The 72,089-nt window shown below is 35.7% G+C and overlaps 5 protein-coding genes and 1 pseudogene across 12 annotated transcripts; 2 read left to right on the top strand and 4 right to left on the bottom strand.

Moving 5' to 3' along the window:
- Positions 1–9,551: 9,551 nt before the first annotated feature.
- Positions 9,552–10,085, bottom strand: LOC140815612 (protein FAR-RED IMPAIRED RESPONSE 1-like). The gene has a single exon (XM_073174687.1). It carries the CDS (start codon positions 10,083–10,085, stop codon positions 9,552–9,554), a length of 534 nt encoding a protein of 177 aa, XP_073030788.1.
- Positions 10,086–20,612: 10,527 nt separating this feature from the next.
- Positions 20,613–24,530, top strand: LOC140814452 (26S proteasome non-ATPase regulatory subunit 13 homolog B-like). Its single transcript, XM_073173451.1, has 6 exons — positions 20,613–20,919; positions 21,856–22,302; positions 22,814–22,894; positions 23,427–23,623; positions 23,724–23,823; positions 24,104–24,530. Exons 1-6 carry the CDS (start codon positions 20,770–20,772, stop codon positions 24,287–24,289), a joined length of 1,161 nt encoding a protein of 386 aa, XP_073029552.1. The 5' UTR covers positions 20,613–20,769; the 3' UTR covers positions 24,290–24,530.
- Positions 24,531–32,875: 8,345 nt separating this feature from the next.
- On the top strand, positions 32,876–40,548 carry LOC140815721 (puromycin-sensitive aminopeptidase-like). The gene is made up of 30 exons (XM_073174779.1): positions 32,876–32,944; positions 33,053–33,128; positions 33,507–33,583; positions 33,788–33,901; positions 34,023–34,097; positions 34,181–34,288; positions 34,369–34,581; positions 34,682–34,740; positions 34,825–34,852; positions 34,937–35,023; positions 35,129–35,154; positions 35,429–35,492; positions 35,579–35,659; positions 35,776–35,823; positions 35,963–35,981; positions 36,158–36,162; positions 36,276–36,287; positions 36,437–36,493; positions 36,605–36,714; positions 37,116–37,196; positions 37,600–37,783; positions 38,117–38,265; positions 38,343–38,481; positions 38,728–38,874; positions 38,972–39,053; positions 39,148–39,323; positions 39,600–39,710; positions 39,805–39,921; positions 40,134–40,205; positions 40,292–40,548. Exons 1-30 carry the CDS (start codon positions 32,882–32,884, stop codon positions 40,370–40,372), a joined length of 2,661 nt encoding a protein of 886 aa, XP_073030880.1. The 5' UTR covers positions 32,876–32,881; the 3' UTR covers positions 40,373–40,548.
- Positions 40,549–47,001: 6,453 nt separating this feature from the next.
- On the bottom strand, positions 47,002–60,794 carry LOC140815610 (phosphomevalonate kinase, peroxisomal-like; annotated as a pseudogene).
- Positions 55,876–59,329, bottom strand: LOC140815609 (uncharacterized). Its single transcript, XM_073174686.1, has 3 exons — positions 57,283–59,329; positions 56,066–56,541; positions 55,876–55,914 (listed from the first exon to the last, which is right to left on the bottom strand). Exons 1-3 carry the CDS (start codon positions 59,327–59,329, stop codon positions 55,876–55,878), a joined length of 2,562 nt encoding a protein of 853 aa, XP_073030787.1.
- A 5,010-nt stretch (positions 60,795–65,804) lies between the features above and the next one.
- LOC140814280 (uncharacterized) lies at positions 65,805–68,849 on the bottom strand. 8 transcript variants are annotated; one of them, XM_073173217.1, is made up of 4 exons: positions 68,587–68,849; positions 68,258–68,354; positions 68,096–68,180; positions 65,805–68,018 (listed from the first exon to the last, which is right to left on the bottom strand). In XM_073173217.1, exons 3-4 carry the CDS (start codon positions 68,159–68,161, stop codon positions 65,970–65,972), a joined length of 2,115 nt encoding a protein of 704 aa, XP_073029318.1. In that variant the 5' UTR covers positions 68,162–68,180; positions 68,258–68,354; positions 68,587–68,849; the 3' UTR covers positions 65,805–65,969. The 8 variants fall into 8 exon arrangements, with proteins under 8 accessions (XP_073029318.1, XP_073029316.1, XP_073029321.1 ...); XM_073173215.1 differs by lacking the exon at positions 68,258–68,354 and having other exon boundaries at positions 68,096–68,232; XM_073173220.1 differs by lacking the exon at positions 68,258–68,354 and having other exon boundaries at positions 65,805–68,012; positions 68,096–68,232.
- Positions 68,850–72,089: the final 3,240 nt, after the last annotated feature.

Here is a 72,089-nt window from a genome sequence, read left to right as displayed (position 1 = left end):
GTCGGCTGATATTAGATTAGGTTTAGGTTAAATAACACTTAGTAGCTCAATTATATAGGTAATCTTAGCTTATGGGCCATAATTTGCATTTTAAAAGTTTTAAAAGGGTTTTAAGCCCAACAACCTTAAAAGTAGGTCCATTAAGAAGGGATGCTGTTAAGATTTCAATATTGGGATATAATAGGTCAATGAACATCTTGGGTATATTATAAAGAAAGTAAGGCGCGTTAAATTTGGACATCCACCTCTAGTATGAAGAATTGCGGGATAAGTCAAAATTCGGGGCTATAGTTGAATAGAACTACGTTACCATAAGTTGTTTTAAGTTGCGATTCACAAACGAGGATTTTGGTAGACAAATTTATTTGGGATTGAGGAAACGTAAGGACAGCTTAATATTTATCTTATCAGAGTAGCGCATCGGAAGCGTGGATTATTAGGATTCTAGAATTAAGAGTCTAAACTTTTTGTTTATCAAGGATAAACGAATTTCGAGGACGAAATTTCTTTTAAGGGGGGTAGAGTTTTAGAACTCGAAAATCAGATTACGTATAAGCCATGCATAATTGCTACTATTTAAATTAAAAATGAATATTTTATATAAATATGAAGTGTTTGAATTATTTTAATAATTTTAAGTCATGATTATTTATTTTACAGATAGATGTTTACGCGAGGCCGGACCGGAGTTTGGAGGTTAAAGATAAGATTAATAATAAGAAAAATATTCCTAAATTTAATGTAAGTCAATGAATGATTTAATTTAAAGAAAAAGAATGTATTTAGGATTTAATAAATTAATTAGAGCTAAGTTATTAAATAAGTTCTTTAGGTTAATATTTAATTAAAGCTTAAATTAATATATGTAAACATATGTGGGTGAATTAATCTAAGTATAAAATATTCAAGAAATTAAATATAACATTTAAATACTTAAATTGTTAACCATGCAATGCCATACAAGAGTTCATTTTAAATTAAAGTGTAAATCCACTAAATTATATAATAGATGCATTAAACCTCAAGCATTTAGAATACAAGATTTAAACAATAAAATACCATGCAAATTAGTAATAATAATTTTGGGTCCAACATTTAAAATATTTCAAAGGTTTGATAACTCTCCATTCAAACTATTCCTAATTGCACTTCATGGGGTATTCATTTCCCATTCTAATTCACTAATAAGTAGTAATTTAAAAAAAACAATATTACACCTCATTTTCCTCAACTAATTACCTAGAAAATTAATTAGAATATGCAGCAAGAATTTGAATGAAAGGCAACGGCAACAAGGAATGAGAAGCCATTCAAATCACCATTAAATGGGTTTCATAGTGTAATCATTTTTAAACTCCATAATAATGGGTAATACATGCACCATAATTCTCCTTGAAGCTCCTCAACCCCTTTATGCTAACAAATAAACATGAGTAACAGCAAGAATAAGAACAAAGAATCGGCAGCAAAGGAGTAAGGAAAAACAATTCAAATCCATTTAACTTCTTGACTTGTAACCTCCATCTAAATGCACTTCAATACCCATTTATCACCCCTTAAACCTTCACCTTCACTATCTATATTTCCTATACACCATCACCTTCAAAAAACATCAGAAAAACAGCAGCTGAAATCGAAGGAACAGCAGAAGAAAAGTAGGAAAGAAAAGAAGTTCCAACTCCGACTCTGTCGCGTCGTATTATCGTTTTGATTTGTTTTTCTTCAAAACAAATTCCAAGAATGTATATGTTGTTTCTTTGCTCTACAATCAAGTCCTATAAATATTTTTAAGCATTATATGTTCAGGATTCATGAGGTAAAAACGAAATTTTGACAGCAACAACACAAAAGTTTCTGCACAGATTTTTCGGCTTACTCTTTGTGACTCGCGGTTTTGAATTGTTTGGTGCTTCAGGAGGTTGTCTCGTTTTCCAGGCACACAAGGCTGCATTTATGAATAAATTAGAATGTGTTTGGATGTTTTTGGGTCAATGGTTCAAGTCCATACAAGCATAACAAAGAATTTACAGCAACATTTCCATGAGTTACATTTTTGTGTCAAAGTTTCTGTCATTGGGTGTTTAAAGTGGGAGTTCGAATCTTGGCTGTCTTAGGGACTGTAGCCATGGTTAGAATCATTCCTTATCATGTCTAGGACGTGACCAAATCATTTTTTTAAAGTTGGTTTCATGGATCCCTCAGATTTTTTCCAGAAACACAACAAATGCTCTTCGGTTTTCAAAGTTTTGATTTGTGTGTGAGTGAGTTCGGTTTTGAGGGTTTGAATGGGCTGTGGCTAGCTTGTAGCCCATAGCCATGGTTCACACAACACTCCATCATGTCTAGATCAAGCCATGGTCGATCAAATGGCCACTGGAATGACACGAGGCAGTAAAATAATTCAATACATCACAAGATACAGAAAGTGGCTTCTCGGGTTGGAGCTTTGAGTTGTTCTAGGTAGTTTCTTGAGTTGTGGTTGGCCAAATGCCCTTATCCATGGTTCAAGCCATACCTTAGAATGTTGGTAAGAGTCCCTGGTCGATGGTTCAAGCCCACGGCCATTTGTTTCTGATCTACACACCAAATGAGCACAACAGCTGCTGCTGTATTTTGTGTTCTTGACAGCAGTTTTCATTTCGGTTCAGATGGATTGTTTGAGTTCTTGGTTTGCTTTTAGCCCATGGCCTTGGACTGGACACTACCTTAATGAGTTAGGAAAGTCATGTTTTTGGCCGTTCGTGATTTGGTCGAGTTTAGAGGTCATACGAGAATTTACGGTGAAAGGTGCCAAAATGACTCTCGAAAGAGTGTTTTATGTTTTTGGATTCCTTTCACCATTTTCGTGTTATACAGTTATTATGCATATTTTTCAGTGTGTTTGGGGTATTTTTAATCATGGTTAAACGTCGGTTTAATGTTGGTTTGGGTTGCTACGATACCATGATTAAAAATCAAGTTGTTGGTCCGAGTCGTCTCGTTTTTGGTTCTATTGTTAAGTTTTGTCAAGTTAAAATTTATTTCATGTGTCACATATTAGAATTAAGTCGCAGCAAGCCTGGGAGCAATTCAACTCATCCGGTAAAAATAAGGTTATAATTATATTACGTGCATAAAAATATAAAATGTTTATTTTTGAGATATATATGCTATATGTCTTGTGGCCACCTTACGTTTATGGGTTTGGAAGTCGGTAGGCGCAACCGAGGACCTCTTCGCCCGGTGACTTACGACCAGTTTATGATTATGTATGGGTACGGACATCCAGTCCAAGGGCTGTGATTGATCTCTACCACCCAGTATACTGTGGTTTAGTCTGATCAGGCGCTTACGCTATGTTATGGGCCACTAGCTTAGAAACATTATCTCTACCAGAAAATTATTATTATGATATGACGAAGCTCTATTGAGCAAAGCTTTTACGTATGATTTTCAGATATGTACGTAGTTATAATTATTCATGACACGATGTTCCTCGTACGCTTTACGATACTTTATTTTTACGTTTCATGTGGTTTTATTATATATATTTACTTGTTATTCACGATATATACATGTTGAGTCTTTAGACTCACTAGACTTGATTGTTGTAGGTATTGATGAGGTTGAGACCGCGGGCGGAGACCAGTGAGCGATCTTGGGACAGCAGTAGTAAACCCGAGGACCTCATGATTTAATTTATGCACCTTTTATTATTCAAACTCAGTTTTAATACGTTGAATTATTTTTAAGTTGATGTTTACGTTGGATTATTTTTAAAGTATTGGTTGAAAACAATATTTGCTTCCGCTGTTATTTTAAAGTTAAAATTATTTACATGTTTATTTTAATTAAATAAGACAAGATAATTATTTATTTAGAAAATTTTTAATAATTCTACAAAATTATGAATACGAAATACGAGCCTCTACAGTTGGTGCGTTTGGATTTAATGGACCTACTTTTAAGGTGGTTGGGCTTAAAACCCTTTTAAAACTTTTAAAATACAAATTTTGGCCCATAAGCTAAGATTACCTATATAATTAAGCTACTAAGTGTTATTTAACCTAAACCTATCTAATATCAGCCGACACCCACCTCTCTCAGACTCCCACCCCTCTTTTTCAATGCACAGCAGCTGGAAGCAATCGGCGATTGGCCTGTGGCTGCAAGAACATTCCATCGAGTCTCCATTTGCTTCGTGTTTGGTTCCTCCTCTCATCATAAGGCACGCTTGCATCTTTGTTCCTTGCATCATTCATGCCAATATTATGTTAAATTTGTGTAAATGCATGGAAACCCTTCGATCTATAATGTGTGCACGTTTTAGTTGAAAGATTTTCATAAATCCTTGCACTTTTGACCCACTACTCACGTTTTATTTATGCTGTGCAAGGGCCTGCGGTTTTGGTTGATTAAGGGCTGTATATGGTGTCAAGGGGAGGTCTTGGGGGATTCGTTGGTTGCTGGTTTGTGCAGGAGAAGGGCCGAGAGTGGTGTGCCTTTGGGATTGGCCCCTCTTGAGCATTTGCGAAAGGGGTGGAGATGTGGTGTGCATAGGAGTATAGCTGTGAATCTTATGGGTCCAGTATGGTCTATTAAGGTGCTAGAAGTGAGCCATGGGTGTGTGGTTTAGGGAGAAGCTCGATTATGGGAAGGATAGCGCAATCATGATGCTTGCTTGGCAAGATCCTATCATCTTCGGGAGATGGGTGTGCAGCAGATTATTCCTTAGATTGGCTTGGTTTAGGAGGTTCTTTAGGGCCTTAAGGATGAGTTTTAAAGGCTGTCATGTGGTGGTAGGAGAGTGGACCGAAGGATTTAAAGGGTGGAGCCATGTGTTGAATGTATGAGGGTGCAAGTGTGAGTGGCCGAGAATTTAATTCATTTGCTGGATTTTTCAGCCACGGTCCAGGGTCATTTTCGAAAGTTTAGGGGGTCTGGTTTTTGAGGTTTTAGGGCCTTTTAAATGTACAATAAGTGTGGTAAAAATTTGAGAATAATTTGGTTAAGTTTCGAGTCGATTCGGCTTAAAACTGACCGGGGTCCCAGTTTTAAAACAAATCGGTTAAGTTATAAAATAGACTCGAGTTTTCGTCTATGAATGTTTTTAAAAAATGTTTTGGGATATTTTAAGGAGTTTGGTAAGCTTCGGGTCAATTTTAGAAGTCTAGGGTTGAAACGATGATTTTTTTGGTTTCCAGGGGCAAAATTGTCATTTTGAACCCGGGATGAGATTTTGGTCCTAGCAGCGCCCTGAGCACAAATCATGATATTTTTAAATGTTCATGCATCACGTTTAAGATTTTTTGACGCTATTATAATAATTATGGTGCATGCTTGGTTTAAAGGAATTAAGAGAGAAAAAGTAAGAAAGTGAAGAGCACTCCCTCTCCGCCGCGCCGCGTCGTTATTTCGTTTGTTTTCTGTCAAAACAAACCAAGGCATGTTTATATCTTCTTTCACTCTTCAATCAAGCCATATAGGTATTTTTAAATATCGCAAGTACATGATTTTAATTTAAGAAGATCGAAATTTTTCATATTTAATGATGTTATTCAATTATATCACGTGCAAAATATTCATTTTGAGATTTATGCGATATTGCTTGTGGCCACTTTACTATCATGGGATTATTACTTCACCCGGTCGCCAGTTACCGGTCATGGGAGCATTACTAAATCCGGTCGCCAGTTACCGGTCAGTTCAGTTCAATTTCACCCAATATACTGTGGCATTAGTCTGATCAGACAAACATTACTAAACCCGGTCGTCAGTTATCGGTCCGGTCGCCAGTTACCGGTCAGTTCAGGGGCCACTTGCATAGACCATAATCTCAGCAGAAAATTATTACATGCTATTTTATTACAGGGCTCCAAGGAGCAAACATTTTCACTATGATTTTCAGTTCAGTTATGCACGTATTATAATTGCTCATGACAAGTTATTTTAACTTTATGCCTCATGACATGATATTTTTTTCCCATGCAAATTTTACTATATTATTTACTCGTTATTTACGATATATGTATGTTGAGTTTTTAGACTCATTAGACTTGATTGTTGTAGGTGCTGATGATGTCGAGGCCGAGGGCGGGGACCAGTGAGCTAGCTTGGGTCGGCAGTAGTGGAACCCGAGGAACTCATTTACAACACTTGCCATTTTTTTTATGCTCAAACATTTTATTAGTTGTTGGATACTTTAACTTATTATTTTGGCGAGTAATAATTTCTTCCGCTGTTATTTTGAACATTTAAAATTGATTTATCAGTTGATTTTGTGAATGATTCAATTTTGATTATTTTAAAAAGAAAATTTTAAATTTTTCCGCAAATTTTCAAACACGGATTTCTAGGCCTCTACACGCATGTTCTCATGATACATTTTTAGTGGGTAGTTCCTGACACCCTTTTGAGATGAGTTATAGAAGTAACTATCTCGATTTTTTTCAAAACCACGGCCGCGACCAATACCACTTCCATGTCCACGTCCACAACCACGACCACGACCACGACCTCAACCAAAACCTTGTATATGAATTTGATTTTGGTTTTCAGGTTTAAATTTATTTTCACTTACAACATTTACTTCTGTAAATTCTGTTGATCCAGTGAATCGGGACTGATGATTTCTCATTAGCAGCTCATTTTTTCTTTTTCGCACAAGAAGACATGCGATAAGTTCAGAATATCTCGCAAATTCACGCACTCTATATTGTTGCTATATAGTTATATTTTATGCGTGAAAAGTAAAAAATGTTTTCTCAAGCATTTCCGATTCTGTAACCCCATGTCCACAAAATTTAATTGCGAGATTATTCGATACATTGCCGAATTCACGGGCTGTCGAAAGTATAACTTCTCTTATATGTTCAAATATTTCTTTTAATCATTTCCATAAATCCATGAGATTTTTCAATTAGATATTCACATTTTAATCCTTCATCAAGATGTCGACACAAAAATATCATAGCTTTTGCGTTTTCTTGTGATGATGAGATATCATTTTCTTTAATGGTCTCACTTAGACCTAATGAATCAAGATGCATTTCTATATTGAGAGTCCATGACATATAATTTTTTCTCGTAATGTCCAGCGCAACAAATTTGAGCGCAATATCCAGGGGTGAATACTCGGTCAAAAATGAACAGAATTAACCGAAAACCGACTTAACCAAATTGTTGGAGGCTAACCGAACCGAACCGATTTCTCACTAAAATTGAATTAACCGAACTGAATTAAAATCAGTTATTTCGATGGCTAATCCAATTAATCGATTTTTTTAAAAAAATTAAAATTAATTTTTTTATATGAAAATAATAATTTAATTGTTCTATTTTAATAATAATATACATAAAAAAATAATAATTATGTACAATATTAAATATCAAAACGTTACAAAAATATTATAAATTATATATAAAGATTGATTAAAAAATCAAAATTATTTATTTAATAATTTGTTTAATTCAGTTAACCGATTTTTTTTACTAAAATTGAAATCGAATCTAACTAACTGATTTTTTTAAACTTCAAAACCGAATTACTGAATTAACCAAATCAAAATTTCAAATTGATTTGTTCTATTTGTTAGTTCAATTTAGAATTCTTGCACACCATATCTAAAAAAAGTTCATTCTTTGCCAGAAAGGCACCACTCAACCGAAGACGAGTAGTTTATGGGGCCATGTCGGCCATCAATATTGCAGTAACTTAGAACTCAAGGGGCCGGTAACAGCACACAATGTTGTGATATGTTATCCTATCAAATGACACCTTAATTTTTCTTTTCTTTTTTCTTGTTTTTAATAATTTCTCTAAAAAAAATTTCTTGGGCTTGCAAAAGCACAAACAAATTGTATTATTATTAAAATTAAAAAATCAAAAAATAATTCAATGATAAATAATTGACAAACTTTACTTAAAAAATTAAACTAAACAAAAAATTTAATTAAATTATAAAACTATATATTAAATTCTAATTAAATTTATGCTATATGAAATAATGTATGTAATTTATTTCTATTAAGTTAAATTAATGATTTTAAAATTAAATATTATTATATTAGTAATAATATTTTTACTTGTTAACAAATTTTCTATATCACGAAAAAAATTTCTACTCCGACCTACAAAAGTGTTTACTTGTTTAAAAAAAATTACATATTTGTTAATTTAAAATTTTTACACACCAAAAAAATTTTAAATACAAAATACAAGAAATAAATGTCTGATATTAGGGGTTGTTCTACCAATATTTTCAATAAGGAGCTACATTTGAAAAAATACAATTTCATGAACCTCGTGAAATTATTTCAATAAGTACGAGGAACGTATTTTTACTCAGTGGCATATAAGATTCATAACCATAAATCACGACTTCATTTATTTGAGAAATGTATAAAACCTACAAAAAGTATGAGGATCATCTGCTGTTTTCTTAAATGATATCCCACTTAAGCAAAACAATATTTCAGATAGCTACACAATAGTTTATAGAATAAAAAATTATTCATACATTTTTAGCATTCAATTCAAATAATGGTAGTATACCTTCAAAAAGAAAAACAACTACTCAAAAATATGAGTTAGATATATATCCGTTGAAACCCATGACTTCAAGAAAACATTGGGGATGATCAAATGATGCCAACATTAAATAAGAATACATATTATAATAAACATTTTCAACTTATAAGAATGAAAATTTTTTTTTTTGCTTAAAATTTTGACAAACAAAAAAAATTCTATATATCATTCAAGTTCATACCGTCAATAATTCGGTGAAATTGAATTGACTCCCAGCTACTTGAACATATGCATGAGGTATCAACGATACTGAATAAGACATAGACAATTCATCATGGTTTCCGTTGTCCTACAATGATTGTAAAAAAAGTTACTTAAAAAATTTTGGTTTCCAAAAACTGTCAATAGTAAAAAATATATTTAACTTGACTTTCATAATTGTTTTTCTTTGTTGTGATTGAAGTTCTACCCAACTCTTCAATCATCTCGATTTTTTCACACCAGTTCTTTTCTTGAATCCTTTTGCTTGTATCATAGAAGGTCTTATTGATGATGTCCCGACACAACCATTGTTGTCTTGGCTCACTTCTGTCAGACACATTTCCATGACCTGCTGGGTTAGATCACACACCGAATTATCCACCAAAGAGAAAGCTGATGGGTGGACGGATGCCTCGGTCGCCAGCCTTACGAGCATCATACAAGATTTTCTATATCGTTCTGTACCTTCTAGTTTAGGATCTTCTTTGACTTTGTTGCCCATATAATCGTGTACCACTCAACTCCTAACTTTTCTCGTCCACCTATTCAAGATATAATACTCTAGAAGTCTTTTGATGTCCATCACATCATATACTTTCACAGCATGACAACACAAGAATCCATTCATCTCAATTTTTTTGGCAACTACATAAAATCATCTTGGTGCTATGATTAAATGTCACTCACCGTTCTTCGTCCCTATCAATTAGCCCAACAAAATATTCAAATAATGGTTGGGCTTCATTTTTATATTTATGTAAGTAGCTACGAAAAAAACAAACTACATTTGAAATAAATTGAAGACGGTGGGGGTATAAATCTCAGAAAGTAGACCCAACATACGAGAACTCTCTAGCTTTAATCTCGATAATTTTTGGCATGTCTCAAATTCACACATTAGCTCATTGTATTTTTTATTCTCTAAGACCTGTTCGAAGTGCTTAAAAAATTGCATTATGTCTAAGTTGAGCTTCGTACAAATCTTGATATCAAAATTAACACTTTCACTAAGTTGTGTGCTCCTCATACCAAGCGTAAAAGCCTTCTTCATGTAACAAGCTGTTCGCTCCTTTATACCATAAATGGATTGTAGCCATGTGTTTCCATGAATATTATATTGTGCTAGTATAACAATCCATGCCTCCTCAATCTGGGTCTCGTCATCAATACCATACATGCACCTTTTAAAATCAGTTAAGAAATGAGAATCATCCTTCATCAAGTTTCCCAAGTGCTTGATGTCATTTTGCATGAAGTGCCTTGTGCACAATCCATAGAATATCTCATGCATCACCACCTTCAAAGCCTTTGCCATAACTTGATCTTGCTCAGTGAAGATAGTGGCATGTCATTTTTGCTTGTGTGCTTCTAACGTTTCGAACAACCATTTAAATGATACTGCAATCTCATCTACGAAAGTGTTGCACCAAAAATCATCGATCCTCTATGATGATTGAAATCTGAGAAGATAGCAAGTGGTCGGTGTACATGGTTCGTACAATACGTGGTATCAAGTGACACAAAATCATCAAAGTACTCTAGTCAATTAACATTCTTGCACCGGTCCAAAAAGCATTAGTAATCTGTTCTTCTACATCCATCTGATTAGCATTGTAAAATGATAGATTTTTAGATAAATGTTGTTGAAAACATCGCATCAGACAACCAACTTCCTTATATACCATATTTCTTTGTCTTTTTGATCGAATATAGTTTTTAGCATCCAACATGGTATAACCTAGACCATCTATTCCTCCTGCATGTCCACTCATCAACTGAAAAATCGATTTTTGTTTAAGCCCAACATCCTCTGCTAAATCAATCTCATAGGCCTGAACTGATGTAACATTACGTTGGGAAGCCAACATGGAGCGGGTGATTATGTTCTTCGATAAACTCAATAACTTTATACTTACTATCTTCAAATGTCAGTACCAATCTTACTTTACAATTTGTTCGAGTCTCAAGCCGAGGATTGAGTGTCAAAGAATTTCTTTTGTCTTGTTTACGAACGCCTCCTTGCAACAAACATATCTATACGAAGTTATAAAGCCAGTGTTCTTGTCTTTGTTAAAATAATGCTTCCTAACTCCAAATCCAGTTTTCGCACCATATTTAACCCGATACTTCCAAGTCTCATCTAAGCTGTCAAATTTCATATCAATCTTAGACTTGTATTCAATATATTTGTCTTTATACAACAACAATATTACAAAACAAATCTTGGTTGAGCTAAGCGCTTCTACATATATGAACAAATCCAATCAACATATACATAAAAATGGTGCGAAATAATTTCTAACATCTTATGCAAAAATGAGAAATTGAAAAATATAAAATTGATTTTGTTGCAATTTAAATATTTGAACTTGAATCCACAACATGTGAACTTGAATCCACAACATGAATGTATAAGAACTATGCAAAAGTGCAGTGTCATGCATTTATAATATTTTAGCACAATGATTAAAATTCATAAAACTAACCACATAAATCAAAAAACACTAATTTGATTTGAGACACAATCTATCAACAATTTCAATTTATAACCATGACAAATATAATCAAGTTTTTGGAAATTTTAAAGTTTGCTACAAGAAATAATCTTTGGTGGTATCATCAAGAGTATTATGGAGACATGACTTGTTGGAGGATTACTCCTTAAACATCATTGCCATGATGTTTAATGTTAATATTTTGGGTTGACGAAAAACACACAAAAGAATAGAAGAAACAATAAAAATGAATGATTAAAGATGATTAGTCACATATGGCACCGTTTGATAACCTGTATAAGTGGCTAATTTGTGTTGACTTCAGAATTAATACCGTGATTGGTACGCTGACAATGCATGTGTGTTTGTGTATGGGCCCGTTACAATTAACTGTGTGGGAGACATTATTAATACTACATGCAGCCCAGGACAATTGTAATCAGTATCTACAGTGACTTGAAGTACACATACACATTTTACCAATTTGTCCTTACAGCCCTAGCATTTATTTTGAACTTTCACCTACAAATCTCATTCACCTCCTCACGCAGCCGTAAATGGGAATGCAGCATCCATGAAATTCCTGTAAGCACCACACTGGAAGCCATCCTCTATCTTCTTAGAAAGGGTAAGTTACTTGCGTATCCATCGTTTTTACCAGAGATCCGATTATTTTGTTTGTCTTCTTTTTGAGGCGACGAAGGAAGAACCTACTTTGTTCATTTATTTGTGTTTCTGTTGGTTTCGTTATATTTGCGTAGTACATTTTACTTAATTCTTATGGATTTCTTTGTTGTACAGATTATATATTTGTTGCGATATAAGCTTTTATTTGGTGTACGTGTTTTTAAGTAGACCATTTTTCATGGTTTGAACTTGTGGCATAAATCTTTCTGCCATGGCTCAAGTACATCGGCACATCGCAACATTTGTAGCGGTACAACAACATTTGAGCAGGTCCTTCATGTTCTTAGTGTTGTTAACACGTTTCTTTACGAAGTTCGTAGCACGGTCCCGTCCTAGATACCGTATAAGAAACCGTACTTACAATTTTACTGGGAAAATACCTGCTCAAATCAACCATCTACATAGAATTATTGAATTAGGAGATGTGCAGTGTGTTTCGAATTTGAGAATGGATCGAAATGCATTTGCACGTCTTTGTTATTTGGTAAAAAAATGTGAGTGGCGTAGTGTATTCCAGATATGTTCGTATCGAGGAGAAGGTGGCAATGTTTTTATCTATTTTAGCACATCACAAAAAAGTTAGAGTGATTGGTCATGATTATTTAAGAAGTGGGCAAACAGTGAGCTCTCTTTTCCACGAAGTACTCCGTTCGATTCTGAAACTACACCCCCTGCTACTTGTCAAACCACTTCCTGTGGATGAGACTTGCTCCAACAATACTTGGAAATGGTTCAAAGTAAGTGTCTTTACTCATAATCACCATTTGTTTGCCTCCTTTGTAAAACTCATTAATTAGACGTCCTGCATTTAAATTCATGTTATGAAACCCAAAATAATTTTCGCGACTGATTTGATGTACATGAAACACATACATACTAGGGTTGTTTGGGTGCTTTGGATGGAACATATGTAAGTGTCCAAGTACCAAATAAAGACAAAGCGAAGTACATAAATAGAAAAGGCACAACAGCAATAAATGTTTTGGGGATATGCAATCGTGACATGCAGTTTATTTACGCACTAACCGGATGGTAAGGATCAGCGGCAGACGCTCGTGTTCTACGTGATGCAGTTAATCGCCAAGATGGGCTAAAGATTCCCAGAGGTTAGAACTTCCCTGTCATAATTTGAGTAAGGAGTATAAATATCTTCTCATATAATCCTACTGTCAAATTACAGGTTGTTATTACTTGTGCGACAATAGCTACCCCAACGTTGAAGGATTCTTGACGCCGTATAGGAGAACTCGATACCATATGGATCAGTGGGTGGGCGGTTCTTTTGCACCCCAGAACTACAAAGAGTTTTTCAACTCTAAACATTGTCATGCTCGTAATGTCATTGAAAGAGCATTTGGGTTATTGAAAAGACGATGGGCTATTCTTCGTAGCCCATCTTTTTACCCGTTGAAAGTTCAGAATCGTATAGTCATGGCTTGCATTCTGCTACATAATTTCATTCGATCTGAAATGTTAGCTGACCCTGTAGATGTAGATGATGACTCATGTGTTGAACTTACAGAAACCGGAGATTTTGACTTCATTGGCAATGTCGAATCTTCTCCTGCATGGGACACATGGAGGGAAAACTTAGCACTGTCTATGTACCATAGTAACTGACAAATCATGTTGTTCACGTATTTTTTTGTATTTGTGCTACTTCAGAGAATATGTGAAAGGGTGATGATTTATGTTCTCTTTAATGTGAGTGACGTTTTCTGTGTTCATCTTTCTGATATGTAAGACTCGCTGTTGGTTGTGAATTTTAATAAATTTATGTATGGTTGTTCCATTTTTCGACTACAATTGTGTACGTAAATAATTTTGCATTGTACAGGGATTATTATAAGTTGTTGTAGTCCTCATGGATACTAGCTCACCTATTGCTACTGCAACTAGCATCGCTAAGAAATCTGAGAGAATTCTCCGAGTGTGGACACAGAAGGAGGATGAATTCCTCCTTCAGGCACTTAAAGAATTAGTGAATGGTGGATGGAAGAGTGAAAATGGGTTTCGCTGTGGATACTTGACTGTCTTAGAGAAATCTATTGGCCAGGCTTTTCCAAACACTGATTTACGAGGGAACCCACATATTAACTCAATGATACATGTATGGAAAAGGACTCATGCTTCTTTGTTGACAATGCTTAGCAGGAGTGGAATTGGCTGGAATGAAACAGAGAAGAGGATTGAAGCAAATGACGAAACGTGGGATCATTTGTGAAGGTAATGCTCTCTTGAATTTTTTTGTTCTTGCATTGCTTATTTACATCATGAATACGTACAGTGTGCAACTCAATGCTAATTGTCATTTAAATTGTACTTTTTTACACTTTTGAATCTGCAATATACAACAGACTGATAGCAGTGTTCGCACGTGGCGATACAAAACTTGGCCATATTTTACCGATTGGTGCGAAATTTTTGGAAATGACCGTGCAACGGGACAACATGCAGAGAGCTTTGCTGAGGCCCTTCAAGGAGTACTAAACATGACAGATGATAATGATATTGTTCCAGAAGACAAAATTGGACCGAGTATTCTTTTCCAGGAGAGTGAGGAAGCAGGTGAATCCATGTCGGTGTCAAATGCTCCATCTGTGAACAAAGTTGGTTGTAAATCGAAGAACACTAAGAAACGGAAGAAGCATTCAGAAGGTGAAGACTTATCCATTGCTGCCATTAACAATTTCACTGAGATGTCAAGATCTACGATGAACGAATTTGTGAAGCGAATTGGCGTCGAGTATGATACAGTAAATGCAACAAAGGATGTGTTTGTTGTGCTCGAATCAATACCTGAACTAAGTGCAGATGAAGTTGTTGTTGCTGCTGCATTGCTAGCAGAAAATCCAAAGCAACAAAATTTGTTGTTTCAAGCTCCTGAACATGCAAGGCTGAAGTTGGTTCGAAGGCTACTTAAGGAAGATTGAATTAAGAAGAATATAGTTTAACTCACATTTCATACATTCGGCTTCACAATGTTTTTGAAATGGGATGAAATTTTTTTGTATTTTGCTCGTCAAATTGTTCAACTAACTACCACAATATCTATTTTGTTTCTTCAATGTTGTAGTTAGTTGCTGTGATAATCTCTTTCAGATAGTTTTGCCATATTTTGTAATTCAAACTTATGTGACAATGTATGAATGTGTATCTTTTTTCTTTTTGGAAATATACTGAAGTTGCACTAGTAGTCTAGTTCCGTTTTCGAAGGTTGACAATGAAAAGAAAAAGCACTTCATACTAATGTTTTGGAACCACTAACATTAACTTGGGTGAGTATGTACAATTGTTGAAACAAAGACAAAATCAGTGCTACCTATATACACACCAGCATTACGCACCGTTGCACCCAAGACATAATGGTGAAAAACAACGACAAAAAGGTTCCAAAACTAAGAACACATGGCAGCCACAGATCCACCATTTAGCCATTGCAGTTGATGGCACTTTTCGGGGCTTCGTCGCATTTGATTTCTACCGACTCTCTTCCACCTACTGCCGGTACAACGTGAACCTTCATACCATCATGATCTGCATCTGCAATCACTTTCTGCCCCTCAAGATCATTAACCATCTTAGGCTGCATACCCTTGTGTTTTATTGATGTTGAATCTCCATTCATGTTGGCAGAGAGTAGTCCATTGACAGCAGTAGGCTGAACAATTTCATCATCCTTACCTGTTGTAGGAGGCGTAGCTGATGGGAAGCTGAAGATGACATCTTCATGGCTTTTGAGATCATTCTCATCGTCCAATGAAATTAGTATGATCTCTATTTCAGCCTCATCATCACTTGAGGAAAGTTCAATAACAGTTGGGAATACAGCTTTGTAAGTGCTATTCACCGACTCCTCAGATGACACATCCAAATCTCGAGACATGTTTTCCTTCAACTACCTTTGTTGTGTTTACAAATTGCTTACAAGTCCGAGTAAAAAGGGAAGAAGGAGTTAAATAGAATTAATTCATGCATTTATGACAGTACACCTACTACCAATATTGCAACTCCATCTAATCTGTTCCTCATTGCGGGTGTGACAACTTGACTTAATTGTAATGTCCCATCTCTATTGGAACAAGAGAAATATTTAATACATTGCAGCGTCAAATGGAGAAGCATTCAATTTTCTTACATATATGTGTGAATTGTTTTGGTGTGGAGAAGTTAAGTAATGACCCACCACATGAACACACGGCTGCACCAAATATTTCAGAGTATATGTTAATTAACAAACCAATCGAAAGCCAGTGATGGTAATGATATATTGAAACATTGTACGCTAATTCGATGGAGTAAACAAGTAGCACAAATATTGTTACAAGGTCATTGGAGGGACATTGATTTGCTTGCATTGTTCGAAAAATACAGAATGTGAAAACCAACATCTTTCTTGCCATAGCTAACATTGCATCATTCCACTTGAAAATGAATGATACAACATACATATAGAAGTAGCAGAGATCTTACAAATACTTTTAATTATCTTACTTTGAGAAAATAACACACAACAGTAAGAAAAAGAGGAACACACTTACGAAACAACACGTGTACCCGAAACAACAACAAATATCTTCTGATGAAATAGGCATGGGCTTTCGGAACATTTTGTCATTGTCTCCTGTTACTTCTTTGCCGTCAGTAGCCTGTACATCAAATTCTTTTGTGGGGGCGATTGATTCTTTCTTTCTCGGGTAACAATCTTGAGTAAATGAATGTTCCTCCGTCGAGGGACCTTTGTCGTTGATACATGTTTGCTTCGTACCACTGCAAGATCCAGTAGTATATTCCACTGACTTGCTATTTTTGTGTATCACGTTACTTCCTTGATACTGGTCATACCAAATGAATTTATTTCGAGGGTTAAGACCTGCCGGACATATGTAGTAAAATTCACCCGGACGAGTGGATTGATCACCAGCTTTCCGTAAGATCATCAACCCATTGCCACACTGACATTCAGGAGTAGGCTTTGTCTCCATGCCAACTACAGAGTTGAACACATTCACGCACAATACAGAATGAAAACATGTACGTAATTAAACATAACTTCTTATATACAGCAAGTAAGTAGTTTCTTCAGAAATATACCTATTTAAAAGAACAAGAGTTAGGTTTTAGAACAAGATAATCTAAAGGGTACATACGGTATCAAATTACAGATATGAGCTACCGTATGTTGGCGATTGATCGGAGCGTAATGAATTTATGAAACATTACGACAGCAACATATAATCAGAGAAAGTGACACTTGTGGGGACTCGGACGCTAATCATGTTCTTAATCATCATTAGGACTAAATCAATTATAATAATCAGGGTCTAAATTTTTTTTTTAAAATACGGAAGGTAATGGAATCAAACTCCTATACATATCAGTATAAAAGTATAAATCTGATAAAATATACAAACATACATACTCAGGTTCAACAACTACTATCAAGTGTTTAAACCCTAGCTCTAGTCCAAGTCCGGTATCACCACTCTAATCTCGATCTGTCTTCACCTCTGTGACCCTGTACCTGTCCCACCTGTTGCCATGCACACATACAAACAAGACAACAGCCGGATAACTCCGGTGAGATATAAATATCCCAGTATAAACAATGTATTACATGCAATCATATAAAACATATATAAAAGCATAACCGAATATCAAAACATGTATATAATCTGATTACATGAATTAATGACTCGTGATCTAATCTTATCTTATCTCAAATCTAGGGATCCCAATCTAATTTAGACTTTGATATGCTGTATCGAGTGTCTGAGATAGACGTCGATCTACATCTAAAGCTTTTCGATACACCGTAAGTCTAGAGTCTTATCGGTTCTGAGAAAGACTCGGCGGTTCTGCCCTAGCTAGGCTGATCTGCCCTAGACTCGGACTTTGACTCTGTTCTAAGTCAATACATTAACATATCAATCTGATAATCTGCAAATATCAATGCAATAAAGTAAAGTATGTGATTTAGGGAAACTCAAGTCAAACCTAACTCGAGTTGTGCAATCCTGAATCAACACTTATTTATACCTTTCTTGCTGTCGATCTGATACAATCAAAGTCTTGATTCAACGTCTGTCACTGTTCAATCTGGCAATGACAATACCCATATTCTGTATCACTATTCTAATCAAATCACAATATCTCTGTTTTATCAAATTCTGACAGAATAACAGTACAATCTGGCGATACCGATACTACTATATCAGTCTATATTAATTCCAATAATTTATAATCAACCACTGTACCAATCTGATATCAATTCTAGTCAATTTCATTCTGAAATCATAACAATTCCATATTCAGTCCGTTTCTTAATCTGACTTCGATTCTACGCTATCTAACATGTCAAGAACAACATATATGACGTGTATTCAATTTTAACAACATCATAATTTCAAAACATGTCAAAACGTAGTAAAACTTACGTCCAATCGTAGCCTACGTCGATAGGAGCTCTGTACCGAAGTCGGATTTAAAATCTAACGGACAGATTCCTCGTAATATATATATATATATATATATATATATATATATATATATATATATATATATATATATCAAGTTTGCATGTATGAGAAACGTGGCATTTTTCCACCAATTGCAGTCGGCGCTCGAGCGGTGCAAATCTACCGCTCGAGCGCGGTAGGTTCTGTCCACGCTTTTCCGGAATACACCTTTGGCGCTCGGGCGGTAATAATCTACCGCCCGGGCGCCAACTCTTCTGGCCGTGACGTGATCTTAGTGAACACTGGCGCTCGAGCGGTCGATCTTTACCGCTCGGGGGCCAACAACTCTGCCCCAAAAATTGTATACTCTAAATGTTTGGCCAATCTGGTCTCGTAATAGCCCGTCTATAATTATATCAATTTAACTTCAATAATCTTTGCTTAACATGATATAAAATCTAGGGCATTACAACACTCAACGTAAACTGAAATTTTGGGTCGCATTTGAAGAAAATAAAATAGCAGAAAAATCTGTTCAAAGTAATTGTGTTCACGCACCGTTTTCAGCCGAGGAGATGCTTGGGTTCTTACAGAGAAGCGTCTTGCGTGAAGATGAAGCCGTATGTACAGTCCACTGCGAAGAGAAAAAGGATTCAGGAAGGTGAACAAAAGCATCGTGTGTAATAAGTTTTATTTACGAGGAAAGGGCTTTTTGGGTATTCACAATTGTAAGTACCATTCTATTATCCAACTTAGAAGAATACCAAACATGGTATATCTTATCCAATCTACAATAGAAATCCAGAACTTTGACTTTACTTATCAATTTTACTAAAAATCCTTAATTATACCAACACATAAACCAAACAGTGCCTATAAGTACTAAACTAAATAAACCAAAATCTTCAAATCATTAAATGTTTAAAATTTAATATATTAAACTTATAGATTGTGTGGCGCACGATTGTTTGTGGAGGGGACAAAAGAAAATAAAGTTGACGTCTGTTTATGGAAAGGACGAAAGAAAGAGTGAGTCTCATGTGAGATTGTCTCACGGTCATAATTCATGAGACGGGTCAACTTTATCCATATTCACAATAAAAAAATAATATTCTCAGCATAAAATGTAATACTTTTTCATAGGTGACCCAAATAAGAGATTCGTCTCACAAATACGACCCGTGAGACCGTCTCATACAAGTTTTTACCTAAAAGAAAATGGAGTGAAATTGAAGAAAAACGGATAGAAAAAGGGGAAATTTGGGTTCATTTTTTGCAAGCCCAATTGAAAAAAAAAAACACACACACACACAATACTATGTCGTTTGATAGCATAGCACGGTGTGCTGTGCAGAGGATCTTGTTCGAACTGGAGTCCATAGTAATTATGTTTTGTGTATATGTATTATTTTCTTAATTAATTGACATAATATCACTGAAATTATAATAATAAAAATTTAAACACTTTTTTACATTTAAACTTGTACTAAACTCGTTTAACTTTTAAAATTTGAAGTTTACAAGTTATTATCATGCACAGATTTTGGAATCTCGCTTATTCATCTAACCTTATTTCTTTCTTTCTTTCTTTCCTTTCTTTTTTTTTTTAAAAAAAAAAAACCGCAATCGTTAGTTTTCAGTGTCCATCAGATATACTCTCATGCTAATATAATAATTTGTAAATTACGTTAGTTATGTAAACCGTATTGATCAAAATTAATGTCAGACTTGTTTATGAAAATGTTGAGAGAGAAAATCGAAATTATAACAATTGGTCAATGGCTCATCTAGTCTATCAACTTGAATTCTATTTCAAGTTAGAGTGAGTCTCATGTGAGACCGTCTCACGGATTATAATCTGCGAGACGGGTCAACCCTACTCATATTCACATTAAAATGTAATACTCTTTACATAAAAAGTGATACTTTTTCATGGGTGACCCAAATAAGATATCCGTCTCACAAATAATACCCGTGAGACCGTCTCACACAAGTTTTTGCCTTCAAGGAGTGAGCAAGTTAATTATCTAACCTATTATTTTACTATCAGTAGAACATTATATTTAATATTTATCCATCATCATCTCGTCAATAAGCAATACTTAATTACAATTAAGTAATTTAAAAAATATTTATTAATAATAATAATAATAATAATAATTTATTCCTTTCTTCGGCAAAAAGAAAAGAGAGTGGGAAATAAACAAAGGGGGTTTACAAAATCAAGATTTAAGTATAACAAACAAAAGCACTCCCATTGAAATCTCCATTTCCAGAATCTCTTCTCTTCTTCTCTCAATAATTTCATACATTTTTCCTGTAATTCGGTGTCGATCCAATATAGGGGAGAATAAATTTAATGGCGGCTTTGCAGTATTTGGATGCGCAGCGCACATCGCACCCTGAGCTTTCCGAATGGTACACCGCTCTTTCAGATCTGTACCAGCGGAAGCTCTGGCACCAGCTCACTCTAAAGCTCGAACAGTTTGTCGCCCTTACTGTATTTCAGGTGATGTAACCGAAATTCATCTTAATGGATGTATTGATTTTGTCACCTATTGTGTGATTTGGTTCATCTTTGAATATTTAGGATTTAGGGTTCCGTTCGTGTGATTTTGAGCAAGTCTTGATTGAGGGTTTGGGCATTTGTTTTGTGTGGGTTATGTTTTCAATATATTTTCATGATCTGGAAATTTATTTTTGAGCGTGGATAATATTGCTTTAATGTAAGGTGACTTCCTGACAGGCCATCATGTTTGAGTTTTAGACATTTATACTGGTAAATGCATCCAATTGCTTTCTATAGTTACTGTCTTCTAATGCCTGCAGCACGAGGCCTATATTTTCCCCACCTTATTTTATCTCCTTTCTCAAGATATATGGTGGATAGGTCATCAAAGTTTTATGTTACATTGTTTCATGTGAGGATGTTGTGCAACTCATCTTTGTACATTATTTCTTGATAACAGAGAAACAGGATACTGGACCACCCAAACAGGTTCACTGCGGATTTTCCTGCATATTCCATGCAAAGTAATTAGATTGGACTGTTAGTCGCTGTCCTTTAGTGATAGAATCTGCTGTTAGACAAGTATTAATGCCACCATGAAATGGCCCTTCTTCAAATGTAAACCAAATACTAACCATTGTGTGCAGATATTACTTTTTACTTAGCATCCGCTGATGGAGGATCCTGCAAAATTTTGTAGAGAGGTGTGACGGGCAGATTTGGCTTGCATAGTGAAGTCGGAAGAACCTAGGATTTGTTTTTTTCTCTGCTGAAACTTTCTCTACTATAGTTATTACTCATCTGTGTTCATCCTTTTACGGAAGATAAGCTAACAATTCATTATGCTCTGACGAATTCAACAGTCCGTGTCGTGGCTCTTCTATCTGTTTAATTTAATCTTACCTAATTTTCTTGTCTCTTTCTTGACTCACTCAGGCTGGGGATGCTCTGATACAGCTTTACCATAATTTTATAACCGATTTTGAGACAAAGATTAATCTCCTCAAGCTTGCCCATTTTGCTGTGATAGTTTCTCGACAATATCCAGAGAAAATGGCAGCAATTAATTATCTAGAAGGGGTGATTGAGAAGCTTCGCACCACCAAAGAAATGCGCATAGACGAGCCAATACTTTATATCAAGATGCAGATTGCTACACTTAAGCTTGAGAATGGTGATCAAAAAGATTGTAAGAGGCTTTTGGAGGAGGGAAAGAGTACACTTGATGGCATGACTGACATTGATCCATCTGTGTATGCAAGCTACCATTGGATTTCATCACAATTCCACAAATTTCGTCAAGAATTTGCGGAGTTCTATAAAAGTGCTCTCCTTTATCTGGCTTACACGTCAATAGAGTCTTTCTCTGAATCATTTAAGCTGGTAGGTTTTCTTGAAAAGATTCTACTTACTATAATGTTGTGTTTCAATAAGGTGGCTACAAGAATCATTTTTCATGTACACCTGAAACATGAAGTTAACTGATGAAAAAAGTATTACAAACCATGACTGACATTTTCTTGGAGTATACAAAATCTAATTTTAACCTATAGCATTCTTCTGCGTCTTTAAAGTTTTCGCTCGAGTAGGAAGCATAGATTAAAAAAATTATTATAGGCCATGACTCAACATTTTCTTCGAGTGTACAAAGTCTTATTTTACCCGCATAGCATTCTTCAGCGTCTTCAAAGTTTTGGTTCGAATAAGAAGCATAGACTAGGTTTTTGATATTAGAAACGTGGAAGTAATTGTAATTCCTATTGGAAAATCAGGACAATGCTATTATTTATGAGCTATTATTTATGATTTAAGTATTTAAGCTTTATTCGTGCATAATTTGTCCTCAAGTTTTCATTTAAGCTTAATTTTACTGATCTCTTTTATTGTTCCATAGGATTTGGCCTTTGACTTATCCTTATCAGCATTATTGGGGGAAAACATTTACAACTTCGGGGAACTTCTTGCACACCCGCTTGTAAGTTATCGGTCTGAAACTCATTATACTTTTTTTAAAATTTCAAAATATATGTTCTGCAATTTATACCAATCACATAGCATGAAGACTGAAAATACGATATATTCAGATTTAGGATGTGTGTGCATTTATAGAAAAAAGTAAAAGCTATGAATAATATGCTGGTGGGTTGAAGCACCGGATATTACTTGGAGATCTTCCTTTTATTTTTCTTGTTAATAGAAAAACAAAATTTGCTTATGCTTTTACGTTTATCAGATGTGTGCTGATAAAGATACATGGGCACCATTTTGTTTGCTTGAAAGTGAGTTGATCCAGTCTTGTGATGAAACTTAAATGTGTATAAGATAATGAAACTTTCTTAGATAAAAACTTGAGTTGGCGTGGGGATTATCATAAAAGTAATTGATACGTCATTTGCAGTTTTCTGATTATTGAAAATACACAGAGAATGTTGTTTCCTTCGGGTATTTGTTTGATATTCATGCCTCTCGATTATATCTGATACTTCATATCCTGGAAATTTCTTCAGATAAAAAGTCTATTAGGGACTAAAGTTGAGTGGTTATACTATATGATTGAATCCTTCAACTCTGGTGATTTAGTTCGTTATCAAGAACTATGTCACGTCCATAGAGCGGCTCTAAGTAGCCAACCAGCACTGGTTCAGAATGAGAAAATGCTTCTGGAGAAGATCAACATTCTCTGCTTGATGGAGATTATCTTCAGGTGAAACTGCAAAAACTCTTGACGTTGATAGGTTTCATGAGTTCTTTTTGTTATGTTGTGTAATTTCCATTGAACTCACAAAACATGTTTTTAATTGCAGCCGTCCTTCCGAAGAGAGAACCATTCCGTTAAGTATCATTGCAGACCTAACAAAACTTACTGTGGAAGATGTTGAGTCTCTTCTTATGAAGAGCCTTTCCGTAAGTTCATGTTTAGAATGTTGTATAGTCTGCAAAATGTCCATATTAATAACACATGCATGAAAGTACTAGTTTCCTTGACACGTTCAAGATCCCAGCAATGGTAACCTTATTACGTACTTGACTGGATCATACATTTGTTTTTGGCTTTTTTTGGTAAGCAGCATCTATAGGGTTCAATTTTCATGTAGTATTACTCGAATATGTAAGACCTTACTTCTGAGTTGTGGTAAATCTTGGTTCTTGTGGAGGTTGATTGGTTTGTTGAATAACGTTGCAGGTGCATCTAATCGAGGGAATGATTGACCAAGTTGAGGGAACTGTATATGTTTCTTGGGTACAACCTAGAGTTTTAGGGATTCCTCAAATCAAATCCTTACGTGAACGACTGGACAATTGGGTGGATAAAGTACAAACAACTTTGGTATCTGTTGAGGCCGAGACACCTGATTTAGTCGCTGCATGATGATGTTGGCTCTTTAGCCTCGTTATTTCTTCGATCTTTTATCGGAAGACAGGGAGGATTCTGTGCCAGCCTTGTATCCATTTCTTGAACACACTTGCACGGCTTTGAGCTTTTGAATACACAAATGCATTGATTTTGAATTATTCTATTCGAGATCCATTGTATGCATCTTTCCTCCATTTTGCACTGTGTACAATTGAAAATCCAATCGATTCAATCATGAAGTAGATGCTTGAACATTCGTATCCGTTTATTTTGTATCCTGCTCTATTTTTATATCCCAAAACTTTTTAAATCATTTCATTCAATGCGATTTTGCTGTTGATTGGCGCCCTATTTCTCTATGGATTTTATCAATAAAGCTCAAAAAGAAATGTTCTAAGTACATATTTAAACCTGAAATTATTAACCGAGTTCTCGAAAAGTTTGTATTTTCGTCGAAAATCGAATATCATTTAAAAATACGACTCAACGTATAAAAACACTTCTTTTTCGAAAATACCATATAACATATACCATATTTTAAATAATTAAAAATAATCATTCAATAAAATTTTTTTCATTTTTTCAACTTTCGGTCTCTCATCCTCGATCGTATATCGAATAACATTTAAAACACAATTTTATGCATTCCAACTATAAACCTTATTTTTAAACATGTAATCATGCATATCATAATTAATTCATGCAACTACATTCATTTAATTAATCATTTTCTATTTTCCCTATATTTACATTCATTGTATTTTGGACCTTACAATAATTGCTCATTGGTTTGGTTTTCTGCTCTCGTGTGATTACACAAGTACATTTCCATGTACTCTATTTCATACGTTCCTTCCATTTTTCTGAAAATATTTGTAAAATGTTGTTATTAATTTTTCGAATGCTTAATGCTTCTGAAAAGTTTGTTTTCGCTTGGATTATGGTAATTCATGTATTTAGTAGAATCATAGCTTAATAAAGATCAAATGGTCTTTATTTTAGTAATGTTATTCTGTGGAAGCGTGCGTGTTTCCCTTTTCATGTGTAAAATTTTTTTATGGGTGCTCAATTATTTTGTCTCGAAGAAGACTTGAACTCACTTGCTTTAGCACAAGAATCTGTCTATCATTTGGCTACGAAGCATGTCGAAACTTGAAATTGCGCCTGATACGAAAAATGAGAAAGATGTACCATTTCCATTGATTGATCTTGTATGCCCGACTTGGTCATTTAATTGTCTGTTATGTCGCTTCTTTTTTAAGGGTTCTGCCCTTTCTTTGGGGTTTTTACAACATTAATGGTGATTTAGTTCTTTTTAATTTGCCATTGTGCTTTCTTATGTTTTTCTTGCACTCTGATTTCGTGAATTGATTTTACGTCAATCCTGTTTGGGATGCCTTGTGTGATTTTTCAGCAATTTTGTCATATAAGTTTAATGTTGTTGGTCCCACGTAAGGTAATTTGAGATAATAAATATAAAAATAAAGAATAAACTGGACACCGAGATTTATGTGAAAAACTCCTAAAATGTTAGGGTAAAAAAATCACGGGCAAGATTAAAAAATTTTCAATATAATATTTTATGGTGTACAACTTACTCACTATGTTTCCAAAGAGAATACACGCTCTCTTAATACAGGAGAACAAACGCCTCACAAATATTATAGAATTAAGTACTCAAATGCTATAAGATGAGATAAAATTCGAAGAAGAGATGATTTTAGAGTGAAAGGGGGAGCTCTATTATAGAGCTCCCGATCAGTGTGAAAACACGTATAAAAACGCGTTTTCTCCTCTGCTTCTTCTTCAACAAAGGAAACCATATAAGAATTCTCCGCTGCATTTTTTTGAATTCTTTGCTACATGCATTTATTATGTATATCTACACCTTTGTTAATTATTTTGCGACATTTCTCCCACTTGGAGATTTGATTGAAAATCAAACACATCTCCACACATCTTTTCAATCATGTCATCACCTGCTGCTTACGTTTCTGCTAGGCCACTTGAGGATCTACACCACTCAAACTTAATAGTGTTCACTAGCTTTGTCAGAAAATCAGTTATGTTATCCTTGTATGGATCTTCTGCATATACATGCTTCCTTCCTCTACTATTTCTCGCACAAAGTGAAATTGGACTCCAATGTGTTTAGTCCTAGAATAAAAGGCTGGATTTCTTGCGATATGCAATGCACTCTAACTATCACAAAACAAGGGAACATTCTCTTGTTTGTGTCTGATCTCCTCCAATAACCTTTTAATTCATATTGCCTCCTTGCAAACTTGAGTAGATGCCATGTATTCTGCCTCTATTGTAGATAATGTCACAACTGTATGCAGTTTTTAAATCCAGCTTAATGCTCCCCCTATAAGTGTAAACATATAACCATTAGTAGATTTCCTCTTATCAGGATCACCTGCATAATATGAATCGACATAGCCCCTGAGTGTAAAATCTGATCCTCCATAACATAATGCAGCATTTGATGTACCCTTAATATATCTAAGGATCCTTTTAACAGTGCTCCAATGCTCTCGTCCAAGATTCATCATATGCCGACTTACTGCTCCCACTGCTTGAGCAATGTCCGGTATTGTACAGATCATGACGAACATCAAACTGAAAGGGATCGATTTTAGGGTGTTCAAATGCGCAACGGAAGTTCAAAATTGTTTTCTTCACATGAAAACCGAAATTTTATAAAATAAATTTGAACACCACAAGTACTAGGATGTAGCATATACAATAAAACACAAAAACATTCATAGTGTGTTTTAGAAATAGTAACCGATCAACCTCTTGAGGTTGATGATGGCTCCAACTTTGTTGTCAAACAACAAAGCTCTTGAATGGATGACAAATCTACAAGCCTCCTTCTTTCCTTCAAAATCAACCCCACCATCAACTAGGTAGATCCCCTCATATTTTGCACTAGAAAAACATGAGGATTTTTCTTTGAGAAGTGTATATTTTCTTCTACCAAAATTGAAGAAAAATGAGAGAGTAATCAATGGAAATTTCGGCCATCTCTAGTGAGAGGGAAGGAGAATGAGTTCTCTTGGTTTTGTGAAAAGTTAAAGTCACTTTTTGCATGCCAAACAATTTTTAAATCAAAAGTAATCTCCAACTCTTCACCTCCCAAACATGCAATGTAAGTGGGCTTGTAACATTTACAAAAGCCCATGGACTTTTATTTAAATGTCTCAAACCCATTTGAGACCATTTAAAAATTACTTGATTTTACTCAAGCCCACTAGTTTAATAATTATCTCTAATTGGGCTCTACAAGGCCCAATGTAGTTTAATTAATTCAATACTTGAATTAATTTAGTTATTTGGACTCTACTAGGCCCACTAGTGTTTAATTAATTCAACACTTGAATTAATTTAATTTAGTCCATAATAATGTTTATGAAAATCACAATTTTCAAATACATTATTTATTTGGCCAACTTTTAATTTAGGAACACTTCCACAAATTAAAAGTTACATTTCTCTCATAGAAGTCATACTTCTATTTTTCCTTACGCTTATAAACTCATTTATAAGCCGTTCAACACATTGAACTATTTTAACTTCTCAACGAGATCTAGAAAGCTAGTACTTGTGTGGCCCTCAATGGTTCATTGATACAACTAGCCGTGGGTTCACATCTCCATGTGATTCGGACTAAACATGTCCTTATACGAGCATACCCCAATTGCTCCATTCTTACTTATCAACTCCTTGATAACAAGAACGTCAAAACTCAAGTCTGATAATACCCAACCAATCATGTTAAACGCCTAGCAGCATCGCTTACATGATTCCCTAGGTATCAAATGATAGTGCCTGCAAGAACCATTCAATTATGGTTAGCGTACAGTACGGTCCCTTCAACTCATATATCCCGACCGATTCGACAACCATTGGTTTATCGAGAGTTGTCAATGAATCGATACTATGTGTCATGTCGTAGTTGCATCGATGGTGTAATCTATGAAACCCCTTTCATAATTACAACCATACTCTGATCAGAGATTTCAACCTACTTACACATGAGAACACATAGGATATACATACCCGAAGGTAAGCGGTGAATCCCCGACTACAATGCATCGACTCCTATATGTTTCGACAGAACACCCAACCTTGCCACCTGATGACCCCATGAGAGTCGGTAAACAAGTCAAAGTGTAATTCTAGCACATAGAGTCTCAATGTTGTCCCGGGTCATAAGGACTAATGGTGTACAACCATAAACTAGGACGTTTCCACTCGATAAGTGAGAACCACTTGGAAAGTCCTTTATGGAGGGTTGTTCAGTGCACTCTACCAGGAGCACCTATCTGCATGCTCGGACATCACAATGTCCCTTACCAATGAAACATGGTACTCACATCGCGGATACTAGTCTCGAACTCTAGCGGCCTATATCCTTCTTAGCGGCGGCTGAATCGACTAGGAACTGCTTAGAATATACAGTATTCCAAATATGAGTTTCATGATACTCATCATATGAGCATCTCATATTCTTTCTACTATTTGTATATTCAAGGGCTTTATCTATGCAACTAGCATGGGTATACAGATAAAGATTTGCCAAAACAATAATTTCAAATATTATTAAAATAAAGATTGCTTATACATAGAGTTTCATTGTGAACACTCGACCAACACTTGGCTCGAAGGGCACCTACTCTAACACAAACTTCCCACTGCTGATTCATATGGTAATCCAGACATCTCCATCTTTTCTGCTTCACTGCTAAGACACATATCAGAGGATAACTTGAAGTTAATAGGAAGAGGGGTCGATATTGGCTTGCTATCTTACATGTTGAAGCGTTGCAAAATTTTCTTCAAATAATTTTTCTGGAAAGCCAAATCTTTCTGTTACTTCTATCTCGGTGAACTTGCATCCCTAGAATCTTGTTTGCTGGTCCCAAGTCATTCACATCAAATTCCCTAGCCAACTGTGCCTTCAATCATTGGACCTGATATTTGTTGGGGCCTGCTACCAACATGTCGTCCACATACAACAGCAAAATTATATAATCATCATCAGAACTCTTGAAATATGTACAAGGATCTGAACTCAGTCTGTTGTATCCAAGGCTCATGATATATGAATCGAATCTCTTGTACCTGCACCTCGGCGCCTGTTTGAAACCATACAAATATTTTTTCAACCTGCAAACCAATTTCTCTTTGCCTTTTTCCGCAAAACCTTCTCGCTGGAGCATATAGATTTCTTCTTTAAGATCTCCATAAAGAAACGTCGTTTTTACATCTAGTTATTCTAGAAGTAGTTCAAACACCGCACATAATGTCAGCACCACTCTGACTGTTGTAAGCCGAACCACAGGAGAAAATATCTCATTAAAGTCAATGTTTTCTTTCTGAGCATACCCTTTTACCACAAACCTAGCACGATACCACTCAACTTGGTTATTGCCATCACGCTTGATCTTATAGACACGTCTGTTTCCAATGGTTTTCCCCTCTCGTGGTAGTGTAACAAGATCCCAAGTTTTATTCTTGTCTAATGCCTCCAATTCTTCTTGCATTGCTATCATCCACAAGGATACATCCGAGCTTTGAGTAGCCTCGTGGAAACTCAATGGCTCGCCATCCTCTGATAATAGACAATATGAAATATTGCTTTTAGTGACATAATTTGAAAGCCAACCTGGTGGTATTCTGTCTCGAGTTGACTGCCTCACATTAGAAACCTCAGACTCAACATATTCTTGTTCTTCATGCTCTGGTATTGTTTTACAAGAAATTTGACCTTCGCCCGTCTTATTTTCCACCTGAAATATAGTAGTTTTTGAATTCAGTGTCTCTTTGTCTCCCTTTACTTTATCTTCCTTGAATATAACATCCATGTTGATGACAAGCTTGTGAACAGTAGGATCCCACAAGCGAAACCCCTTTACTCCATCAGCATTGCCCAAGAAGATACATTTTCTAGATTTCGAATCCAACTTCGATCTTTCTTGTTTATTGTACAGAACTTACACATGACTTCCAAATATATGCAAATGAAAATAATCTATCGGCTTCCCGGTCCATATCTCCATCGAAGTCTTCAGATCAATCGCTACTGAAGGAGAACGATTGATAATATAACAAGTGGTTTTGACTGCTTCTGCCCAAAATGACTTGTCTAGACCCGTATTCTTCAACATAGCTCTTGTTCTGTCCAACAAGGTCTTGTTCATCCGCTCTGCCACTCCATTCTGTTGAGGTGTGTAAGCCGTCGTGAACTGTATTTTGATGCCTTCATGTTGACAATATGCATCAAATTCGTCATTGGTATATTCTCTTCCATTGTCAGTCCTCAGGCATTTGATTTTCTTTTCTGAATAAAGTTCAACCCGCGCTTTGAAATCTTTGAAGATCTGGAAAGCGTCTGATTTCTTCTTGATTGGATACACCCAACATCTCCTAGAGAAATCATCAATGAACGAGACAAAGTATCTCGCTCCTCCTAGGGATACAACCGGTGCTTGCCAAATATCCGAATGAATCAACTCCAATATGCTTTTGCTTCTGGCAGTAAAAGTGTCAAACTTTAATCTGTGTTGTTTTACTGGTAAAATAATGCTCACAAAAGGGTGGTGACACTTTTGTAAATCCCAACTGCAGCTTCTGTTCTGAGAGAATTTTCAACCCTCGTTCTAACATATGCCCTAGCTTTCTATGTCATAACACTATTAGTTCTTCTCCTGAACCAATTGATGTAGCAGCTAGTTCCGCTTCTTTGTATGTTTCTCCCAAAAGTACATACAGATTTGTAGCAACTTTTTCTGCCTTCATAACTAAAAGCACACCCTTCACAATTTTCATGATCTCATTCTCGATATGGGTTTTGCACTCGTTGTCATCCAATTGCCCCAAAAACAAGAGATTCTTCGTCAGTCCTTTCACATGTCATACCTGCTGTATGGTGCGAATGGTGCCATCAAATATTTTAATTTTGATAGTACCGACCCCAGCGATTTCCAAGGCATGATCATTTCTCATGAATACAGATCCTCCTGAGACTGGTTCATAATGATCAAACCATTCTCTCTGAGACTTCATGTGCCACGTAGCTCCTGAATCCATAATCCACGTGTCACAAAATGTGTGCCTGCCTTCTACAACTGTTGCCACTTCGCTGAATAATATTTCACCACTGCCTGAAGTACTGGCCACATTCCTTGAAAAAATTTTCCGATACTCATACACTCTTTCTTGAAGTGCCATTTACCGCCACATTTAAAGCAGTAAATATTTTTCTTCTTACTTCTAGAATTTGATCTACCTCATCTTTGGCTCCCACTGGAGTCACGGTCCATAAATATTTCTCTTATTATTGGTAAAGCCTCTGCCTGCTTCGATTTTACCAACCTATATTCCTTACTCTTGCGCTGGCTTTCTTCTTCGATAAGCGAAGTTTAGACATCGTCGAATTTTAGAAAGCCCAAAAGAATATTGTTGGTAATGTTGATGATAAGTTGATCTTATGAATCTGGTAGACTTTAAGTAGAAGTTCCGCATGTTCATTTTCCCTTATTTTATGCCCCATTGAAGTGAGTTAGACAAATAGAGTATTTAGTGTGTTGATATGGTCAGTCATCGATGATGATTCCGCCATCCGAAGAGTATAAAGCCTTCTCTTTAGGAAAATCATGTTGTGTAGCGACTTGACCTCGTACATCTTTGTCAGAGTATCCCAGATAACTTTTGCTGTTTTTATCTCAGAGATACTTGACAATACTTTGTCTGCTATATCCAAGTGTAAATTGCCAACAACATTATCATTCATCTCATTCTACATTCCATCATCCGTAATTTCCACCGGTCTATCTCCAATAGCCGCCAATCAATTCACCTTTCTTAAAACTGCTTGTATCTTTATTTTCCACATCATAAAATTGCTTCTATTGAACTTTGCTATCGCGTACATGTCCGCCATTATGTCTACAACAATTCAGTAGACTGGACAAAATAATCCTACCTTAATAAAAAAAAATCTCAAAATTTTTTTTGAAGATCAGTCTAGGCTGCAACCGCAGATCATACTCAAAATTTTAAGAAATTTAAACTAAGACTCTGATACCACTTGTTGGTCTCACGTGCGGTAATTTGAGATAATAAATATGAAAATAAATAATAAACTGGACACCGAGATTTACGTGGAAAACCTCTAAAAATTATTAGGTTAACAACCACGAAAAAGATAAAAATATTTTCACTATAATATTTTTTGACAACTCACAGTGTTTCTAAAAAAATCTACACTCTCTTGATACAAGAGAACAATTATAAGAATTTCACACAACATTTTGTTGAATTCTTTTGCTGCATGCATTTATTATAGTATGTCCCCACGTTTGTTAATTATTTTGCCTGACAAATGCCACTAGACTACTTTTCGAGGGAGGGGGGGGAGGGAGGGAGTAATCAACCACCACAAAACTCATTGCCTGTAAATCTTTTTATTTCTTCCGAGCTGCTTATTCTTTATATGATTCAATGTATTGTTTCTTTAACTTGATTACTTATATTTTATTTACTCGAACGACGATTATAGGGCAGAATTTCAATTGCTCAGTTGCCTAAGAATCTAATATGACTACACCAAAAGAGATATTTTTGAAGGATTACAGCCAACCTGATTACTTTTTTGACACTGTAAGCGCAACCGCATCTTGATTCTGGTTCGTTTACTTTATTGGCAAAAAATCCCCGTTTGTTTACCCACGGATAATCTGAGCAAAAATATCTGTATTTGCCTCTTAGGTGGACCTGAAGTTTGCTTTGGGTGAGGAAAAAACAATCGTTTCTTCAAAAATAGTTGTTTATCCCAGAGTTGAAGGTAATTACTGAATTTTATTTTTCAGCTTTTGGTTCTCGTTGGCATTGCATTCATCAGTGTGTTTGTCTGACGGAAATTCAGATAAGAAATTGACTGGATTTGCTACAATTCTGAAATATGGTGGTGGTTTGTAGTATTTATCAGTTTTAATGTGAAATTTTGATTGTTCTTGTTGAAATTTTGTCTTATATCATATCTAGTGTTGAAGAACAATAGTTCAAATATCTTATGATCTTGTCTACTGTTGAAGGAATGAGAGTTCAAATTGGCTCTAGTTATACTTGTTTAAGCAGTTTGAAAAATGTTTATGCTTTGGTCAATTCAAAATGTTTAAAAAATCGGATAAATAATTTCAGCATCTAATGGCCTTCCTAACAGGTTGTTCTTTACCACTAGTCTTGAATGGGGTTGATCTGAAACTGATTTCATTGAAGGTCAACGGAAAGGAGCTGAAGGTAAGTGGCATATGGACTTCTTTCTTAAACCTTGCGCAAGATAGCATACAAAAAATGATGTTCTTAAGCTACCCTGTGATCTTAGTTTTTTTTCTCAAAAAACACTTCTAGCAAATCTCTGATCTTAGGTCTTTTCCTGATTAATGAAGAATATCGTTTACTTGACACTTATTGCCAAAGATAGTAAAAATGATTTTGTTCCAGGAGGATGATTTCCATCTGGACTCACGCCATCTGACTGTTTGCTCTCCTCCAAGTGGAAAATTTACGATGGAAACTGTCACTGAAATCTATCCTCAGAAGAACACATCCTTGGAGGTTCTGCCTGGATTTTACACTTACATTCAATCTTCATACATTATATGTACTAATTTGTACTTATTATATATTTCTTTTCCTCGATTTCTCGGTTTCAGCCTATTGTCATGTCTTAATGCAGGGGCTCTACAAGTCATCTGGGAATTTCTGCACGCAATGTGAAGCAGAGGGATTTCGGAAAATTACATTCTTTCAGGTGTTGCTTTTAAATTATGTTGATACTTTTGCTTTGATTTGGTTTCTTTGGAGCTTTTTGTTGATGCTTGTATGCAACATTAGGATCGCCCGGATATCATGGCAAAATTCTCTTGTCGTATTGAAGCTGATAAGTTATTGTATCCTGTATTGTTATCTAATGGAAATCTCATAGAGCAAGGAGAGATGGAGGTGAGATGCTTTGTTTCTAATCGATCATGAATTTTACTTTAGATGCAAATTGATTGGCGTTTTCTTTTGTATTACTTCAGGGGGGCAAGCATTACACAATTTGGGAGGATCCTTTCAAGAAGCCATCATATCTTTTTGCATTGGTTGCTGGACAATTAGCGAGCAGAGATGATTCTTTTATTACATGTTCAGGCCAGAAGGTCATACTTAAAATCTGGACCCCTTCTCAAGATCTGCCGAAAACAGCGCATGCCATGTACTCTTTGAAAGCAGCAATGAAATGGGATGAAGATGTATGATATCTATACATTATATGAAGTGTTTGGAAGATTTTTGAATCTGGTAGTGATGACATTCACCACCTCTCTCTTTCTCTCTTTCTTGCCTTCTTAGGTGTTTGGGCTTGAGTATGATCTGGATCTCTTCAACATCGTGGCTGTTCCCGATTTTTTGTTAGTTCACCCCTTTTGAGGACCCATTGTCAGTACTTACATAGATATTATGTTACATTACTGAGGTATTTATCTTACTGACAGGGGAGCCATGGAGAACAAGAGTTTGAATGTATGTTGAAAGCTGTTACAGCATCATATAATCTTAATATTATTGATATTTTTTCGATAAATTTTGTATTTTTTGTTTTTACAGATTTTTAATTCCAAACTTCTCCTGGCATCTCCAGAAACTGCAACAGATGCGGATTATGCTGCAATTTTGGGTGCGATTGGGCACGAGGTGTGCCTTTTTTGTATAAATTTTGCTTCTCTTTTTTCTTTATTTTCTAATATTTACTGAAACTAGGACCTTTTTTAATTAGCCCTTCAATTTTTATGTTTCCAGTATTTCCACAATTGGACAGGGAACAGGTTGGTTTGTATTTCTTGTACTCGGAAATATTATATTCCTTGTCTTGTATATTATTATACTAGTTGATTGTGACTTTTGATTGCCAACTATTACTGTACCATATTATGGAGATTACTAACTTCTTCTACATTTGGGATTGGCAAGTTCTATTTTTTTACTTATTGATATCGTTAAAACGAATTTTATGATTTTATTTGTAAGTTGAGAATAGCGAGTATGCATCTTCAATTATTTCAATGTTGAAACAAAATTTCACATTTAAGAACATGCCAGAGTGACATGTCGGGATTGGTTCCAGCTTAGCTTAAAGGAAGGTCTCACTGTTTTCCGTGATCAGGTTGAGATACATTTTTTGTTTGAGTGGGCTCCACATATTTTGTTATGTATTTAGCAAGAACATCAAACCCAATGTCTATTTTTCAGGAATTTTCATCTGACTTGGGAAGCCGTCCAGTAAAACGGATAGCTGATGTTTCAAAGTTGCGAACTTATCAATTTCCTCAGGTTTTGAAAAGTTTTCTGGTTGCATTACTTCATTCATTATGTTGTTTTATTTGTATGGACATTATGTTTCAGTAAGTTTGGCTACACTACCACTACCTTTTATCTTAATCTTACAGGATGCAGGTCCCATGGCGCATCCTGTGCGACCTCATTCTTACATAAAGGTTTCCAACACTCCCATTCTTCAAAATCTCTTTTATATATATATATGTGTGTGTGTGTGTGTGTGTGCGCTATTAAAGTTTTGTACCATCTGATAGTTTGGAAATTATTCTGACATCTTATCGCTTTACTCCTTAACAGATGGATAACTTTTACACAGGCAAGTCTCTTCTTTCTATCTTTTGATGGGGACAATATTTCCGTCCATTACCAATTATTTTCAAATTATAACCTGCCCTTTTTTGGTGTCTGACATTGGTGATCGTTTGAATTTTTTTGCTGGCCCTTTTACCAATGCTCTGGATGTCATGGTTGACCATGATCTTTGGCTTGCAGTAACTGTATGTCTTAGCCTTTGATCATTCTCTCATTTATGTTGCAGTTTCATCTCATTTCATTTTGACGAATTAACTAACTCTTTTTTCGTTGATCTTGTTCATCTCTTTCCCGGCAGGTGTATGAAAAGGTTGGTTCTTTCTCTATTTTCTTGTTTGGTTTGAGACTTTTAATTTGTTAATTAATTATTTTTATTTTGTTGGTGAGTTTGTCAGTCTCTAGAAATAGTAGAATTATGTTCTTGTCATCATTGTTTCAATAATTTATTTTTTCTGCCAGGGAGCTGAAGTGGTGAGGATGTACAAGACGTCGTTGAGCAGTTCGGGATTTCGAAAGGTAAAGAAGAATATTTTTGCTTGAAACTGTCACCTTTTTTAATATTTTCTTTTTCTAGAGTTATATTACACCACAATAATTATATAATTGCATTTGTGGAGCTCCTTTTAGGGTATGGATCTGTATTTCAAGAGGCATGATGGGCAAGCTGTGACATGTGAAGATTTCTTCAATGCCATGAGGGATGCAAATGGTGCTGACATGTCCAATTTCTTGTTGTGGTATGTTTTAAAATGTCTTTATCTCTTTATGTTATGACTTGAATAAATGTGTATCTCAACTTCAAAATAAAATATCTGAGAATAAGAACAAATTTGGGAATGGAAATTATATCCAAATGATATAAGAAATCCCAGAGTTTAATTCCTCTCTACAAATGCTTCCCTAGCCATGCTAGTGTCACTCTTAGTAAAGAACAAAATATAACTGAATGAATTACTACCCTTCCCTCAGATTTATTCCTCTCGCCCTCCTGCCTTCCCTTTTCCCCTTTTAGAACATACGGCTTTGATTACGGGCCTTTCCCTCTCCTCTATGTTTGGGGCTGCTGGACTTGGGCTCACAACACTTTATAAGCACTTGTGATTGGTTCTGAGAAGCTTTATTTTAATGGAAATTGCAGGTATTCCCAGGCTGGGACACCCCATCTGAAAGTTAACTCTGCTTATAATGCTCAAGATCGTACTTTTTCTCTCAAATTTAGGTAAGATCCTGTTTGATCATTTTTACGTAATTAGTATTTTTCTATTGATTTTATGAATCTATAACAATATTTTAAGTTGAAGGCAATTTGAGTTCTACCAGAGAGACCACTCCAATCCTCGGACACTATAATTCTTTTTGGGTATAAATTATGTATCTCAAGTTTTCAATTATTCGGGTCAGTTGAAATCCATTCATCTAATTAAATGTTTTGATCCAAACAGCCTTAATTTTTATGAGCAAAGTTATAGAAATATGCAGGTTGGGGTGATTTTATTGGTTTTTGACCCGACCAGATATTTGCAGACTGATACTACAACAAAAGTTCATTATTTTGAAAACACAGTTATGCAAGTGTCTTGTGTGCTTTGTTCACTATTGACGTAATATGATCTGGGATGCAGTCAAGAGGTCCCCCCGACCCCAGGACAGCCGCTTAAAGAACCCATGTTTATTCCTGTAGCGTTGGGCCTCCTTGACTCTAAAGGCAAGGACATGCCTCTATCCTCCGTGTACCATGATGGTAAATTGGAAAATGTTACCAGCAATGGTCAGCCAGTACACACTGTAGTTCTCAGGGTGACAAAGGTTAATTCTGAATTATTTATTTGAGTGTAAATATGTCTTCTCTATTTTCAAAAGGGTTGCAAGGATCGCCACTCAGTTGACGAGCTATGGATTAAGTGATATTCTAGTTTGGACTATATACTTATCTGATATTTATGTGTGCAATTTATAATATGCTTGTAGATTTCAATTGTTAATGTACTATTTTTTGTGTTCTGTATCTATAAAATAGATCAAAAATTAAATTTGGCTGGAGCTGCTCGACCTCATTGTATCCACGTTAAATGATATGCTCTAATATCTGTGTATGTTGCCGAAAGTTTTATTTATCTTGTTGTTGTTGATTGTGTGAAGGAAGAAGAAGAGTTCGTGTTCAGCGACATCCTAGAGCATCCAGTGCCATCTATACTTAGGGGTTATAGTGCTCCTGTTCAGATGGATTCCGATCTCACTGATGCTGATTTGTCTTTTCTGCTTGTTAATGATTCTGATGAGTTCAATCGGTATGTGCTTTTGGACATACAATCCATTTACTTACAAATAATTGGAAGAATCCGAAATGCTGTTTCTGCTCTTTTAGTTGGGAGGCTGGGCAGGTGCTAGCCAGAAAATTGATGCTTAGCCTAGTGTCAGACTTTCAGCTAAACAGACCATTGGTTCTCAGTCCCCCGTTTTTACATGGAATCCAAAGCGTACTTGGTGACTCAAGCATGGATAAGGTAAGAAAAAGTTTGGACTCTATGGGGAAAAATGCTAAGAAAATTATTTTCCATAATATTTCTGCTAATTGTTCTTTGTCTTGTTTTTTGACTCGGCTAGAATCAACAATATTTAAAAGCTGTCTCATTTTATTGATTTGTCCATTTTTGCACTTGTTACAACAAAATCTTGGATCCAAATATAACTATTTTTTCTTTTTCAAGAAATAGGTTTGCTGACGTTTTTAGATGTCCTGATTTGTTTAGGAATTCATTGCGAAAGCTATAACTCTGCCTGGTGAAGGGGAAATCATGGACATGATGGAAGTCGCGGACCCTGACGCCGTTCATGCAGTTAGAACTTTCATAAGAAAGCAGATCGCTACTGAATTGAAAGCAGAGTTAGTTAATGTGGTATGGGGCTCTCTAGTTTCTCTCAGAATACCTCGTTTTTCCTCCGCACTTCTTCTATGAAGATTAATTACTATTTTTACTTGTTCATGTCTCATAGGTGAAAAACAATAGGAGTTCTGAGCAATATGAGTTCAACCATTCGAATATGGCAAGGCGTGCTCTTAAAAATATCGCCCTTGGTATGTTTTATCTCTATCAATTTACCAAAGCCTAACTTTTGATTTTAATATTCGTTGTTTGTTTTGTAACTTCTTGTTTGCCACTTTTCTGCAGACTATCTTGGGTCACTTGGAGATGCTGAGATAACCGAGCTTGCTTTGGAAGAATATAAAACGGCCACAAATATGACCGAGCAATTTGGAGCTTTGGCAGCTCTAGAGCAGACACCTGGTCAAATGCGAGATGAGGTTTTGGCTGATTTTTACAACAAGTGGCAGCATGATTTCTTGGTAAGCATAGTTGCGTTCTTCAAAGTAGTTTTGTTTCTCTCTTTTTGGTCTTGAGAAGTCTTGGGGTAATTCTGATTTACATGTCCCTAAGGTTGGTTTGCTTACAGAAATTCCCCTTATGGTTTTAATAATTATAACAGATACTAACTATGTTCTTAACTCGAACGCTTGTTGCAATGTCGTGAATGTAAATAGTTTAGTTTGTTCTTCTCCGGGATATCTTAAGAATTCCCAGAATTTTCGAGATAATTTTATGACGATCATAATTCTCTTCAGGTTGTAAGTAAGTGGTTTGCTCTCCAAGCCATGTCGGATGTCCCTGGTAATGTGGAAAATGTTAGGAATCTCATAAACCATCCGGCATTTGACATACGTAATCCAAATAAGGTTTGTAAATTGTAACAAAGCTAAAGTTATTCCCCTAAATTATGTTTTCGACATCGTCAAGAATGATAACTGGTTTTTTCGGTACTTCATACAGGTATACTCACTGATTGGAGGATTCCGTGGATCTCCAGTCAACTTCCATGCGAAAGATGGATCCGGGTACAAATTCATAGGTGAAATGGTCCTAAAGCTAGACAAGTTGAATCCTCAGGTCTGTACAAAATTTCTCAATCATATATCACTTCAAATCTTCTTCTATTTTCAGTTTTGCATTGTTTGCGACAATTCCACGCAGCAAGCTTCCGGTAAACATAAAGTTTTACTGGAAGATTTGAAATGATATTTAGTTCCCATTGCGCTCTTCAGATGCTACAATTTCATTCTATATCGTTTCACAAAGTGGTGGGATTGTGTTAACTGTAGGCGGCTTCTGGAATGGTGTCAAGCTTCTCGAGGTGGAAGCGATACGATGAAAACCGGCAAGTTCTTGCAAAGGTAAGAACAAGGGTCGATTCTTGTCTACCTTTTTCTTCTTGTCTGAGATTAAGGATTCATTTTTCTACCCTTATTTTCCTGGGCAGGCTCAGCTGGAGATGATACTGTCTGCAAATGGGCTCTCTGAGAATGTTTTCGAGATTGCATCAAAGAGTTTGGCTTCTTGAATTTACATATCCTTCTCTTAAAGATCTGTGGATTTATGTTTTCATCATGGGAACAAAATATTCATATTTATATCGAAATCTGAAAAATAAATAATACCCAATTATTATTTTATTCAAATAAATATATTGATGAAAGTGTTTACTACAATTTAATCAATGCATATTTATTGTTTTCTTCTTCGTTCAAGGAAGATAGTCATAATACCAATCAAGCAATTGTGTATTGTAGTAAACATTGAGCTTCATTCTACGTTAAAAGGAAAAATCCTTTAATTGCACTGAATTTTCAATTTAGTTGAACGACCCCGAAATCCTTATCTAGAAATTTACAACTATTTTTGGCTTTGCCAGCAAAATATGTAGAAAATCATTGTTTTTTAATATAATTTTTTACTTTAATTTACCCGCAAATCAATCCTCTCTTCTTTGTTCCTCCAATTAAATTTTGAAGCATATATAACAGTGACTATGATAGGACCTTTGCTGTACTTGAGTACCATAGAGATTTCATGGAATAATGTTTCAAAATATAAGCAATTAGAATGAAGCTCAAGAAATCATCGTTAGGCATCGGAATCGATTAGATTTGACTATTAGATAGAGGAACTTTTTCACAGGTATACTAAGAGTTATTTTCAACGATCTATGAACAAGAAACCGTCGTTAGGGATCGGAATCGATTCCACCATTTTAGAGATGGAGCTTGCTCTTGTAGAGACTACTGGTGAATGTATGTTTCCTCTTCAAGATACCATGTAATTATTCTCATCTCCTTCACATTTGTATCCGTTAGTCTATATAGACCTTTAAATAACACAAGTATCTAAGGAGATATGATTCATTTCCATAATAATTTTATGGTAGTTGACCGAGTATTTCGGTTGGGAACAAATCTAGCAAGCGGACTAGGTCAAGTTATAGTAAATAGACGATGAGTCCAAGTATCGATCCCACAGAGACTAATATTTAATTACTAGAATTTTTATCACTTAACTTAAGCTAGACAAAATAAATAAAAAGATGATACGTGGATTATTAATCTAAACTTTAAATAAAATAATTGCAATTAAAAACGAGGGATTCAAATATCAAGGAGGGATTCAAATTCAAATAAATAACTAAGACACACAACGGTACCAAACTCTACTATATTGACACGTGTTAAAATCCAATTAATTATTTAATTCTTGACAATCACGGTGAAATCCCCAATTTTATTTATTAAACGATTCCTCGAGTTAATAAACCTATTTAAGTCTAACAGTCCAATTATTTCTAATTGAATTTAATTAGATTTAAATACATTAAATCTTCGTGGAATTTCAGTTTTCACCTAAAACCGCACACTGAAACCGAATACTATTTCTAGTCAGTTTAACCATGTGTTGATGACGTCTTTGTTGCTATATTTAATCAATCATCTTCCGAGTCGTGATTAATCAACATACATGTAAATAGTTGATCAGGCTATTAACAAGAAATATTAAACTAACATCAATCAATAATTAAAATCAAGAAAAATAATATAATGAAAATAAAACAAATATCAAATAAAGTATTGTTTGGTCCTATTGTGGTCTTAGCCTAAAGAAAATTATTCCATGAATTCAAAAGAAAAGTGAGAACACATATTTAAGTTCATAGAAGAAAACAAAATAAAGAATGAGTGGAAGGAATTCTCAGTGATTTGTAGTGTGTGTGAGGAATTCCTCGCTGGTTTTGCCTTCCTTCTTCCTCCCTTCTTTTCCTTCTTCCGCGTTGTTCTGCTATTCCTTTGTTCTGCACTTCCGTTCCCTCTCCTTCCTTCTCTGTCTCTCTCTTCTGCACGCTTCTCTCCTCTCTCTTCCTTCTCCCTGGTGTTCTTCTTCCGTGTGGTATTCTGTTCTCTTTCTTTCTCTCTCCTCTGCCTCCTTTTCTGTACGCTTCTCTCCTCTGCCTCTCTCTTCCGCGCTGATATTTTCTCTTTTGTGCACCTCCGTTTTCTTCTCTACGTTTCTGCCCTTTTATTCTTCTTAATGGGCCTCCTCCTTCCTTTCCTTTTTAAGCCCATCTCTGTAAAAGAAAGTGTAGATAAGATATTTATACAGATTTACATAGATTTTTCCAAGATTTCAATATCATCAAGGAATAGAATATAAGAGTATTTAATTTCCTTTTTCTGATATCTTGTTCCCTTTGAAATCAAGTAAATTTATATTATCTCTCAATTTAAACACTTTTCACATTTTATTCAAATCTACAATTATTAATTAGATTAAGCACATAATTAGGGATAAAAAGTCTAGATAAGCACAAATAAAATCCCTAAATCTCTATAACATTTGGGCTTATCAATCCCCCCACACTTAAGCCTTTGTTCGTCCTCGAACAAATAAGAAAATAAAAATATAACCGAGGAATACTCAATGATTCACCACAAAATTGACACAATCAACACTTTTCAACCAACCAAATTCCATCATACTCAATCAAAAGATCACACTTCGAAAATCATAAAATTCACTTTCGTTGCAACTTTAAAACTCAAGCATTCACTAGCAAAGATCAAGATAATGAGACGTGTGTAGTGTGGAAGTCAAAACTCATATTCCTCAAAGGTGTTTTAGTTCAAGGAGTGCTCATATTTTTCTGAATTTTTTTTTTTTTAAAGAAACTTTCCATAAGCTTGTATTTCATACCTTTCTCCACTAAATGTTGGAGGAATATGACCCGGTCAATAGGTCTTTTCAAGCTTATAATGTTAGGCCACGGCTCACGGCTACAATAAAGGTAGGGAGATTCAAAATGAGAGAAAATAAACAATTATTCCTTCAGCGCATTCCTTCATCTCTTATTTTCCTCCTCATTGAATTTCATCATTCCTCCATCTTTTTTTCATCTTCCTTCTACTTTTGTTCATATTCCCCCATATTTTTTTCTCTTCCTTCATATTTGTTCAATCATCAACGACATTCTGTTTTAGGTTTTTCAATCATCACATCATACAACATTCCTCCATCTTTTCTTTTTTCATTACATATATTTTTTTCATCAATCCCCTTCACTTTATTCATGATTTTTTTCAAACTCCTCCAACTTTTTCTTATCAAATATCAACACATGGGAGTTATTAAAAATTTTAAAGAGCTAAAGGGGTTTATTTCTCTCAAAATTAAGGTAGAGGAATAGTGTATATGCTAAATTGGGTAGTTGATGTGGGATTTTGAAAGAATACGAATGGGGGCTAATTGTATGTCTTTGACACACTCCATTCGATTTATTAGGCTCAAAAGGGGATACTAGGGGTATGAATGATGCATTTGGTAGGCTCGAAAGGCTCAAACGGTCCAAAGATCGCCTAAATCATCCCTAACTCATTCTCCTCCGTATTTTCGCCTCGAAAGATAATCAGACAAGTTCTAGATTATTTCTTTTCCTCTCATTTTTTTCAATTTTTTTTTTTCATGAGCTCACTTTTTACTAATTCACGATTAATTCATATAAGTATGACCTAAAGTGCATAGATTATGTCTCAAAATATGATACAAAACTAGTTTGTGCTCAAATCCTTCGGCTACAACTACAGCTCATCTCAATCAATTCTAGGTGGGATGTAATTTCTTGAGTGTTCAAAAATCTAGAAAGTCAATTAGTGTGTCATGAAATCACAAGTGCAGTTTCTCAAAGAATAAACATTGAAGCACATGTTAAGTGTGGTGACATGAAACAAACACAAATAAAATCCCCCCCACACTTAGATTTACACTGTCCTCAGTGTCATGCTATTCAAAAAAGAATATAAAAGTTGGATGTAGAATAGTAAGAGAGCACTTCCCTGACAGTGTTGCTTTAAATTCCATGGAGTGCTACATGGGGATGGTAGAATTCCTCAGTGCTGGAAATCTTTTATTTCAACAGTTTATCTTTTCCAGAGTCTAAGGCATCTTACTTCATTCCAATATTTCCTACACACACCAAAATCACAGAGGATTAAACTAACAAAATGAAAACAAAAACAAAAATAAAAATGAAATGACATGAAATAAAATAAATCACTGGGTTGCCTCCCAGCAAGCACTAAATTGATTGTCTATAGCTAGACAATGGAGAAGCAGCCTTCAAATAGCGGCTTCCGCCCATAGTAAGTATCATACGATATTACATATGGGTCTTGATTATGTGTGCCCTCAAGTTTGGCATGATATTGACATTGTAAGCTCGTCGCTCCAACAACACTCGGCAAAGACTGATTATTAGGGGAAAAACAATCTAATCCATGATCAAGCCCGTAGAAGATGTAATATTCTTGAGTTTGCTTTGATGGAAATAAAGAATCTGCTGGTGGAATATATGTTAAGACCATGTATGAGTTCAAATCCTTCGACTTGTGTTCTTCTACATCCTCCAACTTCACTTCTGCCTCATCTTTGCGTATGGATTCCTCGAAGAATTCTTCTTCCTCCAGCTTCACTTCTGCCTCATCCTTGCGTATGGATTCCTCGAAGAATTCTTCTTCCTGATTGGTCATTAATTGATCAACAAAAATCGCTTCGTCCTCTTGGTTGATTTCGGACACTGGTTGCATTAGAAGCTCAATCTGTTCATCGATGAAACACAAAGAGTTGACCATCTTCTTCCACTGGGCTATGATTTCATCTAAATGTGCACTACGCTCTTCTTGTTGCTCAAATGGTTGGTTTACAAAATCGGGGTAAAATTGTGGAGGATATTGGTGACTCCAACCCTGCAGTGAAGGATCACAATGCCAGTGGTAGTCGAAATCTGCCATATCATTTAACAAGTGCATCGCACTGTTGTATTCTCTATTAAATAAGTGACTACCAGTTGCCAAAGCCCCATAATTTACCCAACTTCTTGTTGCCTCATCCAAACCAAAATAGAAAAATTGAATAAGAGTGTAGTTTGACAAATCATGAAACCGAAAGTTGTTTGCCAGATCATTGAATCTCCCCCAAGCAGCATAGAATGGTTCTGAGTATTGTTGGGAAAAATTCCTGAACACTCCCCGATGATCCATCTTGAAGTACCTCGCAATAAAATAAAAATAAATCAAATAAAATAGAAAAAAAAATTCGAAAAAATGTCTAGTCTCAAATAAGTAATTTATTCTAATATTAAATAAATTAGTCCCCGGCAACGGCGCCAAAAACTTGACCGAGTATTTCGGTTGGGAACAAATCTAGCAAGCGGACTAGGTCAAGTTATAGTAAATGGACGATGAGTCCAAGTATCGATCCCACAGAGACTAATATTTAATTACTAGAATTTTTATCACTTAACTTAAGCTAGACAAAATAAATAAAAAGATGATACGTGGATTATTAATCTAAACTTTAAATAAAATAATTGCAATTAAAAACGAGGGATTCAAATATCAAGGAGGGATTCAAATTCAAATAAATAACTAAGACACACAACGGTACCAAACTCTACTATATTGACACGTGTTAAAATCCAATTAATTATTTAATTCTTGACAATCACGGTGAAATCCCCAATTTTATTTATTAAACGATTCCTCGAGTTAATAAACCTATTTAAGTCTAACAGTCCAATTATTTCTAATTGAATTTAATTAGATTTAAATGCATTAAATCTTCGTGGAATTTCAGTTTTCACCTAAAACCGCACACTGAAACCGAATACTATTTCTAGTCAGTTTAACCATGTGTTGATGACGTCTTTGTTGCTATATTTAATCAATCATCTTCCGAGTCGTGATTAATCAACATACATGTAAATAGTTGATCAGGCTATTAACAAGAAATATTAAACTAACATCAATCAATAATTAAAATCAAGAAAAATAATATAATGAAAATAAAACAAATATCAAATAAAGTATTGTTTGGTCCTATTGTGGTCTTAGCCTAAAGAAAATTATTCCATGAATTCAAAAGAAAAGTGAGAACACATATTTAAGTTCATAGAAGAAAACAAAATAAAGAATGAGTGGAAGGAATTCTCAGTGATTTGTAGTGTGTGTGAGGAATTCCTCGCTGGTTTTGCCTTCCTTCTTCCTCCCTTCTTTTCCTTCTTCCGCGTTGTTCTGCTATTCCTTTGTTCTGCACTTCCGTTCCCTCTCCTTCCTTCTCTGTCTCTCTCTTCTGCACGCTTCTCTCCTCTCTCTTCCTTCTCCCTGGTGTTCTTCTTCCGTGTGGTATTCTGTTCTCTTTCTTTCTCTCTCCTCTGCCTCCTTTTCTGTACGCTTCTCTCCTCTGCCTCTCTCTTCCGCGCTGATATTTTCTCTTTTGTGCGCCTCCGTTTTCTTCTCTACGTTTCTGCCCTTTTATTCTTCTTAATGGGCATCCTCCTTCCTTTCCTTTTTAAGCCCATCTCTGTAAAAGAAAGTGTAGATAAGATATTTATACAGATTTACATAGATTTTTCCAAGATTTCAATATCATCAAGGAATAGAATATAAGAGTATTTAATTTCCTTTTTCTGATATCTTGTTCCCTTTGAAATCAAGTAAATTTATATTATCTCTCAATTTAAACACTTTTCACATTTTATTCAAATCTACAAACTTATTTGTTCCATTTTACTAATTCGCGATTCTTGTTCATTAGAAACATTTGAAATTGAATGCAATTTTGACACCATACGTATCAAATATCAAAGCAGTTGCTGAAAGAATTTCTTGCTCGGGGAAATCAAAACTGATTCACCCTGATAGTAGTTTATCAAGTAAAAATCAATACCTGTTAATATATGATAAGTGTTACAAAATTTGACATGAAACATGAAAAGAACTATTTAAAAATAATAATGTAAGCAACATAATATTGAGACCCTTACAACAACACTTTGTGCTTATTATTTTGTCTATATCATGCCCCTTATTCCATTAACTTTAATACAAGAAAAATGAATTTTTCAAGAAATATGAAGAGAAGAAACACCTGTTACTCGGGGATCATTGTTCTCTAGGTAAACACCGTGAGGATCCTCCCTCACTAGCATGGCAAGTATATTAAGCGAACTCCATGTTTTTATCACATTTTGGCTTGAATCCCCCAAGGTGACAGCAAAGACTGCATCAAATCCACCAGCTCCAGGAACGCCAGCCAATAGAACTCCTTCCATGTTCATTGTTGTGTCAAGTAATCGAGTTTGTGATTCTGGTTCTATCTGAAAATGGTTTTTCAATGCAAATAAACAGTAAAATAGGTGTAAAAGTAGAGTGATGAACGAAAAATTCACAAAAAAACATGTTTTACTTAAATTCCACAGAACATACAGGGATTCCGGCAGCTGAGCCCATATTGCGCATGTTACTACGGATCCCAAGCATGGCATCCCTAGCTCCAGATAATGCTCTAACAACTTCCATGTGGTTTGGTTGAATCCCCCCCTCAGCCCACTGCAGAAAAAAGTTCGGAAAAGCAGTCTTCCATGTGGTTGGGTTGAATCCCCCCCTAGCATTATCTGGAGCTAGGGGTTTGATAAACCCCTATCAAAAGAATCGATTCCTGCAGTTCCTGCTCTTCCCTCAGTTCCTGCTCTTCCAAAACTTATGCAGAACATAAATATCGATTCTTTTGATAGGGGTTTATCATTTGGAGAGCAAAAGGAAAAAAACGGGTTGGTACTTGGCATTTTAAAAAAGCCACAGTCATGGATATTATAAGCTTGTCACACTTCTTCGCAGTGAACTTTGAGATCTGATCAGCTTGCCCCTAGTGGTAGGCAAGGAAAACCAGAGTTGATTACAGAAATTAGTTTACTTTATTTCATTCCATTATAAGAAGGTAGTTTCAAATAATGCAATTGAAAGGATGAAAAGCGGCATTAAACTCAGAATAATTGAAACCTTTTGAAACAAGTCGATGTACTATGCTTGAAAATGTATCCATAATATTGCATGCACCTGAAATGCCTTTTGGTACTTACAAGAGTCATCAATGGAGGCAAGGAAAATTTAATCCTCTCATGGTCCCAATTAGATTTTAGCACATTATCTGTGGCCTCTTGTATAGACAACCCTTTACCAGAACCCTGCAACAAAGATGAAAGTATGATATAATCAGCAAATCCCGCACTTACGAGAATCTTGTAAGAAGTATATCGGTCCATGTTTTACAATTTTACATAAACAATCAGCAACTTACTAGCTAGTCAAAAGATTGACCGATTGTCAAATATCATTTCAATCAAATTCCATTCAACAGTGCCTAATGCAAATTCCGTACTAGCGGTCACAGTGCAGAAGGAAATATTTTTTCCAGATATGGGCATATGGCATATTTCAGGGGATATCATCAGTTCGTTGTATTCGTTTTTGTGAAAAATAATTTGATGATCCAAGTGGTATTCTACAGGAAGTCTTCACAAATCTCGTATCTTGGTTCATATTACAGAGGTACGAGTTTGATAGAAATCACATTTAAAATGATACTGAATAAGAAAAAATAGATACCTGAAAGTAAAAAGTAAAACATTTGGCGTAACAAAAAATAGATACCTGAGCCGAAGAAATCACTTCTGGTGAAAACCTGACGTAGCGCTGACTACCATAAACAGCAGAGCTCACATCAAACCCACTACCAACTTTACCTTGTGCAATACAGTGAGCGGTTTGAGCAATAGCATGTACAACATCAAGTTCCGTAGAATCTTTATCTCCATGAATATGTTCTTTGACCACAGAAGGAAGGCTGACTACCCCGAGGTAATGAAGCAATGCAGCAACAACTGCAGTTGTCATAGCCGCGGATGATCCCAAACCAGTTTTGGCAACTTCAGGTTTGCAATTTGTTTCAGACAACTCTTCGGCATTCAAGGTGATTGAAGCAAAAGGTGGGAGGGAAGACAATGTTTCGGGAGTCAATGGAAGTCCACGTGATTCAATCTGCGAACCAGAGAAACCAGTTGAAAAGTTTTTTCAATGATCTATAACTATGAACTTGTATGCTAATGATATTGACATTGGAAAGATTGAGATTTGTCCAAAGTTTATAGAGACCACTTCGCAACAAACTTGCTTCACAGCTTTCCAACATACACTACTGATGGCTAAAAGACAATTTTATCAGAAACATTAAAAATTTGAATTGCTTAGCCTGATTATTTGTTTTTTGAAAGACCAGTTCAATTTCACATCAGAATTTAAAAATGGTCAAAAGTTAATGCTTGATCAACAAAAAACTTTTGTCTATGCGATCTTTCAGAAATCAGGATGCAATGAAATTAAACATCGCATTTATTAGCTGATAAGTTCTAAACTAGAAATCCACTACAAATAGTTTACAGGAAAATAACGTTTAGTTGCATTACCTGATTCCTATAAGAGTAAAACTCATTGCAACCAAATATAATTATGTCAAGTACCTGCATAACTGATTTAGTTTAGCCTATATACCTTCAAAATCTTAACTTCCTAATAAGAAAGAAAATAATTCGATATTACCTAATAAAAGAAGTTAATGAAATTTATCAATCTTATTTTGGTCAAATCTCACGTGTGCAGCTGCTATTGCATATTGCAGTGCATGCTCTACAAATGGATTCCTTGAATCACTGAAATTAGCCGAGAGAATGAGGTTTTCTTGTTAATCACAAGGTATTTGAATGCAAAATTCACCCATATAATCACATACTACCCTTGCTAATCACTACATTAAAATGGTATGATATTCACCTTGAATTAACACACTGAAGCAACAAATTCTTAAGCGACAATTTGTACATGGTTTCCCTTAAGTCAGTTTCACATCTGTCCATGACTGAAAAAAAATGCTGAATCTTTAAGAAAATAAACGAAGAGCAAGCATATTCTCCTCTCTGACAATTAAAGCTACGTAAAAACTTAAACATCCCAAGTATTGTGGAAAACGAATCCAGATATCTAGAGTTACTGAGGTCATTCATTCACAAGCATTTCATGAATTCAGGCATACCCATGCAAGACCGTCAGGTTTAATGTCCTCATAAAGTGGCTTTACAATTGCATAAAATCTGGCATTTGTACTCAGTACAATCCCCGCGTTCGGCCTCTCCAAAATAAGGTAGCCCCCGGTCATCAAAACCTTTCCCGGAGCAGAAGCAACTCTGTTGATAATCAACCAAGTCATGATCAATACACAATCTACTGTCATCAGTAACATAGACTCTGCAATAAGTTTAAATCAAACTTCTTGAATCAAAACAAACAGAAAAAAGATAGAAGAGTCGACTCACACGGCCATTTGTTTGAAATTGCTAATACAGTGATCCGCAAAGATCTTTTCCAGCTGAATAACACAACAAACTAAAATGATTTATGATTGCTATGATGAGGTGAAAGTTCTATTTCCACAGTGTATGTGTGAGTTGAGGGTCAGTCTTGTGTGTTACAGAATATAGGTGTTGTGCGTAGGTGTTGCAACACTCACGACAACATGCAGCGGAAGTTACGTTTTGACAAATTAACACACAACGTGAATTATAATAAAGTGACAACCGATATATGAATTATGCACAAGTATAAAATACTTGTGCGGTGCCTCAGGGCAAAATAATTCACTAAAAAACTTGTAAGTTTACAAAAACCAATACTAGTGAAAGAATAAAACAACTCCCTTATTAAGGCGAGTAACAAATTGCATCCTAAACCTCTAACAAACCGTATAACCAATATACAAGGGATGCATCAACCGAGAAGTAAAAAGTCTTCAAAGATTCAACCCACTAATCAACACAATGATTAGGTGTTGTCGTCATCGGATGTAAGCACTTCTCGGCAACACTTAAACAATAGTACGAGATAGCTTCGATCTCCAAACTCCTCGAACTTCTTCGTCTCTCTACTTGTCGTCACCCGCCGTTTTCTTCTTGTAGTCCTATTTAACCTAGACAAAAAGCAATTTCATTAGGAAACAAACTCTTTAAACATAAGGATAATATCTTAAAGATATTGCCATATCATATCATAAAAATATTATAATATCATATCAAATATTATTCACACGTCTAGAAAGACAAAATATTAAAGATAAACATGGAAAGTATATCAAGGAATAAAATTCCTTTCAATCTCCCCCTTTTTGCCTTTCTGGACAAAACAATCCTCAAATGGTATTTGGCTGGACTCCCCCTGAATGGATAACTCAGTGACTCCCCCTGAATTTAAGCCTTCACCTGATGACAGATACAATTGGCCAGTGTTGTATGTTAGATATTGCAACAATGTAGATCATAACACCGGAATATTTCATTAATCAGGAGTGACACATATCAGAGAGAATAAAAGAACAACTGAAGTACTAGAAACATCAAGAGAGAAAATAACGCAAAATAAAATATCATTATTCATCATGACTGCCATCAGCATCTTCATCCATTTGGGCTCCACTGGTTCCAGCTGTATCATCTACTCCCCTTTTTGTCCAGAATGGTAGCTGGCAGCAAGTAGAAGCTCATAATCTGCCACTTGATTTTCGTAATAATCAATGGTCTGCTTGGCATGAGCAATCTGTTGTCGACCATAGTCAATTTGAGCGCGAATATAGGAGACAGATAATGTAACATAACCAGGAGGCGGTGTAGGAGGTAGACTCGCAGTTAGAGGCTCAGATGTATCAGCAGTGTCAGGCTGGGGCTCAGATGTTGTGTCTTCAGTGTGGCCAACATCCGAAGCAACACTCGAACTTTGCCAGGGCAGATCAATCTTTCGGTGGCCCTTAAAGTATGCAGGAGAGATCTTCAGGGAGTCTCTAACAGGGCAGTAATCTTCATCTATATCCGGAATGAATCCTTGAGACTCCAGAATGCCATAGATCAGTGAGGGATATGGCAGTTTAGTCTTCTTGAAATCCCCCTCAGCATATTGCAATGCTGTTGTGAAGACCAGCTTCCCAAAATTAAAGGCCCTTCCAGTGCCGATATCAAAGAGGACCGGAGCTTGTGTTCTGGTCACAGCGGTGGAATTTGTCGACGGCGTCCAATTCCAGATGGAAGTCTTATGGAGAACAGAGTAGAAAGAAGTGAGATTAGCAGCACTCAGCTTCTTAGGATAGTCAGGAAACACGGTGATCACACCTCTAGTCAGCACGGAGGTTACAGCATGGATGTCAAGATCCTCGTCAGCTTCCTCAACATCGAGAGTGTCATAGAAGGCATTGATCACTGACGGAGAGAAATTGTAAATACGATCACGTACAAACACCCTTCCAAACTTCACAGAGTCCTCATCTCCAACACTCTTCAAGAGATTGCAATAAAATTCCAGCACTACACGACGGCAGTAGGGCACAGCTGTAGTGACAGTTGACAGCAACCTTCGGTTCTTGAGAAACTCAATCAGGTTGTATCTCCCATAAGCACTAACATCAATATTTTTCTCTTCTATCATCTCTCTCTGAACAAACAGCGGCCATAACGCCATGGCATCTTCAGAATAAAATTTGGGAGAGAATGACTTACTCAAGTCGTAGTTAGCAGAGTCAGTGTGGTCCTCGGTGTTGTCAACATCGTCCTCAACACCGGCAGCATCAGGGGCAGCTTCTTCTTCGAAAGATTCATTCCCCTCAGAACTAATATCTTCAGAACCCTCATCATTCTGTTCTTCAGATTCAAAATCCGATACAGATGTTGAAGAGGAATCTTCAGGAGCTCCAGGTTGATTTTGTTCAAATTCCTTCAGCATTTCTGAGTCAGGCTCATCCTCCTTGGAAATTCGTTTCTGGGCAGCCTTTTCTTCCTTAAGGTGAGCAAGAAATTCCGCCAAAGATTGTTCATCTTCTTCAGCCTTCTCTGAGGTTCCTTCACCAGCAGGACTTTGGGGATTTTGAGTGGGGGTTTGTTTTCCAGTATCAGAGGTGGAACTTGATACCTTTGCTGCAGGAGTTGGTCTGGGACGAGCCACCAACTCAAAATCAGCATCATCGGAGTCGTCCCCCGATGAGAAATCGGTGTCCAGAAGATTAGAAGTTGTAGATGCCCGTGGTTTCTTGGTTGGAACAAAGTCAGGGTCGAACCCTGCTTGTCTCTTTTGACTTTCTGCGCATGGGGGCAGGGGGAAATGCTCTGTTCAGGGCTTCGAAATCTGGTGGATTCTCAACATCAATCTCATTCCCAGGTTCCCCAGGGACGATAGTTTCCAGTGGCATTGGTTCGTCTGATAGACCCACAATTTCCTTTCCCTCGACATTAACTTCGGTGGAGGGTTTTGTGTCCGGTGACTCACCACCCATACTTGCAGCCATTTCATTCTTATATCTTGAGGATCAAAACCAGCCATCAGCAAAATCACGAAACAAAGTGGTAGAAAGATTTCGAACTGCACAGAAATTTTCACAAATGATTTGCGCGAAAAACAAATGAACAGCAAGGGTATGCGAAATATTGAGAATGTGAGGGAAAGGGTAAACAGTAAAGCTAGTCTTTATACCCCCGCAAGAATTTAAGCATTACCCTCCAACGGTAATATTTTGCTAAGCCGCGACTACAGCCCTTTCCGAATCAGTTTTTTTTTTTCGCTCACCCAACGGTAACTTTTTCTGAACCGGTGTAATTATTATTTCAAGAAACCAATCAGAACAAAACGCCACATCAAATTAACCCCACAATCAGTTAGAAATCAAGAATATTCAAGATTAAGTTGGTTAGGTTATTTTTCGAATGTCATGAATTAAAAACTGGCACCCCACTGGATATGATGAATTCACAAAACAGCAGTATGAATGACCTAAGTTTATGTCTATGATATGATCAGAAATGAAATAAACACGCATGTGGTAAAACTGTGATCAGTCTGTACTTAGGTGTTGGCAACACCTCTTGGCAACACTCACAGGTTGGACTCGAACTTTCTTAAACATGTTTAATTCAGGCATGGTAGCTCCCACTCTAGAAGAACGGTCTTCAAAGGACTCCTCTAGGTAGCTTTTTCTATCTGTATTCTGACTTAGAAGTGGTAGCTCCCACACTAGAAGAACGGTCTTCATTGGACTCCTCTAGGTAGCTTTTTCCATTTTCTTCTAAACAAAAATTTTGATCTATTTCATCCTCTTTTCTATTTTTCACCTTATTGCTCAAGAATATTTCGAAGTCATTAGTGGATAAGATCATGTAGTACATGAACATCTTCACATTTTTACGACTTAGTTTGAGCACACTTCATACTTCAGAAAATTTTGATAGAAAGTTCGATTCACACCTGAGAGCACGCCATTCAGTATCCTACACTTGTACAGGCTACACACAAAACAGGATGTATGCAATATGTCTAGCATCCTAAAAATAAAATGTACATGCATGCTAAGTGTTGTCTGCGGGTGTTGTAACACCGAGGACAACATCCATGAGTGATCATTGTGCACACAAGCTGAGAGACTTCCTAAGATTGGAGAATCTCTCAAAGTCCAATGGTTTTGTAAAGATATCAGCCAGTTGGTTCTCAGTTATAATAAATTCCATTCGAATTATACCCTTCTCAACTAAATCTCGAATAAAATTATGTCTAATGTCTATGTGTTTCGTTCGAGAGTGTTGTACTGGGTTTTTTGAAATATCAATTGCACTTGAGTTGTCACAGTATACAATTAAGGTGTCACTGTTGAATCCATAGTCTTTAACCATTTGATTCATCCACAAAAGTTGTGAACAGCAACTAGCAGCTGCGACCTACTCAGATTCAGCAGTGGACAAGGACACACAATTTTGCTTTCTACTATACCATGACACCAAATTGTTACCAAGATAAAAACATCCACCAGTGGTACTCTTCCTATCATCTAGGTTTCCTGCCCAATCAGCATCACTAAAACCCACTAAATTGGTGTTTGTTTCTTTGGTGTACCACAAGCCTACGTCAACTGTTCCAGATATATATCGCAAAATTCTTTTAACAGCTTTTAAATGAGTGACTTTAGGATCAGCTTGGTACCTGGCACACAAACATACACTAAACATGATGTCGGGACGACTTGCATTCAAGTAAAGGAGACTGCCTATGATGCTGCGATACTGGGTGTTGTCAACACTTGCAGCAACATCGTCCTTGGATAGTTTTTCAGTCGACCCCATTGGAGTTTTCATGTGTTTAGTGTTCTCAGTAGAAAATTTCTTTACCACATTCTTGGCATACTTAGATTGGCATAGAAAAATACCATCATGCATTTGTTTAATTTGTAAACCAAGAAAGAAACTCAATTCTCCTACCATACTCATTTCAAATGTGGTAGACATGTATTTAACAAAATCATCAACATGCTTTTGAGAAGAAGCACCAAAGATTATGTCATCCACATAAATTTGACACACAAGTATATCATGCTTTGACTTTTTAATAAAAAGGGTTTTATCAACCTCACCTCGTTTGAAGCCCAAGTCAAACAGATATTCCGTAAGCTTACCATACCATGCCCGTGGAGCTTGTTTCAGTCCATACAGTGCCTTTTTCAACTTGTAGACATGGTTCGGGTGGTGTGGATCTTCAAATCCTTTAGGTTGGCTTACATACGCTTCTTCTTCCAAAATGCCATTCAAAAATGCACTTTTCACATCCATTTTATATAATTTTATATCCATGTGACAAGCAATAGCAAGTAAAAGTCGGACTGATTCAATTCGAGCAACAGGGGCAAATGTTTCATCAAAATCAATACCTTCAATTTGAGTATACCCTTGAGCAACTAGCCTAGCTTTGTTTCTCACAACAATTCCGGATTCATCAGTTTTGTTTTTAAAGATCCATTTGGTTCCAATAACATTCACATTATCAGGTCTAGGAACCAAATCCCACACATCATTTCTAACAAATTGTTCAAGTTCCTCATGCATAGCATTGACCCAAAATTCATCTATTAAGGCTTCATTAACATTTTTGGGTTCAATTAGAGAAACAAAACAAGAATGGCTTACCTGAGAGTATACGGAAGTCATGCATACTAGTCCCATCATTTTCCGATAGTCCACCTTCTCCTTTCTTCTAGTTTGCATTCCTTCAAATGTCTCTCCAATGATCTGGGACGAAGGATGATTTTTCTGAATCTTGCTGGGAATGTCAGACCCATTTGTTACATCAACATCATCTTCCCCATTTTCTTCTGGTTCATCATTTGCTTCTGCCAGTGCAGGTGTTGGCTTCGGTGTTACAACACCGGGTGCAACATCTGTGTTAGGCAGTGGCTCACTTACATTCAGCAGCCCATCAACATCATCCTCGATTGTTTTTCCCGTCAGATCTGCAAGGTCATCAAAAACAACATTAATAGATTCCATAGTCGTCCTTGTTCTAAGATTGTACATGCGATATGCACGACTGTTGGATGAATATCCAAGGAATAAACATTTGTCACTTTTAGAATCAAATTTTGCAAGATGTTCTCGATCATTCAAAACATAACATACACACCCAAAGACATGAAAATACTTGAGGTTTGGCCTCTTTCCCATGATGATTTCATAGGATGTCATAGTAGAACCACTCCTTAAGTACACACGATTTGAAATATGACATGCTGTGTTCAAGGCCTCGGCCCAAAATCTCTTTGAAATATTCTTAGAACTTAACACGACCCTAGCCATTTCTTGCAGTGTTCTATTCTTCCTTTCGGCTATTCCGTTCTGTTGAGGAGTCTTAGGGGCCGAAAATTCATGAGTTATCCATCTCTTTTCACAAAATGATACAAAGTGTGGGTTTTCAAATTCTTTACCATGATCGGTCCTTATCTTTCCAACCCTCAGATTATGTAGATTAGTAATCTTAGCATGTAATTTCTTGAAAACATCAAATGTATCGGATTTTTCTCTAAGAAATCTTACCCAAGTAAAGCGAGAGAAATCATCCACACAAACACATGAATACTTCTTACCTCCAAGACTTTCCACTTCCATTGGACCCATAAGATCCATGTGCAAGAGCTCAAGACACCGTGTTGTCCCAAAGTGTTGCAGCACTTGGTGGGGAACACGTGTTTGCTTACCTTTTTGACATGCACCACAAACATACGGAATTCCAGAGGATAAATTAGGCATACATCTCACAGCATCGTACTTACCAAGATTCTTTAATGTCTTGAAGTTTGCATGTCCTAATTTTTGATGCCACATGTTTAATTCGCTCACCTTTGAATGATTGCTCACTATGTCTTCTCCAAGTTGATAGCAATTATCAACAGACCTAGTACCTGTCAAAATGCGAGTATTAGTCTTATCAAACACTTCACAATTGTCTTTATCAAACTTAACATGCAAACCATCGTCACAAAGTTGACTTATGCTTATTAAGTTTGAGTTAAGCCCTTCGACATAGAGCACATTGTGTAGATTAGGCAATCCATCAACATTCAAGGTTCCTTTCCCAGCAATTCTTCCTTTAGCACCACCACCATATGTCACATGACCACTCCTTAGTTCAACAAAGTCAATCAAGTGGTCTTTAGAACCTGTCATGTGGCGCGAGCAGCCACTGTCAAAGTACCATATTCCTGCAATGTTAGTCTTTAATGAAGTATAAATAACAGAGCATTGAATCTGTGCCTTTGGTACCCAAACCTTTTTTACCATCGGTTTTCTGTTGGCAGTGTTGCGCCGGGTGTTGTACAACACCTGTGACGACACCTGTTCAGATTCCCATCTCTTGTAATCCTCTCTCAGTTTAAAACAGTAGGGTTTGATGTGTCCAGGTCTGAAACAGTAGTGGCAGATAAAGTGGCGTTTTCTGGATTTAGACTTCTTGATAGACATTCGCACTTTTGATGGTGCACTCTTTTCAGTATGTGTGGTATTGGGGGTTTCAACACTTCCTTTCACAAAAACAGTTGGTTTTTCCTTTGCATTGGAAGATTCTCCAGTTTCGAACAGACTATTCGAATAACCAAGTCCAGCCTTATCATTCTGTCCAATCATCAAAAGTGAGTCAAGCTTGGATGAACTTGAATTCATCTTGGCAAGTACCTGAGTTGCTTCTCTCAGTTCTTCCTTGACTTTGCATAATTCCAGATCTTTCTTGCTCAGGATTACTTCAAGTCGTGATATTTGAGACTTCAGCTCAACGTTCTCTTTGGAGAGAATTGCATTTCCTTTTGTTCTTTTGATCCAGTCTTCATACAGTTCTTCGTACATTGACTGCACACTTTCTAGGGTGACTTCATCATCATCAACCTCTTGTGTTTCGGACTGACTTGACTCCCCAAGGACTGTCGAATTAAGGCATACAGGATTCGAAGCGGTGTTGCGACCAGGTATTGCAACACCTGTGGCAACACCCAACGGATTGATTTGCATTGAGCGTTTCTCCTTGATCACAGTAGATAATGATGTGTGATTTTCAGATTCATTTGATCCTTGATCATCTTCAGATTCTTCATCACTCAGGGTAACAGTCATGCCTTTGTTTTTCCTAAGACGATTGGCACACTCATTGGCATAGTGTCCATATCCCGAACACTCTCTACATTGCACTGAGTCCAGGTTTCTGACATTAGATTGAACTTGCACTTCGGTTTTTGGTCGAACCTGTCCTTTCATAGGAGTAAACTTTTGAGCTTTTGTAAAAATGTTGTTATTGGGCAGCCCAGATTTTTGCCCAATTCTCTTCTTTTCTCTCATGGTCTTCAAGTAATCACTAAATTTCTTAGTAAACAGAGAGATCGATTCTTCACCTAAATCAGACTTATCCACTTCTTTGGATAGTTGAAGAATTTCATCATATGATTCGGTTGAGGCTTCAAGGGCTATTGTCTTCCCTTTATCCTTTTTCTGCAGATCAAGATTCATTTCAAAAGTTCTTAGAGAACTCATGAGTTCATCCAGGTTGATGTTTGAAGTGTCTTTAGATTCCTCAATGGCGCAAACTTTGACATTGAATCTCTCAGGAAGAGATCTCAGAACCTTGTTTACCAATCTTTCGTTTGGTATGGGATCTCCTAGGCCATGTGATTCATTTGAGAGTTGTCTCAACCGGCAGTCATACTCAAGAATGGACTCCTTGTCCTCCATTCTCAAACCTTCGAACTTTGATGTCACCATTCTTAGCCTAGTTTTTCGCACACTTGCAGATCCTTCACAGTGTTTCTGGAGTATCTCCCAAGCATCTTTGGCGCATACACTGTGGTGATTAAATTAAACATCCTTGTGTCAACAGATGAAAATATAGCATTGAGAGCCTTGGAATTGTAGTTTAAAGATTGCACTTCATCGACAGTCCATGCACTTTCAGGTTTGAGCCGTGTGTCTCCATCAGCATCCTCGAGTTTCGGTGGACTCCAACCATCAAGTACACGTTGCCAAGCTCTTTCATCAATGGATTTAATAAAAACCCTCATCTTAACTTTCCACAGTGCATAGTTTGATCCATCCAACACGGGAGGCCTAAAAACAGTATTTGTTGATCCTTCCATAATTCCTTTTCACTCTGAAAACAAAACAAAACAGGATCTCACTTAGTAACGTCAAGTGGAAGCTCTGATACCAATTGAAAGTTCTGTTTCCACAGTGTATGTGTGAGTTGAGGGTCAGTGTTGTGTGTTACAGAATATAGGTGTTGTGCGTAGGTGTTGCAACACTCACGACAACATGCAGCGGAAGTTACGTTTTGACAAATTAACACACAACGTGAATTATAATAAAGTGACAACCGAGATATGAATTATGCACAAGTATAAAATACTTGTGCGGTGCCTCAGGGCAAAATAATTCACTAGAAAACTTGTAAGTTTACAAAAACCAATACTAGTGAAAGAACAAAACAACTCCCTTATTAAGGCGAGTAACAAATTGCATCCTAAACCTCTAACAAACCGTATAACCAATATACAAGGGATGCATCAACCAAGAAGTAAAAATTCTTCAAAGATTCAACACACTAATCAACACAATGATTAGGTGTTGTCATCATCGGATGTAAGCACTTCTCGGCAACACTTAAACAATAGTACGAGATAGCTTCGATCTCCAAACTCCTCGAACTTCTTCGTCTCTCTACTTGTCGTCACCCGCCGTTTTCTTCTTGTAGTCCTATTTAACCTAGACAAAAAGCAATTTCATTAGGAAACAAACTCTTTAAACATAAGGATAATATCTTAAAGATATTGCCATATCATATCATAAAAATATTATAATATCATATCAAATATTATTCACACGTCTAGAAAGGCAAAATATTAAAGATAAACATGGAAAGTATATCAAGGAATAAAATTCCTTTCATGAGGGAAGATACAAGCTGCTACAAAGAAATACACAGGCAAATGAACTAAACCCGGTCCACATAGAGGAACAATCTGCCCTCAAAAAAAAATCAAACTTTATGAAAATCTTGTCTAGAAAATCGAACCCAGATCAAAATGTAGAAATATATATAAAAAAATGACTGATTATACGATCTTGAGGATATAAATCACGAAAAAAGAATTGAGAGAGTAAAATGTCTTACCTGGAGAAGAATCAGAGGCCGGTGGGACTGCGAGAGAGAGTGCAATTAGGAAACCAAGGAATGGTTTATTTAGGTAGAATAAATAATATATTCTTTTAAAAAAAACATAGTTTTCTTATATCTCTAAAGGATATGCATGCATATGATCACAGATGGACTCATATTAGCAAATGTTGCATTTTTGTCTTCATGCTCATCTTCGTATGTTTCACTTGCAGTTATATCAGGTTCAGTAAATATTTCGATGATGTCAAGGTGAACATCTAATAACAATTCACGTGATATTTGTTCATCAGGTACGACAGGTGTCAATACATGACCCAATCCACTAGCATGCGCACTCAGTTAACAATCGAAACCTATATGATTTGTGTCAACCGAGTACCATCCTCTTACACCAGAATCCCATCCTTGAGTGGAAATCGGCCAGTTAACATTTTCTTCTTAGGTGCCGTAATATACCAATCTCATCCCCCAGTCCAATCATCCGAATTAAACCGATTTTCATCTATTGGTTCGAAAAAAAACAGCAGCAAAAGTACCAGCTTTATCATTAAATCACATCGAATTGAACCATTCAATTATACATGGAATGTATGATTCAGGAACCTGAGCATGTACATTATGCTCGATGAAATATGTTTCAATTTAATACACCGCATTTCGTTACTATAATCTAGCATAAACTGTAAATTGTTGTCATCATCGATGTCAATATGTATTTCTACACAATGTGACTTGTCCATGTAGGAATATTTTGCCGACAAATTTTAGATAAATTTTGAATTTTCAATATTTGTCAGCCCGATACACTATTTCCTTCAATTCATGAAAATTAATATATCTTCGTATTCGTGTTGCTCTCAACACAGTGGTACTATATTTTACAATGTGATATTCTATAATAATATTACCACCTACGAATAAAAATACCGGCACACTTTCCATTCCTATAAAAAAAAAAAAAATCAATGGGTCACACAAAATAAAATGGTGATAATAATTTTTTTTTAATTACAATTGAATAAGAAAATGTGGAATATCATAAAATAATACACTAAAATTAATTTACATATGCTTCGATTTTTATTAGGATTAATTATAATATGATTATGATAGTGCTAATACGTTATTTTGTGTTTAATACATTAAGAACAAAAATACAATATTTATAATAATAAATTTTATATTACTTGTGTAAAATAAATTAACTGTAATACTTAACTTTTTATATGCTACCTATATGAAACAACAACAACAATAATAATTATAAATATAAGTATTATTATTATTTTCCTAAAAAAAAGATGATTATACGATCGTCGCCCGTCGGGTCCCTCTGAGGCATTTTCCCGTAAAGAGGCTCCTTTTAGTGCCTTCTCCCTTACGATATTCCCATAAAATTGTAAGTTCATTGTTCCTTCTTAAAACGGATCTCGTACATATCCTTTATCCTTAACACAGTCAATTCACATCATTCAAAATATTTTTCTTTTTCTTTTTAAATCATAAAATACCTAAACTTTCCAAAAAAAACATTTTAACAGTAAAGATTGCACATCGTTACCATAAATCATAAAATATCATTATTTCATCAAAGTCATCATAATAAATCATTTAACATGCATTATGACTCTTCGGGACGCTGCCAAGCCTTTTTGTACTACCCATGTGCAAAATGACCGTTTTGCCCCTGGACTTTAAATTCTCGATTTTGAATTTTTCTTACTTTTATTGACTCTAGACCATCCCAAATAACTCGATCTTAAGCCCCTTCCCTCGAGCCACCTTGCGTTTTTCTCGAACCATGGCCGAGCCACCTCGATCCATCCCTTGACCAGACCTCCCACGGACCTTAATGACCAGCCTCGACCCATGGAACCAGCCCATACACGTCGCACGAGCCTTGCACACATGACGCGAGCCGCGCAGGAGCTTCCTACAATCCCCATGGCGTGCACGTGAATCCCTCGTTTCTTCCCACAACCACACACGGCCCCTCCTAGATCGTGTATGGCCCCCATGTTGTCCCTTAAACGACATTTTCTTAGTCCTTTAACATCCTAAATTGGCAGCAGGTCCCTTAAAAATCGTAACGTTAAATAAAAGAAGCATAAAATCGTCAAACGTTTAAGATATTCGTTTTATCGTAAAAGTAATTATATACAAATATTTTTTCATGCAAAAGCAATAAAAACAAGCGTATTATGGTTTGAATGATGCGCAGAAAAGGTTTAGTAACGTGCCTTTGCGTTTTAGAATGCTCGAATACGTGATCGTCAGCGTCGGGTGCGAGGAAGGACAAATAAGCGACGAACACTCCTTGGTTATTCTTCTCCTTATTTCGAAAATTGGTGTGTGGTGTGGAGTGTGTGTTTCGGCTTTCTATTTTATAGTTTTAAATTTGCATGATAATGGGCTTTGATTTTTGGCCTTCAAGTTTAGGAGCAATTTAGCCTACTTTTTCTAGGTGAATTAGGCCCAATAACACTCATTTAATTGTAAAATAAAAGTTTATAAAAATTAATTTTCAAAAATAATGCATTTGATATTTTAAAAGTACCTCGTTTGCCCAAAACCAGCTTCCTGATTAAAATCGCGTTCGTCTCCTAAAATAATTTAAACTCTATCATTTTTAATCATTTTAAGAAGCCTTGAAAATATTTATTCTTGTCTTGATCGTCCTCGGTCTCCTTTCCCCAGCCTATTATCGAATATTCGGATAAAATCTACAATTATCATGAAACCATGCCATATAATCATTTAATCATGCAATGATACATTTAATCATATTATATGCATCAAATAAATATTTAAAATCAATTTAAATAATTTGCATCCATGTGGTTTACGTAGGTTGATTTTTCGGGCATTACACATAACATCACTCTAACACGTGAATTTTATTAAAAAAAATTTATCATCTTTGTAAGAGAAAAGAAAGATGCACGCATATGTCAGTAATTAATAACATCTTTTTTTAATTTTTTTTATAAAAATGTATTTTTAAGTTTTTTTAGATATATATTATTAAGTTTTATTTGACTTATTTTAAATGAATTTTAATGGTAATTAATTTTGTAGTATTTTTTGTTTTTTTATATTTTATATATCTAATTAATTTTATTAATTATTAATTTCTCACAGTAATGTTTAAAATTTTAGTTGAACTATTTTATTAAAATTATTTTCTATTTTCTTAACATTTTAAATGTTTTTAGAATTTTTTAATTAAAAATTTAGCACTTATTTCAATTTTTTAAATAACAAAATTAGGCAGACCGATCTGTCTTAATTGCGGTCCAAAACGGATTGGGTTGGCCATTTGGAGTCTCGCAAACCTATCTTAGAAATAATAAAAATAAATAAATGGAGCTTCATCTATAGATACTAAATCATCTAATATTTAAATAAATATTTTTAAATATATAAACTAATAAAAAAAATTTGGAAAAAAACCCACTTAATATATATATTTTTTTAAATAAAGAGACCGAATTGCCATTTTTATTTTTTATTTTTAAATAAAACTAAACTCCTCCAACTTTATTGACGGACGATAAACTCTGCTAACAAAGTTCTGAATTGTATTTGGATGAATAAATTTGAAGTTAGAGATTTCAAATCTATAATAATAATTAATAAATACATTGGTTTGTTTAGTAAAATCCATTCGACATTAAATTTCAAATATCAACTAATTATTTTTTGAGTCATTTGAAATGCATCTCAATATAAATTCATTTCAAATTCTCCCTTTAAATACCTTCTAAATACAAAGTATTCAATTTAAATGCAACATTAAGGTAATTTTGCAAAACATAAGTGGTTTTTGCATTAATTTTTTTTTTAAATCCTCAAAAATCATAATTTTTTTAAAAATTAAAAATGGGAATTAATCGTCCTTGAGGCGAAATTCATTTGCCTCCTTTCCATCCATTCTGTCGTATATTTATCATAATATTGTCAATATATCGGATCTCATATACCTCGGGATTTTTTAAAAACATATTTAAAAAATTTTAAAATTAATATGTAATTGAGAGTTTAGCAAAAGTATTACTATGTCACTTGTGGCGAATCCAAGAAGAAAATTATAATTTTAATCTTGTAAGTTGACATATTTTGAGTTTTAATAATATAATTTGTTAATGTTTGATTTTCATTCAATAATTCAGATTTTTTTTTTTTATTTTGACCTAGTTTTGCCAAAACAACTAAATCTATCAAATTATTGTTTATTTTGGCACGTATACTCTATGTAGGACTCATATAGTGAAAGTAAAACATATATTTTACACATTATCTAAGCAAAATTAAAAAGAAACGACAAGCTTCTTTTCTCTTGTTTTAAAAAATTGGGTGTCATTTTATTTTATTTTTGTTTAGATTTATTTTAATATTTATAATATATGTTTATTCTAACTCCACGAGGTACTAGGAGATAATCAATGTCAAATAAACAATATTCGGTATTATTTGTAGCTTTTTGGGAAAAAAGATGACAACAAAAAAAGAGTTATTGGATGAAAATAATAAAAAAAAAATTGACGAGTTACAAGATTAAAACCCAAAATAAGCTAACTTATAGAACTAAAATTATACTTTTTCCTAAAGTCAAGCACTATTTGGTATGAATATTAACACATTGATTAGTTTTACATCTTTGTTTTATATGATATTTGGTTCGAGTTCTACAATACATTTGAGCTATTATCTCATATTAGAAAAAAGGTGCATCTCTGGTTTTGTCAGTGCTTGAAGCAATTTTTTCGTCTCCATATGACTATATCTCTATAGTCAATAATTTTATAATTCAATCACTTGCGTTCGAACTCTTCAATTTTGTGTTGAACTCTTTCACATAAAGGTACTCAAATTAGATCAGGTCAATAATGAAGTGTCTTCAAAGTAGCGTCAATGTATCACAACCAAGCACAAATGCATATAGGTTGAGTTATGATTTGAGGATTTGGATATAAGATAATATTTGAAGAAGGTATTTGCTTCATATCGAGATGATTTGAAATTCATCTTTTAAGGGGATTTGTTATCATGGATATGATATGCTCAACTTCAAATCATCAATTCAAATGCAACCAATAGGAATTTATTTGAGCCACCTCAGGGTTCTCATCCTGCCTAGCATTGTGAATTAAACTAACTTGAAGGCCATGGTTTACAAGAAACAGATGAAGCAATAGCAAAACAAATTGAGCAGCTAGATGTTCATTACTATAACCCTGTAGACACCTGAGGACTAAGTGAAGCAGGATCCAATTCCCAGCAATCCTGGGGAAGGTTGGTGGCTTCGTTGCCACAGAGTTTCTTCGCGGGAATCTGATGCGAAAAACGCTTAGTATCGCTTTTTCCAAGCCATTGGACAGCACGAGCCCCGACTTCTCGTCTCTTGAAAACTGCCCTGAACCCATCGACTTTCTCCAGAGAAGCTATACTCAAGCCATGAATATCGCTGTAACTGCTCAAGGAGACAATAATATCGTAGCATCGCTTATCTTTGACCCCTGGGTTACTTCTTTCAGTATCTAAATCATTTGTCTGGTAGAGTGCCCAAATAGAACCTTTCTTGGGATAAATTCGATAAAGGTCTCTTGCTGCTCTTTCGTTATCCACGATGTGAGAGAACAAATTTCGATATTTAACCATAACTTTCCAAGAAACCTTAAATCTCCCACATGATATGGGACATCCCATTTTCTGCCTAAGCATTAGTTCCTCATCTCCCTTAGATTCACATTCTAACCAACTTAAAGATACCTCAAACGGATTCACAGAGACATCATCAATTAGTGCATAATGCCTTGGCATTCCATCGTCATCATCATATGCTGCCCAGACTTGTCCTTTCTTGAAACTCCTTGCCCTTCGAGCATTGTCAAAATCATGGAATTCTGAATCTTCCACAGGCATTATCACCGGATCACCTTTTTTTGATGCTCTAAGCACCTCAATCTCCACATCTGAATGATATTCAGAAGCTATTTTCTTCATAACGTCCAAATTCTCATCCTTTGAAGCACTATGGCTATCACTATTTATCTTCAAGCTCGACATTTTTTTTTCCTTGGTCGAGGCCTTTTCTTTTGGCTTCAACTTCTCGTTATTGCCTTTAGTGTTATTCATTTTCTCTCTGTCTCCCTCCTTATGCTGCAACTTCTCATTATTATCTTTCTTTTTTTTCACTCCCAACTTATCCACATCTGCCTTTTGTTTTACCAACATCTGCATTTGCGCCAACGTCATCGTTTCTTCTTCTCGAATATTTGCTCTCTTGGACCTTCCACTTGCACAGTCGCCACTACTCCTTCTGTATCCACTGGCAGAGTTTCCCACTCTTTTCAAGCCTGCTCCATCACCACTTCCACCCGAATTTCCAACATTTTCCACTCTCTTCGACTTTAAACACTTCACCAACCCACCATCTTGATCCTCATATCTTGCCACTTTCTCCCCCGACCTCTCCAAAGGCTTCCCCACGCTATTGATTTTCCGCTTCAGCCCCAAATTAAACTTCTCCAAAACCCCTACTTTTTCACCCTTCAACACTTTCTCCTGAATCCTAGCACTTACCCTTGTAGGCACAGCTCCAATCCCCTCGTTAACCTCCACTTCTTCAAAATTTTCTCCAATTCCAGCATTCTCTGTCACCTCCACAGCCTTAAAGCATTTCTTACACCTAGGACACATCAAACTATGCCCCAAATATTTCCTCTCGAATTTATGCAGTAGCCTGCATGTCGAGCATGCCGTCCAAAACGTCTCTGCTCCTACAACTGCCAACCCCTCTGTTTGTGATTGAATCACAATCCTAAGCCTCATGTCATACTCTTTTCTCCTAATCTTATCTGATAAAACACTCACTGCCTCACCCACAAACTTAAACGCCTCCTCAGACGCTGGTAGTGGGTTTTTGTCTGGATGTAGGGTTAAAGCCAGCTTCTTGTACTGTTTCTTGATAGCATTGATGTGCGAGAAGCGCTCTAACTGAAGAATCTTGTAGTAATCTGGAGGAAGACCGGAAGTACTTTCTGTTGTGGCTGGAAAAATGGGCGTGGCAGCAGCACAGATGATTTTGAAGGCCTCGATCATTTCTGAAAGCCCTTCAAGAGATGGTTCAAGCTTATGGGCGCGTTTGGCGTATTTTAATGCAAATTGGATGTCATTTGCGGTGTATTTTTGCTCTGCTAAGCTTTTAAGACGGAGAGCTTCTTCTCGACCAATCGAATCAGCCACAACTACGCCAAAATAAGCAGAAGCCTGCTCCTGGAAATCCAACAAAATTGAAATTATACTAACAACATAGCCAACAAGATCAAAGCAAAAGTCCTCTCACAACATACCAGCGAAGAAGTAGTTTTTGTCTCCTTTCCTTGTTTATCCGATATATCCACCTCACTAGTCTCCATGGTTTATACTAAGCAGTTCCTTTAGCACATTTTCATCATCCTGTCATTTAACATGCAAACACAACTTGAAGCTGATTCAAAAATATAAACAAGAACCTTTTGCTGATACAGTGATGAAAAAAGCACAGAACCACCTCCTTTCCTGATCTATTATCAACCCAATATATAAAGATCTTCTACAACACTTAAAAGCCTAATAATTCCAAGCAAATTCACATTAAAAATAACGCACTTACAGAGCTAATAAATGATAAAGAACAAATCTTGAATAATTCAAAAAGAATACCGCAATCAAAGAAGAATCTGAAAGATCTTCTACAACACATAAAAGCCTAATAATTTCCCAGCAAATTCACATTAAAAAAACGCACTTACAGAGCTAATAAATGGTAAAGAACAAATCTTGAATAGTTCAAAAAGAATACCGCAATCAAAGAAGAATCTGAGACAATGAATCAAAATCAGCTACGCCACAGCTCAAAATCCACTATTTCTTTAACAATGAAACAGAACCATGTTCACGCTAAAGGATACGACATTGAAAAGCCAATGTTTCTTGATACTTTTTGAAGTCGTTGGTAAAACATGAACAAAAAAAATTTGGGGAAGAGAGACAAATTAGGGTTTTGAATTTTATTGTTGTTAGTGTTCCAAATGCTGCAGCCTGCGGATGGGTTAGATCCGACTTGGATTCGAGCTAAAATATCCAAACCTAAACCATTTTTGTAATATATTCATATTTATTACAATCTCATTTTTGCAGTAGTTGAGAAATTTTACATTCAATTCTTGACCTACAACTAAAGGACTGTTGAAGAAAAGACTAAATAAAGAATTTTCGACATAAACCGAAGTCGAATTGTTTGTTTCGTTTTGTTTCAATTTGGTTCGATTTATTAATAAATTCAGTTCAATCTCACATTGGATATATATTTCACCGGTTGGTTTTTCGTTTTATTATTATATGTTCTTTGTTATTTCACTTTGATTCCCAAAACATCGAGATATTGACCAATAGTTTGGTCTCACTCATTGATGCATCAAAGAACTTCAAGTTAGTAATCAAAGTTCATTATCCGCTCAGGATTAAGGTGTTATGTACGACAATCAAGTGATTTTGAATTAGTATGGTCAAATCAAATTCAAATCTCACGTGATCCAGTCCAATACAACAAAATGTATCCTTAATTTTATTACCAAACCAAAGATAGGCTTCAATAAAATTGAGACGATCTTATCAAAATAATTTGTCCTTATTTATTTACCGATCGTGGACAATAAAAATTTGGATTAAATTACAAATTGAATCTTTATGTGTTTAACGACTTAAACACTCAATTTATAATAATACAACAATCTAGCGGACATATGCATTGCTCAAAATAAATTTATTTAAACAAATAAATGAACATTATTTTAATTTCAAAATGTCATCAACATATAACAAAAGTACTCGATGGGCATCATACCATCGAACATCCTCCCACTTGCCCTAGAGTAAATGAGTCATGTCTAGTATACCCATATTTTGAATATGTTCCTCAAAAGCTCTAGCAGTTAAGCTTTTGGTGAAAGGATCAGCAAGATGTTCAGCAGATGCTATCTTGCACACTGTCACGTCTCCTCGTTGAACAATATCCCTCACTAGGTGATATTTTCGTTCAATGTGTTTTCCACGCTGATGGTTTCTTGGTTCCTTTGCATTTGCCACCGCACCACTGTTATCACAATATAAAGTAATGGCATTTGATGCAGCAGGAACAACCTCAAGGCTTAGCAAAAACTTTTTCAGCCAAACGGCTTCTTTTGCTGCTTCACAAGCCGCTACATACTCCGCTTCAATTGTGGAATCAGCAATACATGATTGCTTGATACTCCTCCAAACAACGGCACCACCACCCAATGTGAACACAGATTCTGATGTGGATTGACGAGAATCTCTATCAGCTTGAAAATCAGAATCAGTATAACCCACAGGTGCCAACTCTGAAGCCGAGTAAACCAACATATACCCTCTAGTTCTGCAAAGATACTTGAGAATATGCTTTACAGCAATCCAGTGCTCTGGTCCTGGGTTTGACTGATATCTACTAGCAATCCCAACAGCATAACAAATATCTGGTCGAGTGCATAGCATAGCATACATAAGACTTCCAACAGTCGAAGCATAGGGATAGGAGTGTTCAAATTTCGGATAAAACCGAAAAAACCGACCGAACCGTAAAATTCGGTTTTTCTGGTTCGGTTTTTTCGGTTATTTTACCGGTTTCGGTTTCGATATTACGCATTTTCGGTTTTCCGGTTCGGTTTTCGGTTTTTTTAAAAAAAAAACCGAAAAACCGAAAAACCGAATATATGAGAATTCTTTGTTTTTTTATTATATTGTACTCCAAACATGTCCTAAGGTAAAAACTAAAAATAAAACTTAAAAATTAAATAAATGAATTAATAATAAAGTAATTTATTTAGGTTTTGAGATAAACCTGTGAAATTCAAATTGACGATTCATATTTCATAATCTCAAGCTTTAGCCGCAGTGCCGCACAAATTGGAGAAAAAGGCCCTGTGTTTCTTTGGCCTTCGCCCTTCAAGATTTCGCTACTCTTAGAGTCTAAGTTCTCTAATCTCGCTCGACGCTCATGGTATTTTCTTAGTTCTCTGCTCTCTAATATCTACTCTTTATATCAGTATTATTTTTGTAACCACCAAATAATGTGTTTGGATTTTGGAACCACCGAATAATGTGCTTGGAATCACCATGGATATCAGTATTATTTTTGTAACCACCATGGATATATCAGTATTATTTTTGTAACCACCATGGATTGATGATAGTTTTTTTTATTAAATATGTGATTGGAATCCCACCTACAGTGTAACAACCGAAAGAAATTGTCAAATTGATTAAATATGTTTTAGGAACCACCAATGGGCTCCTAGATTAAATATTCTTGAATTTTCTAGGAACCACCGAAAGAAATGTTTTAGGAACCACCGATAAAATATGTTTTAGGAACCACCAATGGGCTCCTAGATTAAATATGTAGTTTGTTGATTTAATATGTGCTTGGAACCACCGAATAGGTTTGCTTAATTAAATATGGCTTTCACCGAATAAGTTTGGTTGATTAAATATGCTTGATTAAATAAGTTTTCTTGATTAAATGAGGATTTTTGTTGCAGGAGTTGATGGATCCAGTGCTGGAATTATTCACCATCAACATATCCAAATTCCAAATTGCTTACAATTGTCATAGCTATATTTTTATTATTTTATTTTGATGTTTGTGAGATACTTAACAAATTGGTTATGTGAATTATAGCTATGCATGTTTTTGATTACTTTATTTTGATTTTTGTAAGATGATCAAAACCAATTTGATTGTGATTTTTTATTATATTTTTTAAAAATTTATAACGTAAACTTCATTTATAACTAAATTCATTACACAAACCGTAATAACCGACCGTAATAACCAGACCGTAATACAAAAAAAACCAAACCGGACCGAATTAAAATGGTTTGGTTTAGGATTAGGTATTCGAAAAACCGTAAACCGAAAAACCGAACCGTAGTTTATTAAAACCGGACCAAACCGACCGTTGTACACCCCTACATAGGGAACTCTTTTCATGTATTCTACTTCACTTGGATTCTTGGGATTGTGGTCCTTTGACAAGTGAATTCCATGTCTAAAAGGTGTTTGACCTTTCTTGGAATTTAGCATTGCATACCTCACTGATACCCCAGGGATGAACCCATCAAGATCCGGCCCAAACTCCTGGCCCATATATAAGGCCCGCAGGTGAATGGTCCATGACAAGCCCAGGTATTCCCCTATAAATACCAGGTTTGAGCGTATGATTAAGGATTCAATATTGGTTTTCAGCAGCACCCTTAGCTGCTCCCCCCCATATATCCTCAGTC

The sequence above is a fragment of the Primulina eburnea genome, chromosome 15, assembly GCF_022965805.1.
Source record: "Primulina eburnea isolate SZY01 chromosome 15, ASM2296580v1, whole genome shotgun sequence".
NCBI lineage: Eukaryota > Viridiplantae > Streptophyta > Magnoliopsida > Lamiales > Gesneriaceae > Primulina > Primulina eburnea.
The sequence above is the reverse complement of the archived record's forward strand: the minus strand, read 5'-3'. Positions and strand labels throughout refer to the sequence as shown.

Bases quoted from the DNA above. Each gene is read 5' to 3' on its own strand.
- LOC140815612 (XM_073174687.1), bottom strand. From the start codon at position 10,085: ATGGCAAAGGCTTTGAAGGTGGTGATGCATGAGATATTCTATGGATTG.
- LOC140814452 (XM_073173451.1), top strand. From the start codon at position 20,770: ATGGCGGCTTTGCAGTATTTGGATGCGCAGCGCACATCGCACCCTGAG. The intron at 20,920-21,855 runs GTGATGTAACCG...TGACTCACTCAG, and splicing joins TCGCCCTTACTGTATTTCAG to GCTGGGGATGCTCTGATACA. The intron at 22,895-23,426 runs GTAAGTTATCGG...AAATTTCTTCAG, and splicing joins AACTTCTTGCACACCCGCTT to ATAAAAAGTCTATTAGGGAC.
- LOC140815721 (XM_073174779.1), top strand. From the start codon at position 32,882: ATGACTACACCAAAAGAGATATTTTTGAAGGATTACAGCCAACCTGAT. The intron at 34,853-34,936 runs GTATGTTGAAAG...TTGTTTTTACAG, and splicing joins TGGAGAACAAGAGTTTGAAT to ATTTTTAATTCCAAACTTCT. The intron at 40,206-40,291 runs GTAAGAACAAGG...TTTCCTGGGCAG, and splicing joins ACCGGCAAGTTCTTGCAAAG to GCTCAGCTGGAGATGATACT.
- LOC140815609 (XM_073174686.1), bottom strand. From the start codon at position 59,329: ATGGTGACATCAAAGTTCGAAGGTTTGAGAATGGAGGACAAGGAGTCC. The intron at 56,542-57,282 runs GTAAGCAAACAC...ATGACCTTGCAG, and splicing joins TTGTGGTGCATGTCAAAAAG to ATCTGACGGGAAAAACAATC. The intron at 55,915-56,065 runs GTTATTGGAACC...GAATTGAATCAG, and splicing joins CTAGACCTGATAATGTGAAT to TCCGACTTTTACTTGCTATT.
- LOC140814280 (XM_073173217.1), bottom strand. From the start codon at position 68,161: ATGGAGACTAGTGAGGTGGATATATCGGATAAACAAGGAAAGGAGACA. The intron at 68,019-68,095 runs GTATGTTGTGAG...TTGGATTTCCAG, and splicing joins CAAAAACTACTTCTTCGCTG to GAGCAGGCTTCTGCTTATTT.